At 34.9% G+C, this 72,089-nt stretch overlaps 3 protein-coding genes across 4 annotated transcripts; 1 reads left to right on the top strand and 2 right to left on the bottom strand.

Moving 5' to 3' along the window:
- Positions 1-337: 337 nt before the first annotated feature.
- MS3_00009218 (uncharacterized protein) lies at positions 338-11,085 on the bottom strand (the record flags this gene model as incomplete). Its single annotated transcript, XM_012940706.1, has 3 exons — positions 338-394; positions 10,352-10,510; positions 10,936-11,085. 3 exons carry the CDS (start codon positions 11,083-11,085, stop codon positions 338-340), a joined length of 366 nt encoding a protein of 121 aa, XP_012796160.1.
- Positions 11,086-23,121: 12,036 nt separating this feature from the next.
- On the top strand, positions 23,122-32,797 carry ZRANB2 (Zinc finger Ran-binding domain-containing protein 2). 2 transcript variants are annotated; one of them, XM_051217553.1, is made up of 5 exons: positions 23,122-23,208; positions 23,243-23,398; positions 25,027-25,566; positions 30,173-30,334; positions 32,423-32,797. In XM_051217553.1, the coding sequence occupies exons 1-4, from the start codon at positions 23,165-23,167 to the stop codon at positions 30,300-30,302; spliced, it is 870 nt and encodes a 289-aa protein (XP_051064969.1). In that variant the 5' UTR covers positions 23,122-23,164; the 3' UTR covers positions 30,303-30,334; positions 32,423-32,797. The 2 variants fall into 2 exon arrangements, with proteins under 2 accessions (XP_051064969.1, XP_051064968.1); XM_051217552.1 differs by having other exon boundaries at positions 23,122-23,398; positions 25,027-32,797.
- Positions 32,798-36,624: 3,827 nt separating this feature from the next.
- MS3_00009216 (uncharacterized protein) lies at positions 36,625-64,745 on the bottom strand (the record flags this gene model as incomplete). Its single annotated transcript, XM_035729998.2, has 3 exons — positions 36,625-37,496; positions 38,990-39,922; positions 64,698-64,745. The coding sequence occupies 3 exons, from the start codon at positions 64,743-64,745 to the stop codon at positions 36,867-36,869; spliced, it is 1,611 nt and encodes a 536-aa protein (XP_035589314.1). The 3' UTR covers positions 36,625-36,866.
- Positions 64,746-72,089: the final 7,344 nt, after the last annotated feature.

The raw sequence follows: 72,089 nt of genomic DNA, 5'->3' as shown, positions 1-72,089 counted from the left end.
ATCGTATAATAATAGTCTATGGATCAAAATAAAGCTTATGATAAGAGGAACACGAATATTCATAATTTAGCTACTTAACAATTATACAATAAAAACATATGTATCGTATTCGCTCATAAATAGTTCTTAAAAGTTATCATCCATAATTCGCGTCGTGATATAACACCAAATATCAGAGTATGTTAAAAATTTCTCTTTGAAATACAGCCCAGTGAGAGATGAGTAGGTAATAAATTCTTTTGTTTAAATGGCACCTATCAGTTGTCTATACGGCCCAAATAAAATGAGACAAGTGTTTTTCATTTTTAAGCTACAAATACGAATAATCAAACCTGGTTCAAGTCAATTGAAATTTTGCTGAACTAGTTTGTAAGCAAATTATCCATGCAGAAAACTGTGAATACAAATGAACAGTTATTGAGTGTCGTGTTTCTAACGAACAAACCGAGAAATACTCAAAATGCAACCACAAGATAAATATAAGCAGAGACGGTGGTGGCTAGCAGTGGAATCCAGGACGCGCATGTTGTTGTATTTGGGACTTGTTAACTGGGTATGTCTGCATCCTCAAATTGATATTCATTCCGAGACTCGAACAATATATACGATTCATACAGCGGAGGCTGATATTTGTGTTCTGAACTGAACGGGCTGGGATAGGCGAGAAGCTAACATACAAAGGATCAATAAGGACTGAAAGTTGACTCTAGGCTGCTCGTGCTAGTTAACGCAATACTGATTTATCATATACTGATTATCATTTTGAAAATAAGTGAATATTTGCTTCTTATATGAGTAGAAAAGTTGTATTCCTGACGTTTCGTGACTTAATGTAAGCCACTTTGATTATATATTTACTCTGAAGAAATGGTTTACATTAAGTTATGAAACGTTAGGATAACAATTTTTTTCTACTCATTGGGGTATAATAGAAAATGGATTTATTATTAACTTTCTATCCAATGTTCAATTTATTTGGAACTGTCAAGTCTCACCTTGGCATTGGTATTTACAATGAAATGATTAGTTTTAAAGTGGTGATTATTGATTCTTTTTTTTCTGAAAAGTGATATAAAACGTAAATATTCCACGAGTGATCACTTTTTCTCCAAACTACGAATGTAGGTAACTTACAAAGTACTAGATGTTTTGTTTCGAGTGTTTCAATCTCTACCAGGAATTATGAAAGGGCGACATATTACGATTAGGCGGTTCGTGATTTTCGTTTCTATGAGCATCATAATGTCGACGTTATACGCAGCACCTGAGCCTTATATCGAAGCCTCCACTTCCATGGATGAAGAAATGTCAGGAATTCAACTGCTAAATATTACCAACTATCGGACGAACGTGGATCTGGATGCAACGCTAAGTCATGTTGGAGAAGATGGTTAAGTGCCCGCGCGCGAGAATTATGGGCCCTGGGTTCGAATCCCGCGAGGCGGGGTCATGGATGCGCACTGCTGAGGACTCCCACAATAGGACGAAACGGCCGTCCAGGTTTACCATGGTGGTCTAGTTTCAATTGACTCATGATCTCAACTATTGAAAGTCGAAAAAATTCAATGACAGAGACAACAACATAAACGAAAATGCCAATGCTAATTAACTGCATGACATATCTCTTCTTGCTCAGCCGCCAAATCAAGCCGTTAAAGAAAGAGCTTGGATTGTTTGCCGTTGCAATGTTATGTCCCACTCAATTTGTGTTTAGGACCCATAACCGCGATTCCCTGATTCTAGTGTAGTGGAAGATATTGCCGTACCAAAACTTGGTATCATAGATAAAACAGTACGTTCATATTTAAGTTACTAACTGAGAATCTAACTTGTTTTCTTTTTTTATGAGGTTTTTGTTGAGGAAATATGGAAATGGGGAGATGGAAAACCGTGTAAGAAGAGAAATGAATGTGGAGTTAGAACCAAGAGACCGAGAGAAAACTTTTTTTAAAGCCACACATAATGTGATTCCAATTTTTATTTTTTAATTGGTTACAAATTACATCAATAAATTGCTTTCATTAGCATTCTATATATGTTTTCTGTATTTTTGATAACAGTTCAGTTGTCACTGCATTTAACGTTAATTATCCATGAACTAGTTTTACAGTCGATTCGTATTTTCGCGGTAACAAAATTGAGATCTTTCTTATGGATTAAAAAAAAATCGTAAGGTGAAATTCTGTAACTACGAGAAACCGATTATGTTATATCATAACGAAGAATAAATGAATGATAACTGCTAGGAATTATCTATAGACTATTATTACATATATTCCTATTCGATAACTATAATGTAATTATAATATATGTATATTTACATTCCTTTGATTATAAGCTCTTATTTGACCTATTGACTACTATTGTACGATTTACTATTCTTAAGTTATTCACAATTTACTAGTTAAAGTCTCTCACAATCACAGCCACTTTTGACTTGATTTTGTATAATTGTTACTTTCTACTTTATAGTGTGATACGGTTTGTTTTGTTTGTATATAAACCAAGTATGTCTGAAATATATGATTCATGTAGTGAAAGCGGATATTGGTGTTCTGAACTCAACAGGAATGGCTAGACGATAAGGATCAGCAAGGACTCCAGAGTGCTCGTACGGGCCAACCCATCATTGGTTTGGTACAGTGTTGAGATCGTATAATTACAGATCTTTTATTATCTGTGCTATGGCTATTTCGTATTGGTATTCATCGATAAGCAATATCTTAGTATATGCCATTATGTTAACTGTGAATTAAATGAAATAATCATTATACTCTTTATCAATGCCTGTGAACTCCTTTCCTACGTAAAACAATTCAGTCGTTGCTGATAAAAATGTTTGACCATAAAGTGTTTACTAAAACTTAATAAGATTAATCCATTTTGTATTTTAATAGTTGAATTCATGAGTCGATCTAGGCTAAACAACTATAGAAAACTTGAAAGCACTGGATGGCCGTTTCGTCCTAGTATGGGGCTCCTCAGCAGTGGGTATCCACGATCCCACTCGCAGGATTCGAACCTACGACTTTCGGTTCCATACTAGGACGAAATGACCGTCCAGTGCTTCCACGTTTTCCATAGTAGTCTAACTGTAATTGACTCATGAACTCAACTATTAAATTACTAAAATCTCCAAAAAAAACACCGTCCTATCGTTTATTTGAATCTTGCCATTGCTGTTTAGGACTGCGATTGGTCAGTCTCTTATCCGTATATATGCATGGATTACCTCAGATTAAGTTTCAGTTATCATTAATGTTGTATTATTTTACTGTAAATTGAGATTTGTATACCGAGATTAGTTCCCTATTACAACAAAGTTATTACTGTAGGTAAGGTCAGCTGATCTAGCCGGTCGCTTAATGATACTCCAATTATCTCATATCCAAATTAATAATCCATGAAATTGACCAGATTTAAGGTAGAGTACATCATTTGGAAATTGTAGCATATAAATCAAGAATTGTTGTTTGTTACATAAAATCAACTCGTTAATGTTAGGGCTGTTTAATATAAAGTGTTAACTTGAATCAGTTTATAAGTGAAATGAAATTGTGAGATAAATAACGGTCAGAATAAATATGGTCAACATAGGGTGAGAGTGAATAATATGAATTAGGTCAGATATAGTAGATTTAGAGGTGGATACTGAATAAATTCCTCAAAAAGGTTATCAAGTGTAATGATAAAGATGATAATAACAATGATAAAGATGGTAATAATAAGTTTGGGACATAAAATGAACATTAATCAAATTACGTCACCATATTATAAGATTGACTATTAACTAGTTGGCCAGGGTAAAAGGAGTGGATGAACATATTTATTTTGGATGCAAAGCTCTGGCTTTTTGATCCGAATAGCAATTGCTTCAGCCGTCTGTAGGATTCGCAGTCTGACGGAATTAGGTAGTCTGCTGTTAACAGGACAGATTATTGCAAAAGATTGTTCCATGTTGACTGTATGTCCTGTCTGAACTAGATGGTCTGAAATGGAGCTGTTAACCGTTTTGACTACACATTTGCTTAACCACACGGGGAGGTGCTCACGAGCCCGAATGTACAAATTCCTAGAACATCTATCAATATAACTTGCTCCAGAGGAGCAGTTCGATTGATAGAAACAGAAAGAGGTGACTAGTCTAGGCAATTTATCTTTCAACCTCGGAGTGATTATTGGACGTGTGGAGAACATTATTTGTCGCTTATCTGCATTCAAAGTCCTTTGAATTGATCAGCTTAACTTAAGTCTTAGCATTCCACTCGGTGCATCGCCTCTGAATTGTAAGCGTATATACAGAGGCTTTTTATTTACAGTTAGACATTCTTTATGCTGTCTTTTATTGGCTGTTTTTATTTATAAATTTCTCGAGATATCCATTTTCCTTCAGGGTTGTGTATATTGCCTTTGTTTCATTGTCGACCGCATCTAGAGAGCATATGGTCTTGTAGTGACTCACATTTATCACGAGAACACGACTGGTTTAATAAAAACAGTTATTATTATAACCAACTGTACCAGTGTTTGTTTTAATGTGCTTTTGTTTGACTGTGCTAATTACAGCTATATTGTGCTTCCATTCTTATTCTTACACTTTGATTGTGACTTCGCGCGAATTCGGTTACATTCTGTAACCAAGCTTGTATCCTGGCACGATCTCGGTATCCTTTCGATACCACGAGATCGCCAGCAAATATATCTCGACTTGGTCCATTAACTGCCTTCTAATATTTGGCTTCTAGGGGATTTTATGGATCTATTTGGTTACGTTCAACCTTCGCCTTCTGATTTACTTGGCACGTGTTTCTTTGTAGCGGTGTTCATAGTTAATCTCAACTCGACATCACGCTACAGTCTAATTTTATATAACAAACTATCCTTGATTCATATGTTACAATTCTAAATGATGTACTCTGCCTTAAACTTGGTCATTTTTATGGATTATTAATTTGGATATATAATTGTAGAACCTGTAGAGAACATCCTTCGTTCATATAATTGTTTTTTTATGATAATAGGACTTTTTCAGCGAACAATCATTATGCGATGCGGGTACATCCAGCTGACGAGTCCCAAATAGGACGAAACGCGTGTCCCGGATTCCACTGCTAGACACTATCCATCTTTGCTTAAAACGCTTGTGACTTAAGGCCATATCGAGGCAATCCACACAGGATGCACATATGCCAATAAGAGACTGATCAATTGCAGTCTTAAACCTCAATGGGAAGATACAAGTAAAACAACACCAAGTGAATTTAAACTTCACCCGACTGCACATGCAGGTGGCTATCAGGACTCAATAGCTAGGTGGATAACACGATGGCGTTCGAAGTGAACGGTACTGGGCTCGAGTCTCGGAGTGAACGTCAACTCTGAGGTACAGGTACATCCAGCTGACGAGTCCCAAATATGACGATACGCGCGACCTGGATTCCACTGCTAGCCACTATCCATCTTTTTGCTTAAGAACAATAATCTGTTTTATGATAGTACATTCAAGCTTCTATAACACATTTTCAACATTTTTCAGCTTGTTCAGCTGAGAAACAAAAGCTTTTCATGATCATATTGAAATTAGACTTCATTATAGCTAAATATCAATTTATGCAGTTGTCTCCATTCGGCCAACATAATGAATATGTCAAACCTAAGCCTGTTTATTAGCACTTGATGTAAGCTATATTTTAATTACCTGACGAAGATGGTTGCTATTGAAATGTTTAGCTGTTTCGCGTTTGATAATAAAAAAAACACATTCCTACATTGTTAATTAGTACACAGGATTTATTAGTGTCTCTCTGATATGTTTATGATATATTTCATAAAAATCTATGAAGTACAGTATATGTTAGTAATAAGTTGGCTTACTCAACATTCACCCAGGTTGTCAGCAACAAATACATCAAACTACTAATAAACTGGTATAAAAGCCATGTTACAAGCACAAACATTACGAAAATTGACGTGAGACGAAAAAAAGTACTGCTACTACCTGATAAATAACGACATCCAAAATCCTCGACAACATGTAACATGTGCGCGAAGACCCGTAGCTTGGCGGTTTGCCTCTCCCCCACGTATAAGATATCAGGTTTTGAATTTTCGCGTGAAACTCACTCATCCATTTGGATAAACAGAATTTTGGCATTATAGCTTATATCAGTTCGTGATGAAAACCCGAAATTTAATACTTAATTATCAACTGTAAATTATAATTGTTGTGTCTTTATGACCCGCTAGTTATTATGTAATTTATTCGCCAATCAAAATACGACCTATTCACTCTTGTGCTGTACTAACCCAATGATGTTCCTCTGGTCTGATCAGCCTAGCGTCCTATTGGTCCGTTGCTCGCCTAGCCTGTCCAGCTGAGTCCAGAATACCAATCACAGCCTCCACTATGCGAATCATTTATTCCAGACATACTGTGTTTATACATCAACCAAACAGACCGCAACCCACCATAAAATAGGAAATAACATTTACACACAATAAAGCCAAAATGTGGCTATGAACGTAGGAGACGGTAATCAAATAACTGAGTATAACTTAACAACAGTAAATCGTATAATAATAATTTATAGATCAAAACGAAGCTTATAATAAGGGGGATATAGATATAGATAATCTAATTGCTGAATAATTATACCATAAGAATACATAGATAATATCAGTCCATTACTAGGTCTCAGAAACTAATCGTAGTTTAATCTTTTCTAGGATATAACAATAATTATAATTCCTTACACAGGTTTATAATCTTCATTTGATCTTGGTTATTAAATGGTCACTCTCAAGGTCTGTCTAGAGTCATTCAATGGTCGTCCATAAATTATAATCTCTCCCAATTTTTATGTTGGGGCATTCTCGAAATTACGCAACTATTTATTTAACTATGGACTATTACACTCAAGAATATAATATTTTGTTTATTGTCGATACCGTTTTTCAAAGAGAAACAAAACACATCCATTTTATTAAGACTTACTATCTGTGTTATATCTCAATGAGAGTAATGGATGGTAACTGTTTGGATCTATTTCTTGAATATTACTATACATATACTTTTTATCGTATAATTGTTAAGCAACTAAACTATTCATATTCGTGTTCCTCTTATCGTAAGCTTTATTTTGACTTATGAACTGTTCTCATACGATTTACCATTCTTGAGTTATACCCAGTCTATTAATTACAGTCTCCCACATTCATAGCCACATTTGGCCAAATCTTGTACAAATGTTGTTTCCTATTTGATGGTACGATGTAGTCTGTTTGGTTTGTATATAAACCCAGTGTGCTTGGAATAAATGATTCAAATCGCGGAGTCTGAGATTGGTTTTCTGGATTTAACAGGCAGGGCTAGGCAGAAATCAGGACCAGTAAAGACTCTAGACTGCTCGTACGAGTTTTTGCGTCTTTTGTCCGGTCAATAATTCATTGTTCTCTAATTGGCGGTATCATTACGTTATGCGTTGATAGGGACACAAACCCACCAGCTATAACAAGTTGCAAATGTCACACAGACATAAATATTATTTGTTTCTTTCTCTTAAATTATTATTCAGTAAAGAAAGCCTTAACTGTTATACATTCACCAATCTTCAATGTTTAACGTGAATAATATAAACCGTATTAATTATCCTATCACGATGATTTATTCATATGTTTATATGCATATAACGATCACTACAAGCTCAAACGGTATATTAAGTTAACTAATGGAAATCAGTTTTCTGCTTGATTATTAAAGATTTTATAAGATTTCAGCTCCAATAATCATTATTATAGTTACAAGTGTGTGCCACATTCAATCAAATGTTATCAGTTTTATCGTAGTTCACATTTAATTACATACATAGTTCAACTCTTGTCATGATAACTTATGACCTTAGTTCCATTAATACGTGATGGATAAGAAATTTTATTCCACTTTTTTTTTAAATCTCACTATCTATTCACATCCAATCAAACCAGTTTATGCTAAATTGATTTTACCTAATCAGATTACAAAGTTGTACAATTTACAGCCAATCAACAAATTCACTTGGTGTTGTTCTACTTGTATCTTCTCATTGTTATTTAGGAATGTAATTGATCAGTCCCATGTTGGTACATGTGCATCCTGTACGGATTGCCTCGATATAGCCTTAAGTCACAAGCTTTTTAAGCAAGGATGAATAGTGTCTAGCAGTGGAATCCAGGATGCACATTTCGTCCTATTTATTATTATTACAGGCAACAAAATGTTTGTTCATTATCATATTAGCACACACGTTCAAAAACAAGTTAACTAATCACTTGTTTTTAAGTTGTTTTATCATACCCAAAAAAAATTTCATCACAGTCACAATAGGCGTACAACAATTGTCTGTTTTGAAGATGAATTCATTGAAGAGAACTTTCTCACTGAACCAATCTTTTTTATTGTCTCAAAGGGAATATTCTCTTCTCTCAAATTTTAGTGAACTGCTTTTAAGTATTTGGCTTGTAGAATCTGTTAGACTCTATTGAGCGATAGTTCAAGTTTTGGACTCAGTTGATTCTGGATGAACTTATTGGTCTTCGGGTTATCCTAGTTTTGTCCTGTTTTTGACCTTTCAGATTATTCACCTCTGATTACCATCCTTCACTTAAGTCTATGACAGAATACCTACCAATCACATATAACCTTACAAACGAGATGCATATCATTACAATTAGGAATTGTGAATCATTTTCACATAACAGTAGAATTTTTAAACATCATTTTTCCATCAGCTGTTGATAGTTTGATTATGACTATTCGATGCCTCATGAATTACAAACATTTACCTCCAGAAGATATGTATATTATCCCAGTAGTTATTTCAGCTAAAACTTACCTACTTGTAAGGAGCAGATTATTCGTTTTAGAGTTATTGTTAAGTTTGTTTTACAATCGGTCCTTATTCACCTCTCTTTGACTCTTTTGTGTACTGTTTTATACTACTTATTAATATTCAGTAAATAGCTGTATTCCTAGCAATTTCTACGCATATGTTGTAACGCTAGTTTGTCGTGTAATGTTCTGAAACATTTACATATACTTATAAGACTTATTGTATTTATCATTATAACTAGTTTATCTCAATCAATGTAGCAGTTATTCACAATTTCATGTATTGGTTTAACCAGTGTTTAAACACAGCGGTTTCCATATTGCTTGCTTTTGGTTCGGTTTTTGCTTGTTAATAAACTATTACCAAGTTTGGACACAACTAACAACTGTCTTTTGCACTATCGTATGTTTTAATTACTCTTTATGCTATTATTGCAGGAATTCCTCTTTATTTTAGACTTACGGACTCGGTAAACGCCACAGACACGTCACAAGTTGAGGTTTGTAACTAATTTTTGTATATGATTCAATAAAGAACCGCTGTTTTAGACAAATCGTTGTTTTGCGAACTTCGATTTTGCGCGATAGATTCAACAGCTATGAAGAGTATCTTATGCACCCATTATTCGCCACTAGACCTAGTACCCACTTGTTACTCAGTGTTTACACTATATTTTTATAGAATCACTTTGTTATTCTCATCTTCTGGAGCATGAGTGCACTGTTGTTTATTTAATTAATATCGATCCACGATAACGCTATTTTCAGACTGAATTTATTTCCGTTACCCTTTATTATCTACATCAAGATGATATTGTCAAACAGACGACTAAAATGAATAATTTTTCCCTATGTGGAAATGGACGAAAATCCATACAGTTTTTACCAGCAAGGATAGAGAATGTTCCGGTCGATGTCATGAATGATGAGATTATAATTAACACTTTATCCATTAGATAATGAAGGATTTAGTGGTCTAGAGAAGAAGCGTTCGTGTGTGATACCGGAGGTCTTGGGTCAGAGTCCCGCGTGCGCACTTTTAAGGAGTCTCATACTAGGACGAAATGGCCGGCCAGTGCTTCCTGGTTTTCCAAGGTGGTCTAGCTTGAATCAACTCATGAATTCAACTATTAAGTTAATGCAATCTCCACAAACTCACATTCTAAAACTAAATTTCTATTTGAATAAACGCCAGTAAAACTGTTGTAAAACAATTGTACAAGCGAAGAAAAGGACGATCTTTATGTTGAACACATATACAAACTCACTGAGTTCATAATAGAAATTGTGACTACAAACAGGACATCATACTGAGGTGATATTTAGATAATTATTACTCATGACAGAAACTTATTAGTGTCTGATATGACTCAGGGTGATAGCCATTAACTTAAAGAAGTTTGAAACTATTTTAACACCGAATTTGGTCTATTTAAAATCATCCTTCATAGTAGTTAAGAATTCGGCTTCTACAACAATTTTTACCAGTTCGACTTCCACAATTCCGAAACCCAACTTATCACAAAAATCCAATACTGAGGATACAATTTTACTAGAACAGAATATAAAACATGAAACAAGAGATCTAGTTGCATCAGTTATGGGCTTTCTAACTGGACCACCGAACACGAATAAGGTACCAAACTAAAAAATACACGAGACAGAAAGTTATTTTAGGTTTTTGCACGATACCGTTTCTAAGTACCCCAGTAACTGCCAATCAATTTGTTATTTTGAATGAATTTCAAACAAATATAACGGCATATAAACCAGGATAATGGTTTAGTTTTTAGCGATCACATCACTCTTGCCGGAAGTTGTCAAGCCATAGGATCTCCTTTTAGAAGACACTTTTGCTAATCTAATAGTAATTTTCTAACACTGTACTGATCTTACCTTTCTCGAGGTTAGTCGTTTACAATCCGTCAGTTTCATAGACGTACTTCTCCGTACAATAATCCTGAAAACCTGAATTGGGCAATATCTCAACTTTCATTGATTTTTTCCTTTGAGTTATAAATACGGATTGATGAAAACGCTCTGCCATAGAGCTGGGAAGTTATACTCACTAGAAAAGCTGGGGAAAGAGCATGCACTGATAAGTGACTACCTTCGAGGAAACCCATACCCTTAATCATTTGTAACGAAGTATGGTACTGAACACTGCAATACAATGAAGATTTTAAAGCCAATGAAGGAACGTATTTCTCTTCATTCATGACTCAAAGATAGACGAATCATGAGTAAAATTGATCAAAAACTAAAGGCAGCTTTAAAGTTTACATTTCCTGAGCTAAATTGTTTCTATTGTACACAACGCGATGTTCAATAACCCAAAAGAAGGTAGATGATTAGTGCGACCCGTTACCCGACTCCATCTGATCTAATAATATTGATGTTAGTGAGACGTATATACTATTTACTTTGTATATATTCTGTCGACGTATCCCATCAGTAACAACGTAGATGTTAGAAGTCGAATACGAAGGTATTTAAGAAATATATATTTCAGACATTCCATGATGTGGACGAAAAATAAGAGACGAGAAGAAATGCACGTGAACTAGAATGGCAGAAATAGCCGACTTCGTGAGTAATAGGTGACTCAATCTTTATAATTGTGAGAGATACCGGTATGCAGACTAGCATATACATAGCAGAAACACATACATAAAGTAGGCTCAAGGTTACACGTGGATAATTGGTAAGGACAAGCATGTGGGTTATAGGACCAATAAAAAGATTGGAATAACTTATAAATGTAACGGTATGAAAGAAAACATGTAGTCTTGCTGTAACAGAGATATGTTACAATACTCCCCATATTTCACCTCTGACTTCCTATATCAAATTACACTTACCTGAAAAAGGATGTACATTAGGACAGAAAGATGGGTATATATATGTTTTTTTTAAAATATACTCTAAAGCAATTACGCCTGTGCTGACAAAATTTCTTAGCAGTCCTAAGGCACGACGCCTAGTCGAGACGGCAGATAAAGTTGACTCAATGAATGCATTTAATGTAATCATCAAACGATCCAACTCCACAATATTAATATTTGCTGTAGCTATATGAATTAGAAGGCATAAACCTGATCCTTTTACACAAAACGAGCCGGTGGGTAAACCTCGTTCGCCTTGGTGTCCAAAGGGTTTTGACTAATCTTCTTAATCTCATTGTTCAGTTAGTTATGATAACAAGAGAAAGAAACTAACCATCCTGAATTCATTACATTTTGCAATCCGTGTCACTTTCGTTTTATAGATATAATTGTTTTAAAAAACCCAAACTGACATTCTGTTTTTAATGTAGGAATTTCTTAGCCAATATGGTGGACTAGCCGAGCTGAATGTTAAATAAACTTAACAAAAAACTTAAAAATTATAGTAGCTAGAGTTTGAGGCCTAAGTGAATTCGCTACTCATCGTTTTCAGAATTCCTGTAGACTAAATGATGAACCCCGACCAACAAACTCATCGACTTTGCGGTCAAACTAGAGGGCAAATGTTGGTAAGTATTAGATTGCAGCCCATTTAGGTCTGGCGGGAGACCAGTTTAATTATTCCACAATCTTGTCGATTGTCCATAACTTGTCTAACCCATTGATAGTCGCAAAAATTGTTCTTTGAAAGCTTTTTGCTTTACGATATCTAAGTAGGCTATGATTAGTTTTTAATACCATGACTTTTTTTCGTTTCTGGAGAAGACAACCAAGCATGATCAAAGCAACCAAAACGGAATAGTGTAATATTTGTGAGATAACAAAAAAGCCTAATTGTACATCAAGTAAGCGTTGATTGTGCTGTTTACAACGGCAATCAAAGGTTACCAATCCAATCATATAGCTAAGAAAACATAACACTATCAAAATCCTTAGCCAGTCTGCGTCTAAACTAAATACCATTTTCACTAAATTAAAAACTTCGTGAAGCTTTTGCTCGTCAAAATATGTGAACAGCTTAGAACCTAACCGCTTGTTTTGTCATTTTTCAGCTTACATTGACTGTCCGTACTCTTACAATCTACAGTCGTCAGGTTGCTTAACATTTAGTGGTATATAGATATATAAGCATAAGTAATAGAAAAGCCGAAACACCACTTAATTCTATAAAATTTGACTCATCATTCATGTGTTACTGGAAAATGTTTCAATTAATGGTATAAAAAGATTCGTAAATGTCTACCAAAATCCCACTCCAATGTTCTAGTTTTATTGTTACAAAATCTGGTTTATTTACTGATATGATTGTAGTGTACAAATTCACTAATTCACATGTTACAACAATTCAGTTACAACAATCAAATCTAACCATGATTCACCACTAGAACTTAAAACGGTTGAGATCAAGAAAATAAACGATTGGGTTAAAAGTTCTGTTTATCAATAACGGTTCAATTCACATACTGTAGATCAGGTAGTGTTTTTGTATATGGATGTATGGACATCTTCATTTCTTAAATATATGAATCATCTAATGCGTCCAACATCATTACTTTCTTTTCGTAAAAATGATTATAGTACATATGACTTCCGTGATAAATGGTACTACAATTGTAAAACCAAATATATACCAAAGCTGACCAACACTCCAATGATCAATGATCAGAAATGCACAAAATAAACATCCAAGCAAATGTGTAAAGATACCTGAGAAAAGCATTTATAGTTAAGTGAAATTAACATGATTCTAGAATGCCATTCGAAACTTACCGTATCATCAGAGGAAATAGGTTAGTTTGTCATCAGTGTCAAGTAACACCACTGACACCCTAAATTATCATTAAGATTAGGTTATCAGAGTAGAAAATAGCCTAATTTTAACCCATGGAATGCAGTACGTTAATCTATAACCTTTTGTCATTTATTTTGGATGTTCATTACTAAAAATACTGATACTCTAGACAAAGACGTTTATGTTTTATTAGCTTAGTAAAATAATAAGTGTTAGAGTAATAAGGGTTTATTTAATAATTTATATTCATTTATGAAGTGTTCAGCCTTATTCAGACACTATCAACCTGGACGTTTAAGGAAAAGCGATTTGGTCCGTATGCGGGAATTCATGGTAAATTATCGGGACGACTCAGATTTTTGTAGTGAAATAGTATAAATGCGTGGCCGCCACATTTAAAAAATATTGAACTGTTCTTACAGTATTTCAGCATCATTCATATGTGGCTTTTACATTATTCCGACATTAAACGAAATTTTCGGTCAACAGTACCTGTAGAATTTGGCGAAGTTTTATCATAAAACTTAAAATTTAAGGTAACAGTGTTCATAATAGCATTACTTTATATTTTTATTCACCTTTAACTAACTGTAGTCAGATTAAATGAATTGTGGCTAACAGGAGAACCAAGAATGCAAGTTTCGTCCTATTTAGGACTTGTAGAGATGGCTGATTTACAAACAATTCGTGAATAATTTTTTATCATTCTTCACGTTTTTCATAAGCCCATGTGGTTTAGAAAAATCTTTTCTTCGGCTAAAATAAGTTTAAGGGGATATAAAATTCCCTTGTTTTTTCTTCTGCATGATACATTGATTTATCACACATTGTTCTTATTCAAACTCCTCTCATATGACTAGGTTTCCAATATGCCTGTTGCTTAGTTCTAAGCTTGGTGATTTTACTCGCTGTCATAGTCTATTGTCTGCCATAAGATCGCAGTATATCCAGTATTTTAGATTTGTCAATTTTTTATCATAAGTGTGGGGCTATTTTTGAATCTATTGGACGCACAACTGCTTACTATTTACCAGTAACTTTGAATAACTTGTTTGCACTTTCCTTTTATATTGCCAAATAATTTTTCATACGTTCTTTTGAGTAAAATTATTATTATTATTATTATTATGCTTACAACTTTGATTCAACATAGACTCCTTAGTTGGATGTACATGCGTTTTGATTTTAATGTTCGTGTTGGGAACCGAACCTAGCACTTCTCGATTTAAATACCCAGTGGGGCAAATGAACTGGTGAGTATATTTGAGTCCCTGATACTACTTTACACTGACAATGTAGAAATTTCGAGGGAAATAATAGGAGACGCAGTTACATGTGCATTGAAGGCTCACTTAAATGTTCTGATTAGATGGCCTAAAACATTTTTGATGCCATTCAATGTCTACATGCATATTGAAGATACAACGAGAAATAGCTACGGCATTACAGAAGAGTCAGTAGCCGTAGTCCTGACCGACAACCTCTAGGCCACGGCCCAAGAAAGGACGAAATATAGATGGCCTACAGATTTTCACATCGAGCTCTCAACTCTTGGAACCTGTTGCCCGAATAAATGATGTCCGCGCCTTCAATCGAGTCAACCAAGAAAATACTATACACTTTCACCTTACTAGAGGAGGATTAACACAGACCGTAGGTATTCCTGTTTAAATACACAAATCTGAATCTGATGTATGAGACATTCAAAATCACCCACAAACCACCCAATCTCTAAATTTTTGAAACTTTTATCCGTTTTGGGGACGATTGGGGATCTTTTGGGGAAATTGCACAAAACTCCCAAATTTTCCACCAAGATTGAGAGATTGTCAATGTTGAGTATTTATCATGAAGCATTTATGTCAAAATATGCGATGATAAACTAGAATATCATGCAACTAGTTGAGAATATCAAGATTTTAAGTGAACGCTCACTTGTGTAGAGAAATATACCAATACATTTTAGTACGCCCGTATTTACGCTGACACACGAAAACTACTAAAGGATACAAAAAATGTTTTGGATAAGACAACTTCCAACCGTAGCGATGACACAAATGAGTGCCTCGAGTAACAGAAGTGCTATTGAAATCCCGGAGGGCAGAAAGTACCTGTGTTCATATTAATTTAAAGTATTTATATTACATTGGATCTATCTTGTTAGATTGGGGCGACAGATAAAGATTCTAAGTTAAATCAAACCATCTTAATTCAGCTCACCGGATTGCAAACTACCACAGAGAGTAGGATTATTTGGAAGAAAGTGACCATGAATCGCGTTTCTAAGATCATGACTCTAAATTCATTTACGAGCCATGAAATGTAATAGGAACTAGTGAGTACTTAAAAAATAAAACAAAATTTAAATTTTACGAGATAGAAAAGCCAGAATCTCTGTTAGTCAAAATTTCTGTAGTCACAAAGGTATTTGAACTACTGAGAAGCAAAACTTACTCTCTGTACGCCTTTATTGGGAATGTTACAAGCTCGAATTGAAATTTACGCTCGTGTTTTAAAAAGGGCCAGTGAGTCGCGTTTAATTGCGGCCATTTCCTACTAGTTATGGACTAACTTTGCTTCGATGCATCCATTGTATCAAAGCATACTTGTTTGGCTTCGACTTGGTTTATTTCCGTGAAGCCTTGGAATTTTTTAAAATCCGTTTTGCATTGCGCTTTTTAGTTGATTATCACACCAGTGGTTATTTTGTTTTTTTCTTCATATTTAGCCTTTTTACGTCGGCCAGCAAAAACGTTGATAAGATCCAGATTAGTAATATAGGTACTGATAACGAAGAATGTATTAGTGTAGTAGGTGCTGTTATGCGATGCCCCAGAGCCCGAGAGCATCATACTATAAGGGAGTCTCTTTTAAAATAATTAAAGAGTGGAATACCAGCGAATATTCGTAGTCACAAGTGTACTCTGGTGCCCGAAGACCTGGATAAAGCAGTCAACATCCTGAGTAGTCCCTATGTGAATGCTCCGACTGACGGGAAATCGAGGGTAGTGTCGAAATAAAGGAGAGAAAAAACATAACTACAAACAGCGCCCGTTTTAGTAGAATCATATTTCACGTCACAGAATACTTCGCCAAAGTCCCAAAGTGAGACAATATTTAATCCTAGCGTAATCGGAAAGTTTTATCTCATTGAATGTATCGTGAGTAATTTGTTCGATTCAAGTAACTCAGACCCAAAAGCAACCAAAGAAGAACTCTTAGTAGTTGACATACGATGTCAAGACAGTTCTACTGTATGGGATGGAAACTTGGAGAACTACGAAAGCCATCATCCAGAAGATACAGGTGTTTATTAACAGTTGTCTACGCAAAATACTTCGGATCCGTTGACCGGACAATATTAGCAACAACGTACTGTGGGAGAGAACAAACCAGATCCCAGCGGAGGAAGAAATCAGAAAGAAGTGCTGGAAGTGGATAGGACACACAATGAGGAATGCATTCAACTGTGTGACAAGACAAGTCCTGACATGCATTCCTCAAGGCCAAAGGAAAAGAGGAATACCAAAGAACACATTACTCCGGGAAATGGAGATAGACACGAGAAAAATGAACAAGAATTGGATGGAACTAGAAAAGAAGGCTCAGGACAGAATGGGTTGGAGAATGCTGGTCGGCGGCCTATGCTCGATTGGGAGTAACAGGCGTAAGTAAGTAAGTAAGTAAGTTGACATACGCGAAACAGCAACACTGTCAAAAACAACGATTGCGACTTTCAAAGCAGCCAAATCCGTTCTTAATTTAATAAGTTTGAACCTGGAGGAGTCGAAAGAAAATGACTATGCTAAAATCATGCAGACAATTTGGATATGGTTAAATCTAACATCATAAATATACTACCAGAAGAGGTCCAGTATTCCATATCACTAACGTATTAATACTCGGTAAGTGGGATGGATGAATTAAGCACAAAGATAACTGTTTTATTAGAAACGTAGCTCTAATCACTGCAAGTTACGTCTGTATTACAAGTGATAGAGTTAAAAATCACAAAGGAGGAGGCATAATACTGTAGAATTATGGTCTACTATGATATTAGTACTGCTCTAATAATAGACCTAATCCTAAATTTGTAGATTTGTCATGATATAACTGCCTAATCTATAAGATCTTACGTGGAAGTCACACCATCAACTACACCAACTCACTGTATCGCACCGATTACCAATACATGGTGTAGAACAAGGTTAGGCTAGAGAAAGAACAATATATTTAATATGAATAGAAGATATAAGGTAACATTCAGCAGAGACCACGCCTGCATGGCCGAGCCATGCCACTCGATCAACTCCAGTCCATTCAATTCCTTGTTCGCGCCTTCTCTATTGTTAGGTATTTCTCCGCGTTAAATATTGAATATCTATTTTCTGAGTAGTCTCGTGTTCACAGCTTTGTGGATTGCGTGGCTATTGTCCAATGCCACTACAATACTTTATGTTAGAGATCACTTTTGTGCAAAATCGAGGGCATCCGAGCAGCGTTATAGTGGTACATGTGAGGTTACTTGTAAAACTAAATCTAGACACGGTTTAGTGACTTTAGGACGAATGTTCTGTAGCCCACGCTGTTTAACTGACGACTTGATCTTAAGTCATATTTGTTCTTAGAGTAAGGCCGAATATTGTCACATCGGTGGAGATTTCAGTTCGCCGCATATCAAGTGGATAGAGCTTACAACTTCAGATGTATGTTTCGATAACAGCCTGATATCAATCATTATTTGATGTGAGCTTGTAAAATGTATCAGAAAACCGATACGTGTTGGTTTGAACATGGACCGTCATTGCTGAATCTTGTCTTTACACGTCATTATAACAATGTCATCGACAATTAGCACCTTCTCCCACTGGTAACTAGTGGCTACGTTTTATTGCACTTTAGGCTTCGGACACGCAATATACATTATTTATATGCTCAACCTCCTCCCAATATCTGATGAACTAACATTCAGGCAATCGGAGACTCTGTAACAACTTAGGTTGATTAGTTAAGAGTTGACCTCAAACAACTATGTGTCAAAAAAATATAGCTCAAGTACTCATTCACTTCCTTATTTCGTATAGGCATTATGTTTCCTATTATCTTATATTGAATGTCGAAAGGCTTTGTTTATTTGAATAGGTAATCCCCCTGTCCACTGGGACTGTCTCTCGATCTAAATAACGACCTACTTGCTACTAGTCTGGTCTCTTCTATCAACAGAATGAAGGTTGCCTTTAAGCACGAAAGCTATGCTATCTGAACGTGTTGATGGATCAATGCACATGGATTTATTGGAAACGAGTGAAATGAGTTTAAAGTTCCACTCGAGTTCATAACATTACCGTACATCCCATGGTCAACACTTGGGCTACCACGTTGCACTCCATGAATCGACAAAGATACCCGAAGCCTGCTGAGGCGTAGGAAACATTTCTGGAATTATTCTTGTCAATAACACACTAATCACTCAAGTGTGGGTACCGAAAAATCTGAAATATGTGTAAAAAGACCACAGCCAGATATCCTAACATTTACTTACGACAGTTGGCACATGTTAGCCGTACCTGTCCAAAATGTTTGTTTTTGAGCATTAAACAAAGAACAGAACGTAGTGATGCTACTCCTCCATTTTTGTTGCACGAAAATTCAGATATGCCAGCTGGATCAGGTTTGGCAAAAGCCGAACCTTTATCAAATTATCTCAAAGAAATCTACTCTGCACGTATTGTTAACGAAACTTGTCACAACCACAACACAGATACTATCTTTAAGACCTGCACATTTGACTAAGGAAGCTGTTCTTCAGTTGGTCACTAACCTCATATATAGTAAGGTGCCGGGGTCTTGATAAGTTACATTCACAATTGCCTTTATGCCTCGCCAATATCACTTCAAAGCCACCCACGATTCACTTCAAAAAGTCTTTTTCCCACCCCAAGATACCATCTTAGGTCCTCTACTTTTCTTTTCCTACGTCAATGAATTTTTGTTATTGTTCAAGTCATCGGCATCGAAATCTGGAGAATAATAAAAAGTGAGGCTGATCATGTTTGTTTCCAGGCTGACCTAGACGAACTAGTTAAGTGATCCCAAGTTTAGGGCTTAGCAACTAATTAGAAAAAGTGCACTCATGCACATACAAGGTAATAGTTGCCAGTGAACTATCAACGGTACATAGCCTCCATACGTACAGGGACACAGAGACTTAGGGGCAATTTTTACATCAAGATTTGAAAACAACTACGCATTGCAACGCAGTAGCCACCGAAAATTTCCGAGTGTAATAGTTAATTCATCGCCCATTTAAATTTTTTAACGAGGAGATGTTTCGAAGTTTATGTTCCACCAAGGTAAGACCACATCTACAGTAATGCAATCAAGCAACCGGATCGTGTCTTATGAAAGATAGCAACTTGCGTGAGCGTATTCAGCATGTATAAGCAAAATTAGTGAAAGGCCTTCCCAGAAATTCTCACAATGAGCTCTTAGCACACCCAAACCCTTCCACCTTATCGTGTCGTAGGATGCCATGTGACCTCATTTTGGCATTTTGTAACTTTAATTACGATTTGTGTGTTAATGTGTTTTATCATTTTGCTCTCCACAGCACTAATAATCTTTGGGGCCACAGCAAGAAGGTTCATTAACCGCGATCCAATAAACTCGGAGTGAAGGCCCGTTCTTCTCATTTAGTGACCAATGAGTGAAAGGCTTTACACGAACAAGTAGTGAACAATTCCAAGGAGAAGCTGGATCTTCAATGGAAAGCAAACAGTGAGGTCCATTCACCTACTGTTCCTATTACTGAAGACTGATGTCGCCAGAAACTTTAAGTAGGGTTTAATCCCTATTTTAGGTATAGTTCCGGTAAATCTTTTTCTAGCTCACTTTGTCGGAGCAATATATTTCAATGGCATTCCTTTCGAAACGATTGTTGGACACTGAGCCGAGGTATAACACCGTCGGATGGGGACTCCTAGACATTTGTTGTGTTGCACAGCACTTCTAACACTCCATGGAAGGCCGAGAATCCACTCTTTCCACCGATCACAAACCTCTTACCTTCTCTCTAAGTTCGTATCCAGGCAAGCACTCCACTCGAGAGTCTTGGTAATTGGACTGCCCCTCACAGTTCACTTCAGATATACAACACATTTCTGGGAAAATCCATATCAGTACAGACGCTTCGTCTCTTTATTTACCCTTCACCATCTTAATTTCGTCGGCATATAAGAAGATTAATGATTATAAGAAACTAATAAGGTCGTTTGTATGCAGAATGAACAACACACCACTGAAGACTAAAACCTGTACCCTAGGGTGTCCCACTAGACACTGTCCTACAACGTGAAATATTAGTTATTCATCTACAGCCCCAAATAACCCCATGTAAATAAAATTCCATTTGGAAATACGGTACTTAACCTCCCTCAACAGTTCCCAAGGCATCGACATTCGAAAAGATGATACTGATCTTCAAAACTAGTTATCTTCGACAACCACAAATCTACAGATCGAACAGATGGGAACAGGTAAGGAAGCTCTACTGTGTGACGCATCTGCGGGTGGGGATCGCCTAATAGTGCAGAAATATTATCGATGCAGCGTCCTCAACACGTTGTACAAACGTCCTCATCAACCATCTAGTTCATAGCAAAACGGTCTTATTAGGCTGGTATAAATAAGGACGTGAGGAAGTGGCCACGATCCAGTGTAAACTACAAGAAATCTAAGGTGATTCGACACAGCAAATGTCCTCTATGCTCTTTCACAACTCCCGACACCCCTTTCGACTATGTTCATATTGGTTTGTTAGGACCCTTACCAGATTCAAATGGACGCTATTACTTCTTAACGTGTGTGAACCATTTCACATAATGGCAAGAAGCAGTGCTTATCGAGGACATCACTGCCCATACACTAGCCTGCCCCGTCGTCAAATGATGGATAGCGAGCTCCAGTGGCCCTTCAACTATCATCACAAACCGTGGACGCTAGTTCGAATCCGGACTTTCCAGCTGTCTTGTTACACTACCAGAAATCACGTGATTCCAAAATACCACACATCACCCATAGGTTAAAAGGTTGGTAGAACGATTTCACTGATAGATGAAAGCTTTGCTCTCAGCTGCAAACGTTTCACAGTGGACCGACTCTCCTTCGCTCGTTTTGTTCGGTATTCACAGTGCAGTAAAAGCTGACGTTGGATACACTGCTGCACAACTCATTTACCGAGGATTACTCCGACTACTAGGACCTGTAATCTAATGTCCTTCAATGAATATGGATCTAAACTCTTACATGAGTAGGCTTACAAACGCTATGGGTTTAGCGAAACCCTTTTTCGCCCGACCACAGTGAGCTGATATTTTCATTCAGCCTATCGTACGACATAGTGCACATGATTTAGTACGGCATGATTCATCACGATCGCATATAAAGGATTCTTCCATGTCCCTCATAGTACACCTAAATACTCTATCATCGATGAAACTGTAACGATAACGTCAGACATAACTCTCTAAAAGCCGACCATTTAGAAGAAAAGCACATTAGTCTTGAGTTTCTTTCCATACAGTCGAGCCATGTTAACTTCAAAATTATGATGCACTCCTTTATTGAAAGTTCTGCATGATTGCGCACATACTATTGTATCTCAACATGCACTTATACTTTTAGTTTTTTACTTTGCAGGACTCATGGGATTTATGAAAAACTGACGTGGTATACAATCAATTAAAAGTTTCACTGTACATTTTTTGCTGTCACATTTTACCATATGGCCCCTTTTGTTGGGGAAGGATTACCAGATGCTGATGAACATAGCAAGCAATAGTGTTGACCAACGGCAAGGTCGTTGGTTTTAAAACTCCGTCTGACCACGTCCTAAAGTAACCACTACCCCACTAGGAGGAGTGAGCTGTAGCAGCAAATAAATCCCAAAAATAACTGGTTCTGTAAGTCTTCCACAGTGACGTCGATCTCATTAGTTTTAAGGGACACCTCCTTACTGAAGCGCCAATTCACTCATCAGCACCAGATCACCAGTGGGTACGCCGTGCTACTTATCCCTTGCAACTACTGGCAACCACATCCTTCTCATCGTGTAAGATCTTCCAGAGAAAAATGCCAGGTAAGTAAGTTTCTGCTGATGAGGACTTGGTAGTTGCTCAAACTGTAATCAAGAATTCGTAGAACATACTTTAGATAACCAGACACTTTTCTGGACACGACAAAGACTCATACTATGCGTTTAACAAATGAGACCAAAGTATAGTAAAAAAGTACCTTCTCGAGCAATATGTTCCCACTGAGTCGTCGTGGCAGACAGTTTTGATGAAATTTTTAATTCAATAAAGACACATGGAAATTACTGTTTATTCTGAAAATCTTATAAATTTCTCATATCCAATCAAGGATGTGGTAGCCCTAATTTTAGAAAATAATCGGAAAACGTAGAGTTTCACTTATAATAAAAATATACAGTTTATTACGCTTAATGGTGTTTAAGTGTACGAATAGTTATCCGCGGGATTACAGTTGTAACGTTGCACATCTATGTCTCGCTCATCAAAAGAAGATTGGGTTTGTAGTGATCCAAAGTAAGATTGCCAACCTTCACAAATAAGCTTTCAGATGTAAAAATGTGAATTTTGCTAAAAGGGACAAGTGCAACCGTTGTGACAAGCCTAGGAAATTTGTGGCTTCAGGTAATGCTGGTTTAGAGGTCGGGAAACAGCTAGCTGAAAAAAGCAAAGGTCTTTTCAGTCCAGATGATTGGATTTGTAAGACGTAAGTGCGCGATGAAAATCTTTAATGATTTCGAGTGCAGCCACGTGCTATAGTTCAGTGTCATCCTAGTGGCTACTCACTATAAAACGTTACTTTGCCTTAAATAAGTTAATGTCTTCTCCGCAGCAAGATTGTTAAAGGTATCCCATAGTACGCTTCTATTCTGCAATGGGTTCAACTCTTATTACACTTCCTTGTGGACACGAATTTCAGTTATTTATTTTTATTGGCTTTTTATGGGTGGTACCAAAGTATAAAAACAAGCTTGTGCTATCCCAAGAGTGACTTTGCAGAAATTAAACTCAATATGAAGTCAGGAATTGAGGTTATGATTCAGGATTAGTGTCATGACTTTTACACGAACTGAATCCAGTCATAATATAACACTATAACCATTTATATTTTGAGCAAGAATTCCACACGTACTTTCTAAAATCTGATTTGTTCGTCCCCATAGCTAACCCTCTTACGCGTGAAGCTAACATTCTGCTGCTCAAAATGGGATCTCGGTTGAAGTTCATCGTGTAAATTAATCTTGCATGTATATCGAACTTTTAATGTGACATCAGTCAAGCTTAGTATTAACAGCGAGACCATAATTTATGAACAACCCAATGAAATTAAGGAAAAAAGGCCCTGAGTTTTGGCGCAAAATTAACTTATCCTCATATTCAAATAGCATTTTGGAATTATAGCTGATGTCTGGTGGACACAGAGAGTTCACCTAGGAGAGTTGGAAAACCCTAATCCCAAAGCAATGTTGCACATGGGCTCCAGTATCCTGAAGGAACAAATGGCGTATAAACCCACCGTCGATCTCCGGCTACCATGGGACTGTATCTCCTGACGTTGATCCACTGCTTTCTGGATTAGACATTTAGGTCAATGGTTTCGGGTTTGGCCCCCTAAGAAAACCACCTGCTTCGGTTTGGGCATCTAGGCATTATCCTGGCCCTCACACGAATCGAATGATCTATGTGGTACATATTTATTTGATGCCTCCTTGCAACAATGTTTATGTGTTCAAATAAAATAATAAATAATAGCTGATGTTTGTAAAGAAAACCTTTACTTTGATTCATAACCTTAAATTATAATTCCTGATTAATCTACACTTTTTTGACATTGGTGAGTAGATGAGTTACCTTGAGGTCACTTAATCGTTCCTCAAAGGTCGTCCACAAATTATGGCCCCACCAAACGAACGTTGGATTCTTTCTAAATACTAGTTCCCAGTCCTGCCTTCACCTCATTCAAGCAATAAAAACTTAGTATGTGAAATACCTTATACTTACATGCCGTATAACTTGTACATATCGGTCTAAAAAGCGTAATTTGCTCTATAGCATCTATCCTTTTCCTCTTTAAATATGCTTCCCATTCTAAGTACTCATATAATTATTTTGATATATTTTGCGCATCAGTAGTTTAATCAACCGGACTAGTTTCTTTTCCGAACCCCTTTCTCTGAATGTTTTGACAGCGTTCTAATTCTTACTCCTCCGAAGTTTGGAGTGTACGATTTTACAAATCATCTTTAATTCAGTGTTTTTAACAGTAGGTAAATGATGACTTATTTCACATCTTCATTGTTTATTCTCAGTTTGTTTCTTAAACATTGTATATAGATGTGGAAATATCAACTGGGCACGTCGAAGTACCTGCAACGTGTGCAATGGATCGAAGGTCGACATACAAGGCGAAAGAACAGGTTATGGTGGAGGGTTTATGGAGCGTGATGAAGTAGTAGAGTACAGAGAACGCAGAGACTCAGATGATGAGTTTGATGAATTCGGTCGTAAAAAGAAAAGCTTTCGAAAAAATCAGAGTGAGCAATCTAGCAACCATGACTCGTCCAATTTGGGTAACAATTCTGTTACACGAGTTCATGATAAAGATGATGAGGACGAAAATGGCAATAATAAAGGTGATGATAGTGAAGATGAAGATTCTGGTGATGATGCTGATCTCTCAAAGTATGATATTTGGGGGGCAGGAAACAACGATTCGGATGATGAGTTATCAAATCAACGAAAACCTGCATCTTCACAAGAAGCTGCAAAAAACAAGTCACGAAGTCATAGCCACTCTTCTTCTTCGGATTCAGACTCTGATTCTTCCTCATCTTCTAGCCAGACCTCACATTCATCACACTCTGACTCATCAAGGTATTTTGAATTTTAAATATTTTATATTTACGGAAGTCAATTTATGTACTCAGGTTAATATGTTTTGGCCAATTAGTTTTCTATCATTTTATTCATTGATATTTATACTATGTATGAATCGAAGAACTTTGGACATTTTTCAAAAGCTGTTTACTGATATCGTATAATATACATAGTTTTCATAAGATAGTTTTAGATGTTAATAATCAAGTAGAAAAAACCACAGAGTTTTAGTGACCTAGTTAACAATTATTGAACAACTCATGTGAGTATTAACGTAAGCAACCGGAAAGCAGGTTACCAGAGCCATCTCAGTAGCTATGACTGATGTTAGTAATGGATTCAGTGTGGTTGAAAATATATTTGCGATCCCAAGGTGTTCAGTGTCCTTACAAGAGTAATAATCTACTAAACTATCATAAAAAATGAAGAACACTATTTTATTTATATACATAAGTTGGTCCACCAGGGTGCTGGGAACCTGTGTGGTTGCGTCAAAGGATTGAGCTATACTATTCAGATTGTAATGTCAAAGCCTATATGGTAAATGCTCTTTAATCGAACACTAATAGGCGAGTCAGAGCTTATGACGAACTGTCATTTGATTTCGTAACCTCAGGTGGTGTCCGACAACACTGTCCATTATCTCCATTTTTGTTCAATTTCATCATAGACCTAGTGCTGGAAATAAGGTTCTCGTCGTCTGAATTTTCAAGAATTGATCTCTTCCCAGGAGGTCACTTATCGACTTGGAATACTCAAATGATATAGTCCTGTTTGGTGAAGGCGCTGATAAAATGCAGTCTTTTGGTAGCACTGAGCAACAATGCCAGGATGTTTGAGATGCGTTTCCCGCCCCTCTAAATGCAAGTTGTTGCTTCAGGACTGGCCTGCGTCAACACCTAAACTAAAGATAGGGAGTAAAATAGTCGAACGCGTTGACAACTTCACTTATCTTGGAAGTCTGATCAGCCCTAATGGGTTGGTGTCTGACAAAATCTCTGCACGGATTTAGAAAGTTGGTTTGGCTTTTGACAACTTATGTCACCTATGGCGAAGGCTGCGCAGCAGTTCGTTCTGTTTTACTTCACGTCTGCGGAATGTGGCCATTAAGGGTAGAAGATACTCGTATTTGATCACAGATGTTCTAGAAATATTGCTCGCATCTGTTGGGATCACCGGGTAAGTAGTACTGAGGTGAAACTCAGGGTATTAGGGAATGATGGTAAATCAGTTGATGAGGTTGCGAATCTTCATCGACTGAGATGGTTGGGCCACGTGTTACATATGCCTGAACATCGATTACCACGACGTACAATGCTGTCTAGTGTTGGGAATGGTTGGAAGAAAGTTAAGGGTGACCAAACCAAAACGTGGTATCAGTCCTTGAAGTGACTAACTTCTAGTCTGAGCCATGTTGTTAGATGCAGACTACTTGGTTGGGGTCCGCGTGACTATCGTAACCTATGGTTGGAGACTGTGGGTGATATGGCTCAGAATCGATCACAATAGCGTAGGTGTACAGACTCTTTGTCTTCCCTTAAACCATGAGATTAGAATTGCTGTGTGCCTTTCTTTCTACGAGCTAATTCTTTCTTCCTGTATTATATGCTTATACACAATCTTTCTTTGATATATTACTATCGTTGAAGTAACTACTTCTATGATCTTGTTGTGTTAATGAGGTGTGGCAACTTGGACCGTTGCATATATGTGCCTGGTCCTACGTTGTGACTGGCTGACTGAGATACATGAATACTGGTACAAGGAGGCACCAAGATAATTATGTGTCACGCAATAAGGAAATGAGATTATGAAGCGATACAGGAAGGAAGATAAACATAATCTAAAACAAAATCAACAGATGCATAAACGTTAATGAAAGTTTAAAAAAATTATGAGGGAAGCAGTTCTGTCGAGAAAAATACAACCAGCAAAAATCGTCTGTTACTGGAGCTTCTCTCACTTTTATGAAAGTAAAATAAGATTATAACAAAGCCACTGCTAGCTTCTAAGTGATACCTAATAATGTCTCAAGTTACTGTGTTGCAATATCTGTAAGGCCCGACTAGGAAACTATGGAGGGCTGACAGAGTCCAGTCGTGTACAGCTTTCATATCACAGTATCTTCACTTTTTCCAACCAGTCCCTGCGTCGGCAAATAATATACGAGGTGGAATTCGCTGGGACAACATTCGTAGCTTATGTCCATGCCGCCAAAATCTATGTTTAAAATTGGTGACATTAACCGAATTATCGTCACTGTGCCCAAACACACGTTCCCAAGTCGCCGCATCACTAATATGCTATTGCCACTGAACGTCACCAATCCTTCTTTGATAACGTTAACCAAACACATAGTTGTCTAACATCCCCAATGATGAGATGTCAGGTTTCACAAACATATAGCAAGATTGCTCTCACCGACACGTTTTCAACTCAACCTTTAACAACCAAATTAACATCACGAAAGCATCAAAGATAGCCCAGATTGACACAGGCTTCTCTAGCTTTCACTTTATTTAAACCAATCTCATCAGTTACGCCACCTCCAGCAATTACACAACTACAGATATATGGACGTTTTGACTACTAATTGTTCACTAACAGGACTGAGTTCATGCACAAGTTCCTGTCAATTTTGTAAAGACTCTTTGCATTTGGAAAGTGCAAAGCACATGCCATACCTATGGACATTGGTTACCAACTGACTAAGAGCGATTTGCAGGGTTTGAATCATCGCACAGTAAGACAATATCATCATCATGCCAAAGGTCGAAAAGTCTTTTTCTGGGTAATGAGTCCGCACCCTCATTATCTACTTCCATCAGAGATGTTTCCAGAACGTCACCGATGGCAAAGTTAAAGAAGAATGGCAAGATTAGAGAAACCTGTCTAACCCCAATGCTTGAGTAGATCAGTGGTGAGGTGGTTGCATGCCATCATTTTGCCAGAGGTGTTTGTATACAGAGCCCTCAAGATGTTAACACACTTTATGTACACCCTTCTTCAACAGACAATTCGATAGAATAGTTCAACAAATCGTAGTAATCATTAGTCTATAGTGGTTAGACTGTTAATACAACTGGCATAACGCTAGAGAACTAGTACAGCTAATATCAACCATTCTTTAAGTATTCAAAGTGAATATTTGGGTTTTCTGAGCTAGATAGTTTGAGCGTTTATTATTTATTTATTTACTTATTTGAACACATAAATATTGGTACAAAGGAGCACCGAATACATATTCGCCAAACAAGTCAATTGATTTGTGTGTGGGTTGTGATACTGCCTAGGTGCCCAGACTGAAGCAGGGGACCACTCCCAGAGTCTTCGACCTAAAGGTCTGATCCACAAAGCAGTGGGGCAACGTCATGAGACTCAGTCCCATGGTAGCCGGAGATCGACGGTTAGTTCATACGCCATTTGTTCCTTCAGGATACTGGAGCCCATGTACAACATTGCTTTGGAATTAGAGTTTTCCAACTCCCCTAGGTAGATCCCCCATATTCGCCAACCCGGTTAAAGCGCCGGACATTCGCTTTTCGTCCTCTCAACTTCGTAAACAACACACCCGCTACGAGAATGCAGAGTAGAAATTTCCTAGAAGTGGCTGTGTGAAAGCATTTCGAGAAGGTGAGGTGACTGTCCCCACCGCCGGTCGTACCAGGACATTTGGAGTGAAACGCCTACAGTTACCCTGGACAACGTCAATATCAAATTCAATAATGTAAATTTTAAGCTTGTCTTCCATGACTCTTATTGCTATGTACACTTACATTGTTAGCGACTGTTTTGCTTAGCATTATTAGTCTACATTTCCTTCATAATTTGGTAGATTCGTTCCATATTGTTTTGTCTGTTTGTTGTTTCTTCGGTTTGTGGTTTACATATATTTCGAGTTAAATTCATACTGATGTCTTTCCACGCCGATTGGTATATATTAAGTAGCTATTAATCACTATGTATATTATATTATTTATTTATTCAGTTCTTTATGATATCTTTCTTATTTGTTAGAATTTTTCGCGCAAATAGTACTGATTTTTTATGAACCCTTTTATTTTACATAATGTAGTGCTTGAGTTATCTTTTTCTTGATATTAAGATATGATTCAATATTCTGTTAGTGTTTTTAAATTTTCTTGTATGTAAAGACGATGTGTTCTGTAATTGTAGTGTATAATTTCATGGTAATAGTTTACTAATGGTGCATTCGTACAAATTTTTATTTTCGTGGAATAATCAGCAAATGGCTTTTTTAAATTTCATGTTGGGTCAAGGTACTGAAGTTAGTTTGTTTGATTAAGATTCACATATGGTTTGTTTTCAGCATTAAATTTATACTGCGTTTGTTGACTTTTTGAACAGATCGACTTTTATTAAGTCATTCACAAGCCTGATAATGATATCAACGTTCTATTCTACCACATCATATAATCATCGTCCGGCTTAATTTTGCCTTGTGGTCTTGTAATTTTGTGCCCTGTGCCTAAGATTTAAACAGTAATTTATAGTCTGTTATCTCTCAAGTAATTATTAAAATGTTAAATTCTTGATTGTGTTGTACTCAAAATGTCTCATACCTTGTATATTATAATTTTAGTTCCCACAGTGAAGCATCTTCCAAACTCGAAAATCAATCCAATAGCAAACGATCTCATCCTAACAACGGGAATGCAGACAATGATAGTGACAACTCAACTCGTGTAAACCACAAACGAAAAAAACAATAATGGACAACAGCAGCACGATCGATTGATGTCCGGTACAGAGAGAAGTGCCAATCCCTAATATAATCTCTACGCTCCGTGTCGCTTATATATACATATATATATATATATATATATATATATATATATATATATATATATATATATATATATATATATATATATATATATATATATATATATATATATGCATTATACTTTGCGTAGTAGTTACTTCGTTAGCGATCTTTTTTAAATTAATTTATCCTAAACAAATCTGTAAGCTCCAATCTAGGTGTAATCGATATGGGTCTATGAGAATCTCATAGAAACTAGTATTGAAGCGTTTATGGACACAAAAATAAATATAGTCCACAATGAAATGATCGAAAAAGCAGTCGACTTTCCACTTTGGAAGCACCAATCAAAAACTTATTGTTTACTACCCATTCCTCACCCCCCCCCCAAAAAAAAAACTTGAATAGTAATAGACTTCACGATCCGTTAACAAGTTGTATTTTTGGTAAATCTTGACTCTGTAAATCTTTTAGGTTAGACTTCATAATCACCAACAATTTGTCGAAGTATTAATTTGGAGAAATTCATAGTTCTTTTGGTATTGTGCAGCCACTGACATCAAAAGTTCAGTTTCATATAATATCAACTATAATCTTCATATGTCCATCATCCATAGATTTCTGTAGAGTAACCCATTCATATTATAGTTGGATATCTTACACAAATAATCTTAACTTTCAAACATTTATTTACTTGGTCGTTATTAGTTTTTCAGTAATTCTATATCCTCATTAGCTTAAAGGGGGGAGTCAGTTTTGTTCAACAACCTTACTCATATCAATATGAAAACTAGTGCTAACACAAATTTGTCCCAGTCTCTACGTTCGTTATGGCTAACTGATCAGTCTTTTTATTAAATCATTTCGATTTCCATAAAATTGACCTTTATATTTTTTCCCATTGTTTATACTAATATAATATTTACTGTAATCGTTTGTCCATTTATTCAACTATCAGATATACACAATATCCAATATAAAACTTTAAATTAAAACCTCATATAGAAGAGTACTGGTGATGCAATTTCGTTGTTTGTTTAGCACAGCAGTGAGATAGCTTTAAATATATTAATAAGTCTATTTATATTGCAAGAATTTCGTAGCATACCATGATGAGAGAAGTCGAGAAAAATGTAATTTCAATTGGATTAGTAAAGGATATGAAGTAAAAAGTAGTTAATTATGCAAGACTATAAGCTAAACAGTGTGGTTATAAAACTATACAGAGCAGTTTCAAGTTGCATTTTCAGCTACTAATAACATTCTAGGTCATTGTTCATGTTACTAAGATGTATGGATAAAATTAATTCATTCGCGGACCTAAACGTTTCTATCTCATCGACCTAATGCCAGTCACTACTTAGACATATGTAATATGAATCAACCATATAAATCACTACAGGTCCATAACCTAATAAGCAAAAACGCGTACTATGCATGGAAAATCCAGTTAAGTCACTACATCGTTCATTTCTTCCTTGCATAATATCGCCTCAATGACCCTTTAGACAGCAGTAAACCAGCTATGTGCCATACTCCTATATGTTCTTTTAATGAACAGGGAAACTGTTTATTGTTGGACAGTGTGTACCATTCATCTTTACCAAATCTTTCCCCAATCAATAGCATCAATGTGCAATAGTGAAATCTTGAAGTAAGTTGTTTGATTACTTTGTTTTCCAATATCAAACTGGGTATGAGCATCCTGGCAACTAGAAAGTCATCTATTATGGTAATTTCCTAACTCCTGTTGATTAATAGATCTTATATTTAATATACAAGTACCTTGTATTTTGATTTAGATAGTGATTTTATACGGCTCAATGAAGCTACTCCCTCATTTCCATCACTACAAGGAATTTCATTTTATAAATAACCAAATAATTAATTTTTCATTTATCTTAGTTCTTTTAAGTTGACTGATGGCTGATTATTTATCCCTGTTTTTTCTTCATTGCTCCGAATTCATGTATCATTGTGTTCATCATCGGGAAATGCGATCATCATGCCTCATTTTTTCACAACCTATTCTGTTGGCATTCAAATCATAAACATTATACCTATCAGGCCACTCCTGCAAAACAACAGTTATTCAGGACAGCAATTTTTTTCTATCTCCTTTACCTACAAAATAATTAAATTACAGTATAAAGATGTCATTGTATATTGTTCATCATTCCTATGTCAGCTTCAATGTCATCTTCACCTTTTTGCAACTCTATCCCCCTTTTTGTATGTGTGTGTGTGGTTATGTCATTGGGATTTATTTCCTGTCTTTCTCTTAAAATAAGGATCATATAAAGGATCTAAATATAATTATTCTGCTCTCTTCTTATTATAATTATTCGTAACATTAGTTAATTTACATCTATTCTACTTATGTGTATATGTACAGTGTTCATATTGTGCTTTATATATATAACATCTTTTATTGACATCAGCATTGTTCTCTTTACTCATATGGACTTCCGCAGTTTTGTATTAAAACTCAGTGATTTATTTGAGAAGACATCATCAGTTTACTAGATAGTTTACTTGCGTCAAATATCCACTAACTTAGCTATTTGAGTAAACACTTTCTCATAAAACGATTAGTATTTATTTATTGTAGAATTGCTAAACACTTGTACGACAAGTGTGTTTTACAGTGCTTTTACTCAACAGTGAACTCTGTAGACATAATATTACATGGAGTAACTGAGAGTGAATTTAATTTCAACTTATCGGCTGCACTATTAACCGCTGGTGCGAGAGAAAACGTTTTGTTTCACTCGATAACACATTAACGTCTCTATGTCAATCAGGTCTGTACATCAGTTGAAGGAAAACCAGTCTGGAAATTCATAAGGTATTAGTCTGGATTTTATAAACAGTCCAATTTTACCGAATTTTATCGATCTATGTATATAACCGTTCTCTAACGTGAAATGAAATTATATTGTTTATCTCTTGTTTCCTCAAATCTATATGAAAACTGCTATGAATATTAGTCTGACGCTTAGGTTATATTTTCTGGCGGTCTCATTTTTCTTCAAGGACGAATTCACAGTACCTATGACATACGTTTGACCGTGAAACCTAGTACAGCTTCACAAGAATGGTGAAGTGATATTTCTATTGAATAGACTGATCATAGAGAATAAATATCGGGTGGTTAAGAAAATTTCAATTATTCCTCGTAACTAAAAACTCTTGAGTGAAGATATACCAAGAAGCATCCTCTTTTCTTTAGGTATTATGCATCAATCTTTTAACGTGAATATTGCCTGCAATCAAAGCTTCACATAGTCTCTACTTTGTAATAAGTGAATAGTAGATTGTTACAAAAAGTGATACTATTCATCATAGACTGACTGTAGTTCAAGGTTAACTATAGCTTGAATCCAACCAAAAGACAATTATTCTACGCTTATAAAGAGGTCTGTGGGGAGAAATTTAGTTCTAGTATTGAATAGTGCAGAAATTTAGTAGTATTCATCTTTCCAGTTAGCGTAGAATTGCTGGTTGGCTTTTGTTGCTATCGAAAGCACGTTTCAAACAAAGTAATCAGGCCCCTGAAACTATTGCCTCGTATATTCCACTTCTAACTGAGTGTATATTTGAGGTGTACATAAATTTTGTGTTAGAATGACTGCAGGCCATATTGACTGTCAAATAAACTGAAACCTTGTAAACAAGTTTGCGAAGTCAATAAACCCACAATACTTCAAATCTAAAAAAACGAGTAAATATTTTCAGAAATAAATGTTCTATGTTTTTGTTAGATATGGACGAGTAAATGGAATAGCCCAAACTTTGAAAACTACTTCGTGTATATGTTGATTAGTGGATAAAACCGAATGTCTCGTAACTGTGAATACATATCTACTTAAATAAATAAGTATCCAGGGTTCTGACTCGGAATATTTTGATAATCCATTTAACCAAAACTTATAAGAAAGTAGAAGTCTCATGCATGCACACTACATTGTGGTATCGTAGTTATTAATACATACAGAATATTTCCTAGTTTACATTAAACCACGTGCATTAATACGAATCCGATCTTCAAAAATATTTTTCCGGATTATCTTCACCATAAGTGAACGACATTGAACTAATAATCCATGATTTGTCAGACATTATTCAACAATGAAACCGAGGTAAAGTTTGAAATCAAGTGTATCTTGTATTAATCGAAAGCTTGTCACCAAACTTATAGATAAATAATAATTTCTCATGGTCATTGTGATAAGCATGAAATGTTCATTAGATAAATTACACAATACCTGTAATTAATGATCTGTTTGTAGGTTTAAATTTTGTCCAAGTACTTACTATTTAAGAAAAAAAGATCAATCAGAATCACTTGAAACAGTCATTATTAATATATATGACTGAATTAAGATTTATGATACAATAAGTTAATGTTAACTGCACCCTACTATAAGGATAACCGCATGTATTTATCGGGTATCTGTATATATTCCTTTCGTTTGACTTATTGGCTATTGTGATCCAATTTACCATGCTTAACTTATTCCCGATGTATTAGTTACAATATCCCACACTCACAGCCACTTTTGGCTTAATCTTGTATAATTGTTAATTTCTGTTTTATGGCGTGATGAGGTGTGCTTTGCCTGTATATTAACTGCGCATATCTGAAATGCATGATTCATACAGTACAGGCTGAGATTATGTTCTGGACTCAATGGGCAGGGTTAGGCAAGAAGAACTAATAAAAGGACTCAGAGTTAACGCACTACTGACTTAGCATAGGGACAAGATCATACAAGTCAAATTTCTGATTGGCGATTTTTTACGTGATTATTGATGGGCTATAGGACGTAACAAAAATCAAGCAGTTAAAACTTACGGAATAAGTTATTCTCTCCTTAGTAATTCTGAGATTTTTCTGTTATGTTTATGTAAAGTGTAAAAACAGAATGCTAAGATTTTTATGGTTGGGTTGTGATGCTGCACTGAATACTAGATTCTCAATATGACTTGGTAACTGATCATTATATCGGTAGAACTAAACATTGAATCAGTGAACTCAATAAGACACGATACTTGGTTCCGTGATAAACTTGAATCAATTATCCAACAAGCTATCAGGATCCAAATATAAATCAGAACGGCAACTTATCATGATACAAACTGAAAGCGGTCGACAAGTGGGAATCAGTTTTACATAAAAGATGGTCTCTTATATTTAGTGTAATCAGGTATGTCTATCTTTGCTGATTGACCATTGACGGCTTGACTTGACTGACATATCAAAAACTAACAGTTAGTCTAAGAACAAGAAGGTATTATGACTCTTATTCAGCTCTGTCTTAATAAAATGGTTATGCAGTATCAATCCACCTTCAAATTCCTCAAACTTAAACAATAATCCGTTAATATAAATTATGCGATTATTCGAGTTGACTAGTTATTTGTCTGCACATTGCAGACTGTACTTCAAACTTTCAATCAATAAGAAAAATCTGAACGATTTTAATTTTATTAAAAAAATCAAAAATGAGAATAAACTGACTATTCAGTCGTCAGTATATTTTATTCATTTCAAATAAATATATCCGATGAAATAGATGAAAGGGAGAGGTAAATTTTACTGAAAATAATACACTTATAAGTAACTTAATCTAAAGTGTAACTGAATGGGGGGAGGGGGTGATCAGTTAAGGAAAATCAAAATCAACATATGATTGCATTTGTAACTTGTTGACCTATTAGTGTCGCTTAACAATGTGATCCATTCAACTAATTGTTATTAAAATATCTATTATAAGTTGCAGTTATTTTAAATAATAACGTTTACATACATCAACTTACTTCTTAACAGAAGTGTATTAATCAATATTCGCTACGGCATATATATATATATACATATATATATATATATATATATATATATATATATATATATATATATATACTGTTATAAAATAGTCATTCTCATTTTAGAAATGTATTAAAACAATGTCTTCTTTATTGGTGGTGGTTAATAAGCTTAGAGTTAATTAGTTACTTATTCAATACATAAAACTATGTTTATAAAGACGCTAGAAAAACTAGTGAATAGAACAAAACAATAACAATGTTGTTATTCTATAGATCTGATTTCTAGTCATCTTTTCCATCCATTTAACTTTTCGTTGGATGCTAAATTTCGATTGGTTCTCAAAGAACTAAAAGACTACTTGATACTGATTGGTTAATGCTTAGCAATGTCAAATTGACCAATCAGCAAACAGTTTAAATATATATATATATATATTCACCCAATCATTGAATAGGAGTAAAGAATTTATACATTTTTTGTTCGTTTGCAAAATAATGTTTCTTATCTGTAAACTATCATAGTCTGAGTACTTAAGATAATAAGAAATTCTGATAGGATAAGCAGTAGATTATTTTAATGAAGGATAATCTAGATTAACTCTAAAAGAATAAACAGTAATTCCGTAAGTATTCAACAAAGAATTAATAGTAGTAGGAATACAACTCGAAGATTATATTTTCAGTCATCGTTATCACTGTAGTGAATAGTAACCACATTTGTTTTACTAACTGGAGAAACAATATGATTAGAATGTTTAAATTGATTCATTTGAGTTTGATCCGATTCATAATTGTGTGATGAATATGCTCCCAATGTACTTGAATTAGATAATCCAGAAATAGAAATCTTATTCGGGTTAGTAGATAATTTACTATTATTCTCATTCCGTTTAGATACATAAATGATTCGAGGACTTTGTGGATTTGCCGTTCGCTCGTTATTATTATTATTACCAGTGTGTTTTTGTGACTGGTCAACTGACACTGTTTTCCAACCATCTTTATTAGCATCAACCACCCGATTGTGGTAAGAGTTAGAACTTTGTACAGTTTTTGAATAACCTGTGTATGATAGTTTACTTTGTTCATCTATATGGATGACGGATATTTCTGATGAGGATTTTCTTGATGAATCAACTAAGGTTTCTGTACTGCCAGTTGGAGTGCGTTCTGAATTGGATGAACGAGATTGTGCTGAGTTTTTCTTGTTGAAATCAATACCATTAGAATTGTATTTTGAATTAACTTTTAATTGATTAGGATGATACATGAATCCAGACTGATGAACGTCAGATTTATGACGATCAATCTGCAGTTAAAGATTTTGTTTAGAAAACATCGTAAAATTATGTTCATTGACCATTATTTTTTCGTAAAGTGTATTTAAGTTTGTCGTTAATAGGAGATCGTGAAACTAAAAATTTATCACCCTTGAGTGAATGGATCATCAAGCGAACGCGTGTGAATTAGCATCACGATCAATAAACATAAAATCGAGTACTATAAGACACAACTAGCACATTGCGAAATGATCGGATAAATCTCAGTAGTCGATTTTATATTCTCTCTTTGTCGTCGCTTGCGAAAATGATAAGGTCGTAATAAATCTCAGAACCTATGTCTTATTGTTTGATAATTAAATAATTGTTGTAGACAGCATTCTATATACATCAAAGGAGTCAATGTACCAAAAGAGACTAATCTAATGTGGCTCTGAATGTCGACAACGGAACAATACTCCTATCAATCTTAACATCACAACCAAAAGAATAAAGCACTAGCGATTAAGACAATTGAAGTTGTTTTGAGTGTCAAAGCAATCATCAACACTGGGATTCAGATACATGTTGAATAGAATGAGATGAGTTTCCAGTATTTCACAGCTATTTATCTATTTAGATTATGTTTCCTGTTTGTAAGAGGACCTGTAACAACCGACGTTATTAGCCTTTCGGTAAGTGACATGCATTTTAAGATATAAACAAATAATTCCTATCACTTTTGTCCTAACCATCCTGATTGTTATGATCTGTCACACGTAAAACTCCATTAAAATACAAATAAAATAAGGGAAAATTAACTTAAATTTTCAAGTGAATGTTTCTATGAGAAATAGTAAATTATTTTTATTACCGCACTATTCATAAATGGCTAACAGGAAAAGTTTGAAACGTCATAATCACATTTTCGTTTCCTATCTTCCAACCTGGTAATACCTACAAATGAGTCAACTTAAAGAATTTCATTGACAAGCATCTCATGGCAGATTTATCATCTTATACCGTGATACGTTAATAATCTATTTATAATGTGAATGGTTCAGTAGCATTGGACGTCTATTTCTTGCTACTATTGAAATCTACTTCAATATCAGGATAAAACATATGTCCAATGCTCATTGGCTTTCAATAAATGTTAAATTAAGATCAGTCCGTGCTGTGAGCTATAAGATCAGTAGTTGCAACGAACCTTCTATACTACAAATACAATTTCACCAGGTAGAAAGCACTGTAAACTAAGTAATATCTCAATGATCAAGATATTTTTATTTAGAATCTCTTTAGAGTACACTCTTTAAAAAAGTAGTTGGTACTATAGTCCCAGTAGACTCACTGATAATTTCTGTTCATTTTTTAATCTTCAACTTTCGTTCTTTAAAGCTTTAAGTAATAAGTAATTAAACGTTAGACGTTTGCTCAAATGACGAGTTACTCATTTACACCCAACGATAACCTTTGAAAAAAGAACTATACTACTTTAAAAGCGTTAAATAGTATGTTCACTATAAATTAAATTGATTACCTTGATAATTGTTCCTTTTCGTTCATTTAGAATATTTCTTGAATGATTTAATTCATTTTTCCGAATATTTTTATAGAAGTAATCATCTTCATAATTTGGTACAGTCAATATATCATGTACATCACTTGAATATGAATCATTTGATGACAGTTTCAGAGTATCTAGACGTGGTAATTCTTCATAGACATATTGTTCATTGTATTGTTCATGGATTTCTCGGTGTTCATCATTATTACTGTCATCATCATCATCGTTATTGCTACCATCATCAACGCCATCCAATTCCTGATCTAATATCAGTGTAAGATTGCCTCTTTTCAAATCTCTATGTTTTCTACCAAATGCGTTCAAATAGGATAGACGTTTTATGGCAGGTTTAATTTTATGCATTTTAAAATTATGATGGTGGTGTTCTTGGCGATTATTCATTGATGAACACGAAAGCGGACTACAACTGACTAGCTCAATACCTGGATCATCAAAATTCTTTTTACGTATTAACGGTGATGGTTCATAATTAGCTGGATAGGAGGCTAATGATGATGATGATGATGGACTGATAGTTCGAGGAAATGATGGCGACCTACGGCTAACTGTGGAATAATTACTTGGTTCAGAATCAAAATCTAAGACTCTTGATGTGCGATATCGATCCGGCGCTGCAACTTGGTCAAGAAACAAAACGCTTCTATGACCACGACCTAAATGATTATCATTTTCACTATCTGATTGGTCACTACCATTTAAATGTGATGATCGACTTGTTGGATGGAATCTACGCCTGACTTCCGAAGGTGAAGATCGTAGATTAACCAGAGACACACTAGTCGCAGTATCTGAATCAATAGTTTTGTCTTCTAACGAATTCAGATTGGAATTAACACGAGAACTTGATCGAAGAATTGACTTTTTTGGTGCACGAATCCCATAGGTCTGTTAATTCGAGAAATAAATTACAGAAATCAAATTTAGAAAATTCAATAAAGATGATCCTGAGAAAATCCTTTTATGACCAAGACGGACTTACTGTTATTCATGCTCAGAAACGGTTCCGAAATCCCGTGTGAATGGACTTAAGTGGACGTAGCCATTCACTAATTAAATGAATACAGGAGAACATACATGCTCTTTTTAGTAAATAACTGACATTCATGGTGTTTTTGATTATTAATTTCCCACCAGAGGAAGAAATGTATGAGAAATGCATGAAAAAGAATTATGTAACCCCGACGAGTGACTGTTACATCGCGAAAATGCATCTGAACATTCGGAAATGATTGTCAACAGGTTTCTGGGTCGTAGTTCATTTACCACACCAGATCACCTGACCTTACTCATCAGGATCAACAGGATGTAGGTTGTGTTTTTTGCCATATATTAAACAGCATCATCGCAACAACATACAGAAGATAAAATTTGAAATGAAGAGGCAGTTGACAATATTGATTTTTAGGAATCTCCAGGAATAACTTGCATAATTAAAACAGAGATGTAACAAGTATATTACTACAAATTATGAGTGTTTTTAAAGGGATAAGACTGAGGTCTCCCCCACAACTCATAAAATAAAGTTTCAACGTGTAGCTAACTTCAGACTTTATTTTGATCTTTAAACTGGAATAATGAATACTTTATTTGGTTTTTTCCCAATTTTAGAGGAGTCAAATAGCCAAATGTTCTCACGCCATTATCTACATGCTTCAATAAATTCTCCCTAAATATTTCCAGTGTAATCTACATGGATGCAAACTAGGTACTGAACACAATGTGATGTAATGTAAGTCGCGTAGATATATTTCAACAAATAAATTTTATTCTCAAAGTACGTACATACGCATAACTTTAAATATTTAATAATTATAATCATCGGGCAAAGCAAAAGAGTCATGAAGCTGTACAATAACTTGTAACAATCAAAAATCCCAAATGAAAACTAAGCAGATAATAACATTTTTATAAAATCACTTGAATAACATGATAAAAGGAATTTGAACTTCACTGATAAATTTTTCTCACTAAACTTCAAGAATGACCTCACAACAAATTTAAAATCCTCAGCTTGGGTTAGAAATATTCATCGACAACTTGAAATTTGGGTTCAAACGAGAACGAATCTATTTGAAATAAAAAGATATCAAAGATTCGTAACATGATGGAATAATACGTTCGTTAAGTTTCTTCTGTACACCTACTCATTAGATTATCTATGTCCACTTTAGGAGTCCTTGTAATCCGAAGAAGCAGAAAAATACATTGTCTTCAATAAGAATCTTGTCATCATAGGTATACATGATGAATTAAATAAACTTGTTATAAACCATTAGGAAGCGATAACACTGTATCTCATTACACTGAGTCATAAGGGCTCGCTTCTCCTTGATATAAACAATAAAATTCAGTTAGCTCCACCATTCTCATATACTCGTAATAATAATGTGCTCACTTGTGACTAAATTGGAGAAATCACTCATGGAGTTTCATTAGAATTCATTACTAGTGGAGTCCAATCACGTTGGGTGTGAGGCAGTCTTTACCCAATAATAACTGTAACAGATGACTGTGTGATGTCGTGACTTTATTAAAACAAAACATGTATACCAGTGGAGCTCAGCTCAGTGATCTAGAAGTCAAGAGCTCGCCAAGAAGTCTGAAGGTCCTAGGATAGATTCTCCAACGGCTCTTGGTCACTGCTGAGGAGTTCCATACCATGACCAAACATCTATCAAGTGCTTTCTGGTTCCCAACAGTTATCTGATGAACATCTATTCATGATCCAACCTATAGAATAATGTTCTCAAACCCTTTTATTCTATACATTTTTAATAAATCACCGCCTCTTTCACTCTGTTGAAATCATACTTTAAATCAGTTAATCCACAATGATACGATCTCTTTTAGTTTATATTTTATCTTCAAATTGAATTTATAGATTTTGCACAATACTTTGTCATATTCATGGATGCTTTATGGAGTCGCTTCAATACTCAAGATCATAAAATTTCGAGAATCTGATCACTAATTTATTAATAAATGTGAAATTTTCATTTATGCCATATTGAAGCCTTTTTATTAAACATTGAATACTGTGTTTCTTAACCACAATAAACATAACTGGTAATATATGACAATTGATTTAAACATTATTCTTCACAATCCGATTTATAACAGTCCCTAATATTTAAACGACGAACTATATCAACCATTCACATTGAACCATCTAAATATGATGTCATTACTGATTTTCATATTGCTTTTTTAGATCAAAAATATGATGTAAACATAGAAACAAATTGTTGTCACGGTAGCACTAGACATTCTAGTTTATATATCTTTTATTAAGAATGAAATCCCTATTTCCTTATATGTGTACATTATAAAATGTGAACTTTTTCCTAATTGTTTCAGCTTTACTTAATTTCTTCCTTACATAAAAAAATAATTGATTCTACATGAAATAACAATAGAATAAACCCTGTTTATTTGAAGATATATGTTAAGGTTTCTGATGGGGGGGGTCGGTAATAAATCCGTCATCAGTAACAATTTTGATTGGAGAAACATTTTCATTTTTTTTTTAAATTAATAGTTTTTAAATCACGTATAAAGTATGATCTGTCTAACAGACTAGAAAATTATAAAACTACTTCATATATTAACTAAATGTTCTACAAAAATTCATATATATTCAGGACATGTATAATGGAAACCTTAAACATTTACATAAGTTTCAGATAATTAAATCAAAAATGTCTCCATTGCTAACATTAATGAGTTTCACTGTCGTGTAAGTGGAATAGGACAACTTTGGCCTGTTCGTAATGTGCATAATTGATTCACGCGATCATTGATTGGAATAACTATACATGTGACGTGAATGTGTATATGGATGGTGTGAATGGTCCACCAGGGTGCTTGGTACCTGTGTAGTTGCGCCACAGGATTGAGCTGTACTATTCAGATTGTAGCGTTAAATCCTATACGGTGTCTGATTCTCCTGTGAAGCGGGATTGAGCTGTACTGCTCAGGTTATAAAATTTAAGCCTGGGCGGTGTCTGGGCCTCCTGTCAAACGGGACTGAGCTGTACTGTTTGGGTTGTCACGTGGAATTCTGGATGGTGTCTGGTTCTCCTGAAAATCAATATAAAATTACCCTGGCCCACAAGGGTATATTATATAACTAACTATGAAGAAAGAATTCCAATAATTTCGGATTAATTATGATAGAGTTTTGTTCTCTGAGCTGGATGGTTTGTTTATGAAGCATAAACCTGATGTTTGTGTTGATGATTTCATTCAGATCCACGATCAAAACATCCAGCTCAGGGAACAAAATTCTATCAAAATCATCTACATGAGCTACAAATCTTCTCCACCATCTCAATTTCGTATTAATTTCCAGTGATTCAGATATATCACATTCAATGGATCTCCAACTAGATAAATTTGATCACTAAAAATTAAATCGAAAAAGAAGCATTCTGAATCACTCGACTCAGAAAAAACCCTGAAAATTCAGGATTCGATCTATTGAGCAGTCGTTGGTTTGCGCTGCTAACGAGTCCCATACCAGTAGGTAACAACAGTCCAGTATTCCATGATTTTAATGATATCCCAACTAGGATTATTCCCAGATGATTTACAAACTAAGATGATTTCATTAAAACCACTTATTCTAATCAAATTTAATTCATCAAAGTATGTGTAATCACATATATTATTAATATTTTAAGCAGAGAAAATAAACCGATTAGTGTATCTTCATTGTTTTCTTTAAAATAAAAACTAACCTATTACATAAGCATTTATCATCCTCAACCCTAATTGAAGGAATAATTTCAGTTTAACAATTAATACATTCAGAGTAATATAGATGTGTCAGTTATCAATCTGTAACCTATTGAAAATATGAGGAATAGCGACATTTTAAAAGGCAGAATGTTTTATTATTGAACACTACGTTTCGCTTAATTTTTAAATAAAATTCAACTTATCTCATAGATGATTTAGTCAGTTGTCATAATACCGTACAGACCAATAGGTAAATTAAGAGATAGAAATCGTGTGATAAAATTAATTTTTTGCTATTGTATTAGATAATTAGTGTAAAATGCGATTTACAATTGTTGAGAATTAGAATTATTTCGAATGAAAATAAGAAACGTCAGTAACATTAAGTATTGATTGGGATCATGAAGCGATCAATGATAGATAACGATTGGAAACCTGAAAGAATTGGACGGTCGTTTCGTCCAAGCAAGTATGCATTCACGGTCCCGCACGCGGGACTCAAACCCGGGACCCTTGGCCTCGCGCGCAAATTCTCAACCTAAAGACGATTGAGCCGGCATCCAACAGTGTTGATATCTAACGTCAACCAACCCACAGTATTGCGCAACCTCTACAACCCTATACTGATAACCATCACCAGTGACTAGTTTCGAGAGGTAATTTTCGGAATTCTAGTGAGAAGCTGTGAGGCAGTTGCTTACTGAAGATAATGGAAGATGGTCGCACAATAACGTGGATTGGTTGACGTTAGATATTAACGCTGTTGGATGCCAGCTCAATCGTCTGGAGGTTGGGCGTCCGCGCGCGAGATCAAAGGTTCTAGATTCGAGTCCCGCGTGCGGGATCGTGGATGCATACCTTTTAGAAGTCCCATACTGGGATGAAACGGCTGTCTAGTGCTTTTAGGTTTTCATTACTGGTATTACCTCGATTAGTTCATGATTTCGAAAAAAAAATTAACAATCTCTACAACCCCTTACTGACCAAGAATTAATTCTGTTTCTTTGAGATTAATAATTTACGCTACTAATAAACCAAACAACAGTTTTACAGATTACCAACCAGAGAATTCACATCCAAAACTTCAAGTTCATTTAGTCTCAAAAATTATTTCACTAGTTGAAATCATGAGTCAATTGAAGCTAGACCACTATGGAAAACCTGGAAGCACTAGACGGCCGTTTCGTCCTAGTATGGGACTCTTCAACAGTGCGTATCCACGATCCCACCCCGTGAGATTCGAACCCAGGACATATCGGTCTCCCGTGCGAGCGTCTAACCATTACACCACTGAGATGACCGGCATTCAACGGTGTTAATGTCTAACTTCAACCAATCCACGAAATTGCGCCACCGTACACCATTGCCTTCAATGAACTAATATCTCACAACGGACCTGGGTGAACTCCACTTGGTAACGGCTTCTCACTAGAACTCCAGGAAATGTCACTTGAAGTCAGTCACTAATGAGCAGATGATTATTATCAGAAGTGAGGTTTGTGGAGATTTTAGAAATTTCACTAGTTGAAATCATAAGTCAATAAATAACATTATCAATTACAACTTCATTAAAAATCATTTAATATAAATATACAATGTGACATATACACAACTAAAACAAAAGGATAATTCATTTTAAATTTCAAAAGCTTTACATTCATTTGAAAATTGATCATTTTAAACAAAATCATGTTCAAGTTTCTATTTTAGAATAATGAATATTCATTTTAATAATAATAATAATAATAATAATAATAATAATAATAATAATAATAATAATAATAAGGATAATCTTGTCATTCATTCCTTCTTATATACACATGTAGTATACCATTAATCTCTGCATGAATAAAATAATTGAACTGAATTAGGTCATACATATTAGTCATTCTGTAAAAGTAAACCTATGCAGATAATGGTCTACATATATATACATATACATATCGATTACTTTTCATGAAGAAAATCGATGATTCTATTCATGAAGTATTGAATACAGTCTCGGTAAAATCTATTCATTATTATCATATTAAAATATTTACATCTACTGTAACGGTATTAAAAATCATTACATATGACGTTGCTAATGTGAGTTTGTTTTTTCTTATTGCAGGGGGGCAGCATAGAGTGAACGTACTGGAAGAAGAGGAACAAGCTCTACTTAAGCTGAACCTGCAGAACAATGAAAAAAACCATTTTGTAATAAGTTTCCCTTTTTTTGTACTCGAACTGTGTCTTTCAATTTTTAAAATATATCTGTTGTGCCAGTATGCAACATTTTTACTTCAGAGGCATTTACCGGTCTTGACTGTTGTGTTGTTGTTTCAGATGACTCCTGCTTTCAGGTAAACGCTAATATAAAGTGCTACACTACAATAATTTAATTTTCACTCTTGTTATTTCTCTGATTAATTTAAACAAAATGTTTATACAGTTATAATTGAATGAATTTTCATACAAACTATAATTGATTACATAATCTAGTAGAATTCTAGTAGAATAGCATGAATAGGTTCTCGAGAACCTACGAAATAAAATGAATTCATGCTATTCTACTAGAATCTTTGTTCTTGCTCTATTCAAAATGATAAAGTGAACTATGTGTATGAAAATACATAGTATAAGTTTGAAATTGTATAAGCCTCAAAATAACATAACAAAATATGGTTAGTTAATGAGTTGCATTTATTTTATGATTATTCAATGACAGAACAATCAGTATTTGTTAATTGATGTCTTCAGTAATAAGGATAGTAGGTTAGTGAACATGTGTTAATCCTGACAGATTGCCTTCCAGTGAAGGTCTAGCTTCTCCTTGAAAATATTCACTGATGGGGCTGATACCACTTGTTCGGATAAGCCGTTCCAGTCATGGACTGGGACCCCACTTTAAATTTATTAGATCGAAGTTTTTGAACCTTCTTGCTATGACTTCATCGATTATTAGTGCTGGAGGGAGCAAACAGATAAGAGATATTAACACCCAAATCATAATTAGAGGTAGGAAATGCCAGTATAAGGTCACCTCACGTCTTATGGTATGACAAGGGGAAAATGTATAGGCGTTTTAAGCGCTCATCGTAAGGGAGTTTAGAAAGACCCTTCACTGATTTTGTTCCCACACACTGAACACGCTCAACTGAGTTACTATCCTTTAGCGGACATGTGCTAGCTGCTTAAATACAGTAATCTATGTGTTGTCTTACATAAAAGGGATATAAAATTCGAAATATTTCCTCATCAAAGCATTTGAATGCTTGGCTAAGTGACCATAACTTACGAAAACCATTGACAGCAGCTGCGTTGCAATGCGTAGTTGATTTCGAGTCATGACTTATTATTACTCTTGAGTCTTTATGTACTTGAACGTGTGGAAGAGACGTACCATCAATAGAATAATTATAACTATTACCGTTTCCGATGTGCATGAACACACTCTTGCTAAAATTAACTTCTAGGCCCCAACCTCTAGCCCATCTAGCTAATTCATTTAAGTCAGCTTGGAGATCCAGATGGTCAGCCACACTTTTTATTATTCTCCAGATTCTCACATCATCCCCAAACAATAACGTCGACGACTTAAGCAACGGAAGTACTTCATTAACGTAGAGAAGGAAAAGTAGAGGACCTAAGATGATGCCTTGGGGTACACCACTTTTGATAAGTTGATAGGAATTATTCTTATATGTAGATATGATTCGGGTAATTTGTATTATTTAATAGTTGAGACTGTGAGTTGATTGAAGCTAGACCATCATGGAAAACCTGGAAGAGCTGGACAACCATTTCGTCCTGTTGTGGGACTCCTCAGCAGTGCGCATCCACAAACCCACCCCGCGGGACTCGAATCCAGGTTTTCCATGGTGGTCTAGCTTCAATTGATTCATGATCTCAACTATTAATTTACTATACTATCCACAAAACCGCTTTCTGCTATTCATTTGTATTAGTTTGTTTATTCATTGATAAATGATAAACATCTGTTTTTTTAATTGTTTTAAAGTTTAATGAGATCGTTTACTTTAGCTGAGATTATTTGAAGTCAACATAATAGTTATATTATAATTACGAATTTCATGGTATATTGAAATGAAATGGGTTTTCTTTTAAAGTTTATATAGATGATTATGATATATTAGCTTATTCAGCCTCTAACTTATTTGTCAACCGTATATATCATTATCCTGATTAGTGTTGTTTACTTAAATATCGAAGACTGAACTATGGAATTATGATCAGCAGTTGTCTCCTGAAGTATCATATATTCCTTGGTTTAGCTTATTTGTTAAATTAGATAATTTCTAAAGTTAGAATTGATATAATCGAGAGAAAAAATTCACTAAAAGACGAGAAACATCGAATAATTATCTTTTCCCTAGTTTGGAACCATTGAGCAATGAACACAGGAGATCGAATCAGGAATCTTCTTATCTTTCTAAAAGTGTAACATTTAGGATTTATTGAGTCAAAAATTTTGAATAAAAGTTATTTTATTAAATGAGCTTGCTTGCATGGTTTTAAAAAAAGATTAGATTAAATTCTCACTCTGTTGTGGTTTAATAACTTGATAAAGTTGAAACAAGTTCCCTCAAAACTGTAGTTACTTCTTAATAACGAATACCATGCACAAAATCTAGATCAAGCAGGGATTTCTGCCTACTACATTCAACTAACTATAAGCGAAACATACTGAGTGGGATATTGAAAAACTCAAACTGGTCAACAGCCGTACTACAAGATGGTTGGCAAAATTCAACCAATACTAAAGGGCAAGATAAATATGACTGGTAACGTCATTACAAAAGAAATTACATACAATAATGACGTTTATTATCTTAGTTAAAATGAGTATTGTATCTACAGTAATTCACATTTATTAACTCTCTCTTCACTTTCTAAATTCTATTATCTTGGGAATTAATATATAATGAGAGTGTTATGTCCCGATAAGCATACTAAATGACACAACAGACCAATAGCGTTTAAGATTCCCCAAGTGGGAAATACGACATGAAGGTGAAAAGAGCGCTTTTGGTGCGAAAACAAAGAAATTCAAAGTTGGGTATGTTCAGTGCTGAAAAGTTCAATACTGAAACGAGACAACTTTCCGCTACTTCCTGGTTATCAATTCTACCTCAACTGAGCTTCATACAGTTGTGTACAAATTTCAACGTTCATTAAACAAAAAAATGAACAGGACAAATAATGTTCTTTTTTATTAAATCCTTATTAACATCTACAGTTAAATATTTTAACTAATATTACAAACAAGAGGGTTAAGTTTCAGGTAAATAAGTCTTTTTAAATTAGAGTATTTTCTGTTCAATTAATACAGTTATTTGTGATCTACATGACAAAACTCTTTTCTACTCCATACAAATACTCTGACACATGAAGCCTTCTTAACAAATTATTACAATTAAACTGGTTATTACCTTCCTCTAACTCTTCATATATCTGTTTTCCTATCCTATAAACCTTAATGGTTCCAATAATCTGAATAAATATTTTTACTTGTAATTGTAAAGTTTGATAAAAAGTCACCAGTAGAGTTCAACTAGGTCTGTTGTGAGATATTAGTTCATTGAAGGCAATGGTGTACGGTGGCGCAATTTCGTGGATTGGTTGAAGTTAGACATTAACACCGTTCAATACCGGTCATCTCAGTGGTGTGATGGTTAGACGCTCACGCGCGAGACCGATATGTCCTGGGTTCGAATCTCACGGAGAGTCCGCAACAAGACGAGACGGCCGTTCAGTGCTCCCAGGTTTTCCATGGTGGTCTAGCTTCAAATGGCGCATGATCTCAACCATTGAAAAATATATATTTGTTTAACTAATATGTAATCCAGTCATCGAAACTTAAAATATTTTCATTTTAAGTAATTCATATTTAATAGTAGAGATCATGATTGAATTAAAGCCAAACCATCATGGAAAACATGGAAGAACTGGACAACCATTTCGTCCTGTTGTGGGACTACTCATCACTGGGCGTCCACAATCCCGCCCCGCGGGACTCGAACCCAGGACCTATCGGTCTTGCGCTCGTTAAACCGGGTCTGTTGTGAGATATTAACTCACTGCAGATGATGGTGGATGTGTCGCTCGGTTTCTTGGATTGGTTGAAGTTAGACATTAACACTGTTGAGTGCAGGTCAGCTCAGTGGTTTAGAACTTGAGCGTTCTCGCGCGAGACCGATAGGTTCTGATTTCGAATCCTGTGGGCAAGGTCGTTTGTACGCACTGCTGAGGAGTTCCATACTAGGAAGAAACGGTCGTTCAGTGCTTTTAGGTTCTCCATAGTGGTCTAGCTTTAATTGACTCATGATCTCAACTATTAAGTTATTACAATACCCACAAAAACCCCTTTCTGATATTAATTCATATTTATTACCAATTGATATGAGTTTTGAGAGAACTATTAAAAATTGGATGGCACTGAGTGGTCATTTGTTCCCAGAAAGAAACTTTTTCATAATGTGCACAGCAATAATAATTACAGATTGAAAGTGAGACCTTTAGATCTCTTAGTTAATACAATAAAACTACGGACCATTACGGTCGAATCTAATAGCCTTAATTTTCAATTTCAATAGATTAGAGATATTACTCAATGAAACCACTGTTCACTGGTCTCTAATATTCAGCCGTGCTCCATTTAACGTCAGTTAATAATACAAAGTATTTTTCATACAATTATTTCTTAAAAATTCCCTTTTCTTATAACGACCTAGTGACCTGTTTCGAAAAGAATTTTCAAAGTTTGATAGGAGGCGGTAACCGGCTGAAGTTCAGCCAAGTAGGGAAGTAGTTGATCACACAGTTGGATCGAAAATTTAGATCAATTGAACCTATTTCAGCTGTTTACAATGTAAACAAGTCTAAAAGTTTGGTTTTGACCCATCGGAAGGCGCTTGTAGTTAATACTGTATCGTAGTTGGGAACGGTAAAAGTGTAAAAACGAGCTTGAGCGGTTCTCATGGGCGCATGGCCTTAAAGCCATTTTTTACCCAATTAAAAAACATTCTATATAGATCAGAAGTATTTTGTAACTAGAGTAATGAAACATATCAGAGTTCAGTGACATTAGAATATTTATTGATTTTTCAAGGCTTATTACTATTTTTGAAATTTTCAGACATTTAACACTTATTTTATTTCCATGATAGCAAGAAAAAGGGTAGATTCTGGGGAGATGCTGTTGTACTCGGGTCACAAAGAAGAAAATGCTCTTAACACTCATACATTCGCTCCGATGCTGTCCAAAGATTTGATGGAGTTTTGTTCTCTGAGCTGGATGGTTTGGTCGTGGAGCTTTCATCGTTCTTCTGAACGACATCATCAGCACAACTTCAGATAGAAGTGAAGTGTTCGAATTTCTCCATATGTGTTTCACAGCTTGTTCTGTGCACCTCGATGTTGATTGGTTCTTGTTGACCTTAAATTTATCATTGTTTACTTCTTTGTTTTGGTTGTGTCTCCCATTGGTTTGATTTTTGTTCCCATATTTATGCATGGTTTTCCTGATTGGTTGATAAATTGGATTGATTTCAATATGTTTGTTGATTGCTGATTGACCTGAGTGCCAGGCTTCTAGAAATTCTCTGGTGTTTTTGGAGTTTCCTCTGTCTAAGATTTCTACATTTTCCCAATCGAATGAGTGTCCGTAGTTATCCACGTGTATTGAAATAAGTGAAGAAATATCATGGCGTTTGACTGCTAATTGATGTTCATGTAGGCGTAGGTGGAGGGGACGTCCGCTTTGTCCGATGTAGTGTTTGTCGCAGTTGGTACAGTTTATTTTGTAGATAATGTTTGATTTGTTCTCCTTTGTTATTTCATCTTTTGGTTTGCATAAGATTGATTGTAGTGATTTTGTTGGTTTGTGTGCCACACCTATCCCGAAGGTTTTCAGCAGTCTCGTTGCAGTTTCTGATATTCCTTGTATGTACGGTAGGGTGATCCTTTTACTGATTTTTGTGCCTGACTTGGGTTGTGATGCTGTGTGCCGTTGGTGCTTTTTGATAAAGTTGATTGGGTAGCCGTTCTTTTGAAATATGTCCTTCAGGTATTTCTCTTCATTTCTTCGTGCTGCCAGTGTGCTGCAGTGTGTCCTCGCCCTCTTGAACAATGTGTGTACGCAGTTGATTTTGTGAGCCCTTGGGTTGTTGCTGTTGTAGTTGAGAATTTGATCTGTATGGGTTGGTTTCCTATATACTTGAGTTTCCAGTTTTCCTGTATCAGTTCTAGTGATCAATATATCCAAAAATGCTAGTTGGTTGTTTGACTCCTGTTCCATTGTGAACTTGATGTCATTGAAAACGTTGTTGATCAGTTTGTATGTGTTTTCCAGTTCATCCTTTTTGACGATGACGAAGGTGTCGTCTACGTCCAAAGAATCACTTAAAGCACTTATAGGATGTGAGTCTCACGGATCCAGAATCATCAAAGCATCCTTCAGAGAAAAGAAGGAGGGAATCACAATGAATGTTATCGAATGTTATGCATCCACCAATGATAACAACGAAGACGATAAAAATCATCTATACGGGAATGCTGCGACCAATCAGAACAAAGTGCCCATGAAAGGACCTGACCATCCTAATGACAGATCTAAACGGTAAAGTCGGAACTGACAACCGTGGGTATGAAGTATCATGAGATGACATGCACTGACAGGGGGGAAGGAACGAGAATTTGATAGATTTGCAAGTTTGTGTGTATTCAACAAAATGGTTATAAGTGGCACGATATTCCCCCACAAACGCATACACAAAGTTATTTAGGTCTCACCGGTTCACACTATACAGAACCAGATCGATCATATTTGCATCAGTTAAGAAATCAGAAGGACAATGGAAGATGTGAGAACTAGGAGAGGAGCTCACATAGCTTCAGATCAACAACTGGTGGTTGCCAAGATGAAACTGAGGCTAAAAAAGCACTGGACAACCAGAGAAACAGCACTACAAAGGTTCAATACAGCTTTTCTTAGAGATACTGATAAACTCAACGAATTCAAGATAGCTCTCAACAACAGGTTTCAAGCCTTACAAGATCTCAAAGAAGAAGAAATTAATATGGACGATAGTTGAAAAGGAATCAAAGTAGCACTACCTTCACCGTGTCAGTAGGTTCTGGGTTTCAAGAAGCATCATCATAATGAATGGATCTCTATGGAAATCCTGGACGAGATGTGTGAAAGGAAGAACAAGAAGGCAGCAATTAACAACAGTCGAACAAGTGCAGAGAAAGTCATTGCACAAGTTGAATGTGCCGAAGTAAATGAACAAGTGAAGAGGAGCATTAGAGACACAAGGCAGACATGCATATGGGATCTGGTAATGACAGCGGAAAAAGCTGTAAGAGAAGGAAGTATGAAACAACTATATAACACCGCGAAGAAACTAGAAGGGAAATATTACAACCCAGAGCGCCCAGTCAAAGATAAGGAAGGCAAGCCAATCACTGCGATTCAAGAACGATGGAGCAGATGGGTAGAGCACTTTGAAGAACTCTTGAATATACCAGCCCCACTAAACTCACCGGACATCGAAGCAGCAGCTAAAGACATGCCTATAGATGTCACCTGACGAACGATCAAAGAAATCAGCATGTCCATCAGACAAATCAAGAGTGAGAAGGCAGCAGCACCTGACAATACACTGGCTGAAGTACCGAAGTCAGACACAGAAATATTTGCACACATGCTCCACGTCCTATTCTTGAAGATTTGGGAAGAGGAACAAGTGCTGATTGACTAGATAGTAAGATACGTCATCACGATTCCAAAGAAATATCTGAGCAAATGTGCGAACTACAGAGGAATCACACTACTATCGGTACCAGGAAAGGTTTTCAACGGTGTTGCTAAATCGGATGAAAGATTCAGTAGATAACCAGCATCGAGATCATAGGGCCGGATTTCGTGAGGATCGGTCGCTCACAGACCAAACAGTGACACCATGGAGCATCGTTGAATAATCAATCGAATGGAATTAGTCACTATACATCAACTTCGTTGACTATGAGGTGTTTGACAGTGTGGATAGAACATCATGGAACGTTTTTCAAGGAAATCGTCAACATAATCCGGAATTCACATGACGAACTTAAATGCAAAGTCGTGCATGGAGGACAGCTGACAGACTCATTCCAAGTGAGAACCGGTGTCAGACAAGACTGCTTACTGTCTCCCTTTCTCTCCTCTGGTCGTTGATTAGATTATGAATACCTCCACGTGTCAGGGGAAGTACAGAATGCAGTGGACAGTTTGGATGTAACTAGACGATTTGGACTTCTCAGATGACGGACAAATACAGGTGAAGACACCCAGTGTAGCAGAAGTCTCTGCAACAGTAGACCTCAACATAAACAAGGGAAAAAGCATGAACCTCAATTACAAAACGGAATACACCAACCCAATCACACTTAATGAAGAAACCTTGGAAGATGTGGAAACTTTCATGTACCTGAACAGTATCATCTATAAACAAGGAGGAAGGATTCATCGCTGGATCAATTGGTATTCTAGTATTATTAAAAAGTCCAAAAATATCATTTGCCACAATCTGTAACGGACCAAAAAACGCTTTAAAGTGTTTTAGCTAATCTATATTAAATAGGGACTTTCACAAGCACCTAGAAAAATGAAAGATTTTATGTCACATTTTGGTTAGATGACTATCTATATCGTTGCCAAATTTAGTATGTTTCCGGAAGTTTCTAGAAAACTCAAGGTCATTTGGAACTCTATGAATACATCGAATTTTTTGTACACAACTAACCTTAAAATAACATTCTTACTCACATTTCTCACTTTTTTTCTCTAATGTTTAAGGAATCTGAGATTATAGAAAGAAGCTATGAATTCAATAATAAACGTTCCAGTAACAAACTTATGAAGTATACCATTGATTAATGTTTTCTTTCAATTAACACTAGATTTACTTATTTATTTAAACAAAACGGAAGATACCGATTCACTAGAAAGAATTCTTACATATTAATCATTAAATTTTCTTCTGTAAACAATTCAATCCAGTTCATCATCAGTTGTGTGTTTTTGATTTGTTCATTTATTTATTTTTCATCATACATGAAACTTATAGAGTATGTAATGACAATTATTGAATGTTGTTTTGCTCTCTTGTTTGTCTAATAGTTTTTACGATGTGATCTATAATAAATAATAAAATCCACAATTTTGTTGTTATTGTTAACCACATTTATTGTTGTTCTTTTATCATGCGAATGTAGGTTACTAAAAAAACATCGATATCACTATGAGACGTGTTTATCACACATTATCGACATAGTTAGAATATGATCGATTATTTTGTTAAACTAGTTCAATAACTGATCTGCATGTTTTAATTGATATTACAATTCTATACACTTTTTTGTCAATGTATCCTAACAGTTGTAAAATTTAGTTTAATACATAATAGATCTATCAGTCAGTTAATTTACCATAATCAATATAGAACTGTGACGAAGGACCATGGGTGAACTCGAGGAAGCTGTAGGAGCCTCAGAAGGAGCCGAAGATATTCCATCCAAGCACCTTTCAGAAGAATATTCTAGAATTCCTAAGTGTAGCTACCTGATTGGACAATGCTAATAACCCCCTGTATGCGGATTGGAGGACTGTAATGATGAATTCGTTCTTACTAAAAACTATATATACCTGACAACTTTGTACTATAATTGACACTGTCTGGGAATGATATTCCTTACATTAGTCTTCTGTCTTTTCATTGCGACTTGGAAGGGTTCTGGCGTTCTAGTGCTCACGTTATACGCGGTATATCAAGAACAACCTTCTAGATATAACAAGAACCTTATCCAGTTATGCATTGGCCCAAGTTATCATCCTATTTTATTATTACGAAATGAAATTAACAAGATGAATAGCAAATGAATTGAAACTATGCAATGGCAATAATACTGCGAAAAGCTAAACGTTTAGAGTGTCGTTTGAAAAGAAGAGATAAAAAGGTGTGCATGAAGAAATACTGGAAATTAAGATCTAGAAGAAGGTAAAGAATAGATCCATGTGCATACCGTGACTGATTTTAACCCACATCAACAAGAGTTTTTGACTACTGCTAGCTAATATTGAGTGAACTCCAACCATTTAGTCTGAACATAACATTCAGCCCTAATTCATAGGTCAATGATTTCGAGTCTTGATTTTTTCGCCCCTAGCTTTCTTCTAGCTTACTCTTATGCCAGTTAACATCACTCGTTGAGGCAGATGGTGGTTAGGCATAAGCAACACTTGACCTAACCCTTTCAGTTGATGACTAAATATATTTGTTATCAAATGAGTTATTTTTAGTTGTGTTATTGATGCAATACATTGACTGACCGGTACTACGCTTAATAACTCACGATCAGCATACCTCAGTAGTAACTTCTATGATTACAAAACTGAATGATGTGGCTGCTAATCGATTCTTATTGGTGGCTTCCAGTCACATAGCATCACGATCATTAATATAGAATTAAATTATTTAACAGACAAAACTAAATTCATGTTTTTTGAAGCTTTATAGAGGCTGACGGTAGAACCCAGAACATACGTTCCATCCTAAATGGGACTAGTCGGCTGGATATAGCTGCACCTCATTGTTGCTGTTCACGATGAGACTTGAACCTAATACATTTCACTCCAAACGTCAATGAATTATTCACTGAGCCATTAAGTCCAGATAGTTAGTAGTTTGTGCACTACTGATCACTGTTCAACATGACTAAAAACTTTTGTCTGAACAGCAATATCAAGGCAACACGCTTAGGGTATACATATACCAAAAAACTGATCAAATGAAATCCTTAACACTAACAATGCGAAATTACAATCCCATACAAGTAAAGTTCAATCCACTTCAAAAATAAGGAAATTTTCTACATTTTTTTTTATTAAAGAAGGTTAATTTTGCTAATAGCTTGAAAACATTCATTAAAACTGTGGATTATTTTCTTGTATGACCATTAATTTTCCAAAGGTTGTATGTGAACACTAAACATTACCTAAGTGTGCGAATCATAGTATATTCTTTGAACTGTAGTGACCTACTTTTATCAAGAGAATGCGATTGGTTTAATGGAAACAGTTATCATTATAACCAATTGTACCAGTGATTGTTTTACTGTGCTTGTTTGTTTAACTGTACTAAAAACTTTCTTCCTTCCTTTGATTGTGACCTTGCATGAATCCGGTTACACGCAGTAACCACACTTGTATTCCTTTGGCACGATCTCGGTATTCTTTCGATACCACGAGATCGCCAACAAATACATCTCGACTACAGCCATCAACTGCCTTCTGATATTTGGCTTACGGGGATCTTATCGGTTAACTGGCACGTAGTCTTCCTGTAGTGGTGATCATAGTCAACCGCGACTCGACCCCACACAACAGAACTATCATTCCTATCCTTATATGTGTTTATTTCTATTGATTCCCTCGTAGCCCTTAACCATTTACATTTTAAAATTCACATAAGGAAGTCGTGGACGGTAAATATTTTATTTCACTATCTTATCTAGATTACATCCCATCTAAGCAACAAGACATGAATAGCAACTTTTTAGGCAAAGATGGATAGTGGCTAGGAAGTGGAATCTAGGATAAGTGTTTCGTCTTATCTGGGACTCGTCAGATGGATGTACCTGCATCTCAGAGTTGATGTTCACTCCGAGGCTCGAATCCAGTACCGTTCGCTTCAAACGCCATCGCGTTATCCACCTAGCTACTGAGTCCTGATAGCCACCTGCTTGTGCAATAGTGTAAAGTTTAAATTTACTTGTATCTTCCCTTTGTTATTTAGGACTGCAATTGATCAGCCTCATGTCGGCATATGTGCACCAAGTACAGAACTGTTTTCCTAACTTATTAGTTATTTCCTTTTCTCAATTGGAATTATTATAGTCCCTCTTTCATCTTGATCTGCCTTTTCTATTGAATTTGAACTATCTTATAATTGATCATTGACTATGTATTACAAATGACTTAGTTATGATCATTTAGTTCTTTGTATTCTGATAAATATTAATGAACTAACATCTAATAATCTAATTAAAGACTCTGAATCTTTATGATTTAAAATTCTAAAAAAATATGCTTGACATTAATCCACTTTTTTTCCTGAAGTTTAATACACCAGTTTTTTTCTTTCTAGAAAAATAACAGAGAAATCTATTTCAAATTGTATCATTTACTGATGACAATACATCACTACTCTTGCCATACTACTTACATGCACGTGAATGATTTCACATGATGAGATAAAGAGAAAAATTAATAGTCAGTTTATAGTCATACTTATTTCTCACAAATAACGTTTATACATAAAGGGGATTAGAGATAGACTATTCTCATCAATAAAGCATGCTAAGTTCAAGAAACCAGTTTATTATTATTGTTCTCAAAGTTTGAATGACAAACTAATCTTAATTAGACTACCACTAGAAACCTAGAGGTGTCAGACGGCCGTTTCGTCCTAGTATGGCGCTCCTCACCAGTACAAACCTACAACTCTGAACACAGTAGTCAAACCCGGGACATTTGGTCTCAAACGCGAACGCTTAACCTCTAGACCACTGCGCCGAGATTCGACGGTGTTAATGTTTAACTTCAACCAATTCAAGATATTGACCAACCCTAGTTCGTTATCCGAGGTGGAGTTCTATTCTAGGAATAAATGACTGTCCAATACATCCAGGTCTTCAGTAATAGTTTATATAAGATCAGTTTGTGATTTAAATTAGAATTCATACAATCTCAACAAATCCCCTACTCGAATGCTGATCTCTGAGTAGTCTAATCCCTTCGTGTTGTTCGGATTCTATCAATCAGGAGCCTGGCACCGAGAAAATCCGATCATCTAACATCGAAAAAGAGTTCATATAATGCCAAGTCACTAAGAACAACGACCACATTGCAAACTGATCGATAGAAATCAGTCGGCATTGAAAGATTGGATAAAAATTATATTAGTCACCATTCTGCTATCAACCAGTTCTAACCAACCAGTTAGCTTTAAATATACACGAATTTAACTATCACACCGATTTGGACGCATGGGAAAAGCTTGTTTACTATAATAAAAACGCGATCGTATTAAAAGTATAATCGAAAATTACCTATGAGAACTAGGAAGTATTCAACAGCTATTTCGTTTGAAGTTTAGAACTTCTTACTGTTGTTCATGTAAAACTAAATATATGGGTGAATTCAAGGCATTAATATCTCACAGGTAGACTGATACCTCTAAAAAGGTTAAAGTATGTCCATTTTTAACTTCTTTACGATGTGAACAAAGCAAGAAGGACAATGTCTGCAGAATGCGATAAATTCACCGTATTTCGTTTCCTTTTCTAGGACCCCAGAGCTCCCATGCGAACACTTATCCTTCAGAGCCATGATTCGGTCGTGCACAAGTCTAACTTCGGTCAATCCATGATATTACGCGACCATCTTCTATTGTTTTCAGTGGGTAACTGCCTCACAGCCGACACGGCTTAGCTCCCATAATTACAGATCCTCTCATTTTCAGCTTTGGTTTCAATATTGTTAATTCGTCACTGATGGATAACCAATACCATATCTGTCTATTCCTTTAATGCTAATCAAATTCTGTCAAACAAGTTTTAATGTGGCTGCTGGTCAAAGTAACTTGACCTCTGATGTAGTTATTATGTTGTGAATAGATGGAGGTTTTCAGCCCTGGACCTAGTTGGCACTTACCAACAAGGCATATCTGGAATATTGTAGGAACTGACGCTCTCCATAAAATTCTATCGAGTGATCAATCCATTATGGACTTCTTCGTCTTATAAGAGATCAGTCGAGGCCTGAATAAGTAAATGGTGGCGTCCCATACTGTAAATCTAATGGAACAAGTTTGAACCCCATAATAAACACAATTTTCCTCAAGAATGTTTTCATGTATTATTTGTGAGTGTCAACTAGCATGAAACGTATATATAATAAATGTTACTAACTAGCTTTAATAACATGAAAGTTAAAACTACATCTGTCTATCGATGTCAAACAATTATCCATAGTTAAACATAAAATTCATAAAAATCTCTAGTGATATAACTGACTAATAACAATATGAATTTAATCTAATAGAATTCTATCAAAATTGACAGTTGAACAAGAACACATCAATTTAATAGTTGAATTCATGAGTCAATTGAAGCTAAACCACCATGGAAAATCTGGAAACACTGGATGGTCGTTTCGTCCTAGTATGAGATTTTAGTTGCATCTGAACAATATTGAGTTTAATTTGTTAGATTCTTCACAAGTAATTAAATAATCTAAAGACTATATATGCCGATAACATATAGCAAGGGAATTGATGATATGCATTTTATCTTTTCTTAGGGGCTTATCAGTTGGATTTCTCTAGATCCTAGAGGTAATGTTTATGTCAAGAGTAAAGTCTAGTATTCATTAGGTTGTGCCATAACAGTTTATCCAATGTTATATGATACCCAATAAATTCATCAGTAGATAGAATGTTTATTATTCATAATAATAGTAACTGTAATAATCAACTTATGACTACAGGTTTTGTTTAGGAATCTAGTCAAATAGCTTATGTGGTAATAGAGACTGATAAAGTTCAGTTCAAAATGCTTACACTTACAAACAATCACAAATCTGAATATTGTTAGACTTTCTCAAAGTCTGAATAAATAAAAAACACTGAAACAATAACCAGACCTAGAATGAAACAGTAATATTTAGTTAAGAGATAAGGCTGTCAGTAATTAATGTTAGAAAGTATTGATGTTTAGTAAATAAATACTACCATAATATTTACAGACTAATAAGCCCAATATGTTGTGAACTCATTCAACATTGTACAAATCTGTTTACTTTTTTGATTCTGTGCACGAAGAAATAAACATATGAAAATTTGTTGTTGTTGTTGTTATCTTTTTTTAAGGAAACAATATGAATCAAACTATTAACAGAAGGGGTTTGTGGAGATTTTAGAAATTTCACAGATTAAAATCATGAGTCAGTTGAACTAGACCACCATTGAAAACCTGGGAGCACTGGACGGCCATTTCGTCCTAGTATGGGACTCCTCAGCATTTCACGGTATTTAACTGTTTATAGAATATTATCGCCTGTGAAAATGAACTTAAATGTTGTTTTCTTCTGTGTAGAAATAATGGGCTTCACAATGAAGAGTTTGAAAAGTCATGTCTAAGTGTACATATGCTTAAGATGTAATCTCTTCAATTATATGTTAAGATTCTGAACATTTCACCATCACAAAAACTTAAGAGTGTAAAACTATGGATGTAAAACTATGATTAGTTTTGTAATGACAAGAGAAGTATCATGATGAAATACTATATCACTTCTTGAGTCGTATCTTACAAGTTTTAAGGGTTTTGAACGATTAACACTTCATTTACCATTACAAATCTTAAGTATAGAAAATATGCAGTAGATCTTCAACGTATAATCAATTAATTTCTATCATGAAATATTAGTTGTGGATTAAATTACTTTAAGAGTTGATTATACTAAGAATAGCTAGATTATAAAACAATGTTTATCATTTACTAAAGGTTTATAAACTCCTTGATAAAGAAAATGTTTTTCAATCCCAGCATCAGTGTCAGTTACAAGGATGTTATTGTACTCTATATTTTATAACAACATATCAACAATCAACCTGAGGTTGTACAGTTTTTGAATAAACTAATCGTTAGATAAGAAGTAAGTAAGAAGTTAGTAAACCACCAAGAAAGGGTCAACAGTTGGTTGAGCCAGTTTTCTCAATATTCGACTAAGTGAATTAATACTGTGACACTGCATATTTCATGAAAAATAATTAGTATAAATCAAGTTGCTAAAGATTCTTATGATAGAAACAAGTCATTTCGATGAATAGTAAAATAAAATAAAAGTAAGATATAACAATCATATTTGAAATAGTCCCAACAACTAAAATTTGAATAACAATGGTAATAAAATGATTCGAGTCTTTTGGCGCTTAGTTTATTTAAACTGTTTGTTCAGATTTTGATGAATGTTTACTCAAAACACCATAGACTTGAGAAATCAATGATATAAAAAAGACTAACAAAAGGTGAAAGACAGAAGTAAATAGCATAAATTATAGGCTCTCTATCTGTTATATTTCAATCAACTGGTTGATTCTGTAAGTTTGAAATAAGTTTTGTTATCAATTCCCTAGTTAGTACATGACTTCCATTGTGAAAATTAAAACAACATATAAGCAAACAAATTGATTGTCATCAAGCTTTACTCTAATATACATGATTATTATTATTATTAATAGGATGGAAAAGTGAGCTCTCTGATTCTGACTTGAAGGTATATTAATGTATCATAATCACCATGAAATTTTTTATGTCTCAATTAGATCCCTGAAATGGTTGTAGTGATATAATAAAAGTGATTACTACTGATCAGTCCTAGATTAGAACGTATTAACTACCAAGTGCTCCGTAGTTTCAGTGGTTTTCAAGGCAACATTAGTCTATAATGAAAACCTTAAATCTAACAATTTCTAAAAACATCTTATTTTACCGATATAATATAGTTCTATCTTTATTAACGAATGACTAGCTTCAAGATGGCTTCTCAAAGTTTTAATGAATAGTTATAATTGGTGATCTATAACCAAAACGAACATTTATTTTAATGAAGTCAATTATAGAAAACTATTCCATAAGTTAATCAAATAACCAAAACTTATATTTAATTCAAATTTTACAACTAACAACACATTACCCATTATATTTAATTCATAGTAATTATTTTCATTTAAAATTTTCAGTCCATCGAATTCAGGTCATATTGTAATTGGCTGATCACTAGGTGATGCTCAATGCCATGTATATCAGGTCCTTTTTAGTACAGATCGAATCCTATCGAGCAAGTTGTAATGTGGCCACTAGTCTAAGTAACTCCACATTGTATGCACTATGCTGAGATAAGATGGTGGTTGGAGTTAGTCAACAGGAAACCCTGGACACGCAATTTATTTAAATCTAATTCATTTCAACTGTTAACAGTGTAATACTTTACTTAATATAATGTCACATTTAGATTGAGAATGTTCATGTCGTTTAACTAAAATTCCAACAACCTATTAGAATCTTAGAAAACTATACTATTCAGTATTGTATGTAATGAAGGATAATTGTAGGTCAATATCCAATAAATTAGTTGAAAAACTTCATACTCTTGAATTCATAACATGTAAACATTGTTAGGAGAACAGTAAACAAGCTAAAACTTAGAATCCAATCCAAGTTTTATGGATTAACTTTGTACAACTCGTCTGTTTGAAAGACTCGGATTAAATATGTATCATTCCAATCTGATAACAATTATTTATTTAGTCGATGGTTTACTGCCTATTAAAAAACATTATTTTTCAATCATTTTTATCAATCATCAATGACCAACATTAAAATTTATGTTAATGAGTACTGAAACTAAACAATTCATTTCAAATTGTAATGATTTTAAATATCTCATTTTCGATATTTTGACCTTATTTGGTATATGTAAATCCTCTCTGTATCGCCTGTGTATCCATTATATCACAAGTTTATTTAAAATAAATGGAATTTAGCTAGCAATGTAATCGATGACGATCGTTTCGTCCCACTTGTAACTCATCATCTGGATGTATCTGAATCCCAGAGTTAATATTCACTCTGGAAAAGCACGGTCGGCGTTTGAAGAGTAAGTCACTGGGTTAAAATCTCAAATCTGGAGTTCAGGTAGATCCAACCGACGAATCTGAAGTAGAATGAAACATATGTTCTCAATTACATTGCTAGCCAGATCTCATTTGTTCTATGTGAACAATTCGTATTTTAAGACTAAATTAGTCTGTAAGTTTAATTATTGTTGATAGATTATTTGCAATTGCAAACTTGACACACTTATTTCTTCGGTAGAATAGTTCTGATGAACATGTTTAGCTTGATGGAAAGATTTCTGCTAGCCAGAACTATAAGAACAATTTGAGAATCAACATTTTAAATTTGTCACAAAATTTTCTCATTCTTTAAATCAAGGTAATTTTTCCCGTAGGATACGAATAGTATTTTACGGTGGAACAATTTCCTTCACAAATAATCACTTACTGGCATTTCGAAATTTCACAATAGTTGATCAAATGAAAATTTGTTCCGAAATATATTTGAGAGTAATTCAGATTGTAGCTAGTAAGAGATTCCAGAACTAGTGTTTTGTCCTTCTTAGGACTCGTCATTTGAATGTACTTTTGGATTCTAATCACAGCCACAATCCAAAACATACTAGTAACTTGTAACCACAAGACAACATCTAGGGACTCATTAATGCAGTTTATTTATCAACAATGGTTCAATGAGTTCCATTTCTAAATAGCAACAGTGTAAAAACACAGACCATATGAACAATCATATTTGAAACTGATTTTCATCATGGTTCGATATTAACTGGTGAGCTATTGAAGAACTCGATAGCCGTCAATTGCATTCTACCTTAAGATAGTTCATTATTGAATCTATCTTCAAACTGAAGTAATCTCCACAAATCAACCAGATATCAAATAATATTCTAGATGCTAGGTGACAGAAGATAGTTAGTATGAAAATCCGTGTGACACTGGTTTCGTCCTGGTCTATACTGATCAGAAAGGTATACCTACATTCTCTAGAAGTCTAATACTTCCTGTGAGATTCAAATCCACTCCACCCTATTCTCCAGTCTAGGATGCTACCAATCAGCTATTTTGATTCCGGTTGACTTGTACGGCTTAGATACTCATAGAGATTGGCTACTACTGAGTGATCAGTCACAGTAACTAAACTTTACATTTGATACTCATAAAATTGTATGACTCACCTCATATTGATCATATTTTTTTTTACTGTGCCGATGAAACCAACGCATGTTTTTACTGTCTTTATATATTATTCCTTTTGATGTCCTCAATTAAACACAATGAGAGAAGTTGAAAGTAGTGAGTAAGATTAGTTCCCGTTCGAAAAAACCGACACAAATAGAAATGCACATACAGATAGAATCAATGAAAAATTCTATGAATTATCAAACTATTGTCAAGTATCAACTTCAATATGATACCAAAAGAAATGATGTGATTGTTTCTAGAAACCTAACAAAATATCAATTAATGTTTGTTTTTTTATCTTTTCAAGATTTTTTCATGAAATAATTTTTGAATGAAGTCAATTCAGTGTTTAAATCCAAATTCTTCAACACTTAATTGTGTGTATACATAAGGCATTTTTACACTTCTTGAATATCAAGAATATAATTTGTAAACTTGATCGAGTTGTGTCCAGTGAATAAATAGTAATACCATTTTTGTTTGAATGAGCTAACCAACTTTTTTCAAATAATTTTATCAGTAATATTGTTGTGTTATCGGTGTATAAAGATAATTAATATTATAGACTCAGCATTCTTTTGTAATAGAGATAAATTTCAAGCCATCTCAATTGTATATGAATGGTTGGCATTGTATAAATCATTTACATTGAAGAAACTATTCTCATTGAAATGCACAATGCCATATCGATGTATTTGTATGTATGTATGTATGTGTGTGCGTATACACGTTGGTGTTTGTGTGAGTGACTGAGTGAGTGGGCGGGTTGGTAGTTTGTTTCAAATTGGGTATTCTAATTTAAGGAATTAAAATATAAACAATTCGTTAAAGATTGAAAGTCTCTGTTTATTGTTAATCTTCATACATATAAAACAAAAGTGCACACTACATTCTATATTCATTTATAGTTTTGCACCATTTTCATTTGTGTAGTCATGCAACTCATTATCGTTATCTATTTGTACATGTATGAGTTCTATACCACAGCCAACTGACTAACTGACTGACTGCAAACAATTTATCATTGGTTTAAAATTTCTCATTCAAATCGATTTTAACTCTTTTCTTTTTTATTGTAAGACCGAGAACATTCTAATAAGAGCTAGTTTGATTAAACAGATTGTTATCTAATGTTGAAAAAAATGTATTGACTATATCCAGAGTAATAATTTATATTGGATAAATAATGCTCATTTGGTAATTGGTGAAATATGATAGAGTAATTCAAAAGTAGATGTTTATCAGTTGTTATGTCTACGACTTCGATACTGGATGGTATCGACCTATGCACCACAGAAGCCAATGAAGATTGTAGAAATTTCTTGTTAAAGTTTGCCAACTAGCATAGAAATTAGATCGAACAGAACTACCTACCGATTACTTTGAATTACAAATACTTTCAAGACTTATTAGCGGTTACATTCATTTGTATATGAAAAATGTATCAATCAGATGTGATCTTATTATTCTACACTGGTGCTATGGTTTTATATTACTGTTCTTTTTTTACGAAACCATCAGTCAGTACGTGGATTTATTGAAGAAACTAAACTATTCATTAAGATATCGGAATTCACATAATAATAGACAAAATTATTGACCTTCTAGTAAATTTTTCAGAGGCATTTACTTCTTTGACTACTTAGGAAATTAATATTTAGAATTTACAGTCCACACAATTCATTACTATAAAGTTATCTATTCAGATTTTAACAATTGTCAATTCACAGCAATCCACTATCGCCTCTATTTTATTTTTTATATCCATTCACATTTCAGATATTGATGATATTATAAGGTCACTGATAGCTCATGTTTTTGTTATGTATATTTCTAGTATGAGCTCTTTAGTGATCTGTTTTTCTCACTGGTTTATCAGTTAAAGTTAGTCGGTTCAAGAAAAGACTTATCTGCAAGTTAATCAATTGCTTTGTTGTCCCTATTTGTTATTTTTATGAATGCTAAACCCATATATAATTATTAATAGTATTCTAGTGTAAGTGTTGTGTAGGAATGAGCTTAGGAAAGGCTAAACTGTCAGAACTATCCTGCTTGGAATCAGTGTTAATATTTTTATTGTATGATTATGAAGTACTTAAATGACCGTATTTTTATATTTCTCTAAATATTACCATTTGCTTGACTTATAAACTGTCGTTATATGTCTCACCTTCTTGGAATCATACTCAATTCTGATTGGGATCATGAATCAATCAATGTTCGACCTGAAAACCTGGAAGCACTGGACGGCTGTTTTATCCGAGTTTGGGACTCTTCAAAAGTGCGCACCTACGACTCCGTGCCAGAATTCGAGCCTAGGACCTCCGGTCTCGCGCACGAACGCTTAACTTCTAGACTAAATTGGTTACGGACTTATACTAGGTTTTTAATCACTTATATTTGTGTTGCTATGTGATTAAGTAACTGATCTATACAGTTTCATGAGTGTTTGACTTATGGGGACAATAGATAAACAATAGAAAGTTACTGTGTTTGTCACTTCAATTATCTGTTTGGACACTGGGTTCAAATGAGTCTATATGCAGACAAAGGTTACGATTCTTCTATTATTCATAGCCACTGAGCTATTAGTTGACAGAAGGTCAATAAACCTACAGCGGACCAAATAATTCAACAACTCCTATGATTAGACGGTTCAATCACACGAACTGAATGTGACATAATAACTCATTGTTTTTGCAAACAATAACAATTTGGGTCTTTGTCAAACTAAATTTAAAACAATGTATCAATTTACACTGATAGATTACTGAGTAGTAACCTATGGCATATTTGTCTAGTCCTTTGGTATTGATCGAGTCCTCTTAAACAAGTTGCAATATGGACACTAGTCTAAGTGAATCAACATCACGTGGACTATATTGACCTAGGTTCCACGCAGGTTGACGTTCTTCAGTGTGGTACACTTTCAATCTTAGGGGAATTGATGGACCCTTATCAGTTTGCTTAATTTTCATTTATGAGACTTATTTCGTTTTTGACTATGCCTAAATAAAGCCTGGATCAGCTAAGTTTTCATAAATAACGGAAGTACTCAACTTATCATTGTTAACTATATAAATGCATAGTTCCAACATTCCCACTGAATATATCTAAGCTAAATTTCAACAATTCTAAATGGACATACACTATCCTCGTTTTGCTTAAATCATAAAAGAGAAATTTTCTAACCAACCATCATTCACTAATCGAAAATTTATAATAATTGAATACTTTTACCATATGCTTGAAATAACCAAGTAGAAGTGTCCGATTCAGTGTATGATTGAATAATTTGAAAGAATTTAACCATTAATTAGTTATTAGAAATCTGTATTTTTTACTGATTAGAAAAACAAAACAAGAAAGTTGTCTTTACTGACTTTTTACTATTTAACGCTAATAACTTCATTACATTGAAGGTAAGCAAGAGTTTACAGAAATACCACCTTCCTCGAGTATTTCTATTGGATCACTGAGGGTCAGTCAGTCAGTTGAAATGTAGGACCAGACACATATATGCAACAGTCTAAGTTGCCATACCTCATTAACACAACAAGATGAACACCAAATTCATAGAAGCAGTTACTTCAACGATAATAATATATCAAAGAAAGATTGTGTATAAGCATATAATACAGGAAGAAAGAATTAGCTCGTAGAAAGAAAGGCACACAGCAATTCTAATCTCATGGTTTAAGGGAAGACAAAGAGTCTGTACACCTACGCTATTGTGATCGATTCTGAGCTATGTCACCCACAGTCTCCAACCATTGGTTACGATAGTCATACGGACCCCAACCAAGTAGTCTGCATCTATCAACATGGTTCAGACCAGAAGTTAGTCACTTCAAGGACTGATACCACGTTTTGGTTTGGCCACCCTTAACTTTCTTCCAACCATTCCCAACACTAGACAGCATTGCACGTCGTGGTAATCGATGTTCAGGCATATGTAACACGTGGCCCAACCATCTCAGTCGATGAAAATTCACAACCTCATCAACTGATTTACCATCATTCCCTAATACCCTGCGTCTAACCCCACCGAGAAATTAAATAGAAATAGAAAATGTCAAAAAACATATCCGGTTTACACTCAAGAACACAGTCAGAGGATTCGAGCGGGCGAAGTTTTGCCATTTTATCATTCCCAGTTTCATTGTAATCATAAGTTTGTATATAGTCACAGTTATAACAATAGTACTGTGAAAGCTTCCAGGAGACATCCCAACAGCCCCAAAGTAAAGGACACGTGTAAAAATTTTATGATGTCATTTAGTCCAGAGTCCCATCTAAATTCAGTTGTTTAGCCTTTATATTTTCCAAACAGATGAATGGATATTGAAGCGTAGTTGGTAAGAACATGAATCACTACCATGAAAGCAATTCTTTGGCTTATCACAATAGTTCATGGGTGCTGAAGCTAACATAACCAGAGTTCTAATCTATCAGGCGTCTGCTGATTTTATATGATTTATCGTGAATAGCGCTTATTTCCACGTATACTGTTAATTTAATGAAGTTATTAACGTTAAGTAGTAAAGGCTCAGTAAAAAAAATACAAATCTCGAAGAATAATAATTTAATAAGAATTGTATCGTGGTCAAATAGTTTCTTTCAGTACACTCAAAATAGCACATTTTCGATGAATAAATTGTTGAAGATAGATCATTTTTTCGTGAGAATTTATTCATCATTACTCCAATTCGCATGAACTTATTCAATACACTAAATATACTTCTTTTCAAAACTACTAGGTCAAGTATAGCTTCCTGTCAACCGTAAAATTCTACTTATGGAACACTATAAATTCAGCTACAAAGTTCGTGACGTTACTTTCTCTAATCTGGATGATTTCTAAGTAAATAAAATTGACATGTTTAAAATTATGTTTAAAATGCTGAAACAATCCTTTCTATTGACCTTGTTTGTGATTGGTTGCTTTCATAACCTTTGTTCGACATTCTCATTGATTTTTTTTAGGTTGACCTTTGATTGATTGACCTCATCTACATAAGTTGGTAGACTGAATCTTGGTCGATCTGCTCATTGATTGCAGGTTGATCTAAATGTTGCTTCTAGAAATTCACTGGGATTATAAGTTTCCTTATACCATTTCACTTATACTTTGCAGTAAGCTCTGCAAGACAAAAAGAGGTTTTTCGTTAGAGAATGTAAAATTCATGACTACTGAAATATTTTGATTTGAATCTTCAGGTCACAATTATTCCATAAAAAAATCAATGACTATACATACTTTTGTTAATCAGCTGATTAAATCAAAAAAGATCCTTATGGTGATCACGATGCGTCATTTATTGTCAAAAGGATCTTGATGAAATTACCATTAATTTTATTCTTTAAATTATCTATTCATTTACTCCTTTATTTTCACAGTATATTCAAACGAAAAAATTTTTTCATGGAAAATAGATAACTTTACTTGTTTTGACATTTTGAAACTAACGGTACTGGGTCCGAGTCCCGGAGTGAACATCAACACTGTGATGCAGATATATCCAGATGACGAACCCCGAGTGGAGCGAAACGCGTGTCCTGGATTTTGTCGCTAGTCACTATCCATCTTTGCTTATAATGCTTGTGACTTAAGGCAATATCGAGTTAATACACACAGTATGTACATATACCAATAACAAACTAGTCAATTGCAGTTTTAAACATCAATGGGAAGATTCAAGTAAACAATACCAGGTGAATGTGTACCAAGACGTTTCCTTTATGTTATGTCGAATTCTATCCTGGCTATCATCCGGAAAGAGTGAAAGAACTACATTTAGAACTCGGAGATGTTAAGCGTTATTCCTAGCTATTATCTCAATATCATTATTTAATTTGTTAGCAGAAAGACATTGGCACTAGATAGACACTGTAAGCGAATTATTTAATGCCCGTACTAGATCAATGCAATTGCTTTCTTGAGCCACTTTTCGATCACACGGGGTCCAAAAATAACTCACAAAATCAGAAACAACCTTCCAAATTATTTTGATGAATTTATGAAGTTTTATAGCCACATAGCCTGTATCTGACACGAAGTCAGTAACCATTTGAGTTAGGCATACAAATCTTTGAATTCCGACCCAGTGGACTAAGGTTTAAGGGCTTGTCTCAAAACTTGAAGGACCTCAATCTGATTCTCAGTAGGATTATGGATACTCACTGTTGGGGACTGCCATACTACGATAAGACAGTTGTCTCTAGTTGCCCTAGTTTTAAGTGGTTGTAAGAATAGGAACCGGTCGTGACGCAAATTTTCAATCACCGTTCTTTGGATAGATCATACTTTATTTCAGAAGCAGAACAGCCAACTTTTAACTAGCAATACACACTGAGATACAACAAAAACATACTTTTTTATAAATTTAGTATGCTAGGATTTTTTTCATACACACATGAGCATTTCATGTCTTTAGAGCTGATCTTATGGGAAAAATCTTTCAGAAAACGATTGCTAATAATAAGATGCCGTAATGTTTTGGTGTTAATAAAATATCAGCTAATATGATTATTATGGATCCAGTTAGTAATCTAAGTTATCAGAGATATATTCTTCAATATAGAGCACCATAGGTAACGCACCTAGATGAAACTCCAATTGAGTCATCTTAAAGTTTATTCTGAAGTGAAATTACTGTTTAGACTCTTTGGATGAGTCTGACACAACAATTTCTGGAGAAGAGGTACTGTCCTCAGCGTGATCATATGATGAAGTGATATTTTCAATTATTTAAGTTCTGCATATATCGTAAAGTATAGGTCAATATGGTCTCAGAGCGAAGTGATATATATGTATTTTGAGGAAACAGGTCGGGGAATGCTTAAGGCCCTGTAAGAAGAAAAATGAGACTGAGAAGATCCTGGATGTCCCGCGACATTTTCAAGAGTGTTTCCAGTCGGTAACTGTAGTGGATGATATTGCAGCCAAAGAAAAAAACTCAGTAGAATTGTCCAGAACCACTTACAATTAAGTCTTAAATCGGTTCTTAATCTCCCTAAGTCTTACACACCAAGTATTCGAAATTTGAATACCATGTCTTACGATTTTAGTATACATTTAGTAACAGTTTTAGCTAAGTTTTATTGACTAAATTATAGTGCGTTAGAAAGCATCAGTCTGTTAAGACACTGATCAGTTGCAGTCCTAAACGTTAATGAGAAGATTCAAACAACCAACAAATACGAATTAAACTTCATCCTATCACACAAGTTGGTAGGTGCCTGGACTCAGTAGCTATGTGGGAGAAACTATGGCGTTTGAAGTGGACGATGGGTTTGGGTACTTGAATGAACATCAACACTGGAATGCAAATACGTCTAGCTGACTAGTCCGAAATAGGAGGAAACGCGGATCTTAGATTCCA

The sequence above is a fragment of the Schistosoma haematobium genome, chromosome 5, assembly GCF_000699445.3.
Source record: "Schistosoma haematobium chromosome 5, whole genome shotgun sequence".
In the NCBI taxonomy this organism is placed as follows: Eukaryota; Metazoa; Platyhelminthes; class Trematoda; order Strigeidida; family Schistosomatidae; genus Schistosoma; species Schistosoma haematobium.
This window is presented reverse-complemented; position numbering and strand designations above follow the sequence as displayed.

Excerpts from the sequence above, each read along its gene's own strand:
- ZRANB2 (XM_051217553.1), top strand. The coding sequence starts at position 23,165 with ATGTCTCGCTCATCAAAAGAAGATTGGGTTTGTAGTGATCCAAA. Across the intron at positions 23,209-23,242 it reads TGGGTTTGTAGTGATCCAAA|ATGTAAAAATGTGAATTTTG; the intron begins GTAAGATTGCCA and ends ATAAGCTTTCAG. Across the intron at positions 23,399-25,026 it reads GATGATTGGATTTGTAAGAC|ATGTGGAAATATCAACTGGG; the intron begins GTAAGTGCGCGA and ends CATTGTATATAG.